Source organism: Acyrthosiphon pisum, chromosome A3, assembly GCF_005508785.2.
Source record: "Acyrthosiphon pisum isolate AL4f chromosome A3, pea_aphid_22Mar2018_4r6ur, whole genome shotgun sequence".
NCBI classification, from domain to species: Eukaryota; Metazoa; Arthropoda; class Insecta; order Hemiptera; family Aphididae; genus Acyrthosiphon; species Acyrthosiphon pisum.
In genome coordinates this window covers 35,932,153-36,004,241 of record NC_042496.1, presented here as the reverse complement: position 1 = coordinate 36,004,241, position 72,089 = coordinate 35,932,153, and the positions used below count along the sequence as shown (strand labels likewise).

At 29.9% G+C, this 72,089-nt stretch overlaps 2 protein-coding genes across 7 annotated transcripts; both read right to left on the bottom strand.

Annotated features, from left to right (window-relative positions):
• Positions 1 to 2,000: 2,000 nt before the first annotated feature.
• LOC100164459 (cytochrome P450 6k1) lies at positions 2,001 to 9,162 on the bottom strand. 3 transcript variants are annotated; one of them, XM_016800843.2, is made up of 5 exons: positions 8,080 to 9,154; positions 6,987 to 7,211; positions 4,847 to 4,945; positions 3,326 to 3,577; positions 2,001 to 2,441 (listed from the first exon to the last, which is right to left on the bottom strand). In XM_016800843.2, the coding sequence occupies exons 1-5, from the start codon at positions 8,975 to 8,977 to the stop codon at positions 2,269 to 2,271; spliced, it is 1,647 nt and encodes a 548-aa protein (XP_016656332.1). In that variant the 5' UTR covers positions 8,978 to 9,154; the 3' UTR covers positions 2,001 to 2,268. The 3 variants fall into 3 exon arrangements, with proteins under 3 accessions (XP_016656332.1, XP_001943150.2, XP_008178561.1); XM_001943115.4 differs by lacking the exon at positions 4,847 to 4,945 and having other exon boundaries at positions 2,189 to 2,441; positions 8,080 to 9,085; XM_008180339.3 differs by lacking the exon at positions 2,001 to 2,441 and having other exon boundaries at positions 3,468 to 3,577; positions 4,810 to 4,945; positions 8,080 to 9,162.
• Positions 9,163 to 13,671: 4,509 nt separating this feature from the next.
• On the bottom strand, positions 13,672 to 67,765 carry LOC100166472 (CTL-like protein 2). Of its 4 annotated transcripts, XM_003241453.4 has the most exons (14): positions 67,471 to 67,765; positions 40,019 to 40,128; positions 25,803 to 25,903; positions 25,247 to 25,360; positions 24,662 to 24,825; positions 23,496 to 23,700; positions 22,764 to 22,897; positions 22,441 to 22,606; positions 21,173 to 21,440; positions 20,776 to 20,956; positions 19,379 to 19,665; positions 18,651 to 18,942; positions 16,108 to 16,345; positions 13,672 to 15,110 (listed from the first exon to the last, which is right to left on the bottom strand). In XM_003241453.4, exons 3-14 carry the CDS (start codon positions 25,810 to 25,812, stop codon positions 15,016 to 15,018), a joined length of 2,154 nt encoding a protein of 717 aa, XP_003241501.1. In that variant the 5' UTR covers positions 25,813 to 25,903; positions 40,019 to 40,128; positions 67,471 to 67,765; the 3' UTR covers positions 13,672 to 15,015. The 4 variants fall into 4 exon arrangements, with proteins under 4 accessions (XP_003241501.1, XP_029347112.1, XP_001943075.2 ...); XM_029491252.1 differs by lacking the exon at positions 40,019 to 40,128; XM_001943040.5 differs by lacking the exons at positions 40,019 to 40,128; positions 67,471 to 67,765 and adding an exon at positions 37,595 to 38,121.
• Between the last annotated feature and the right edge of the window lie 4,324 nt (positions 67,766 to 72,089).

Genomic DNA, 72,089 nt, shown 5'->3' with positions numbered 1-72,089 from the left:
TTTGACAAAATATTTTTCAGTTAGAAATTCATTAATATTTTTCCTTTCATAGCTAACATTAGAAAATAGAAATGTTGATAAAAGATCACCCAAACATTTTGCTACCATAAATAAAAAAAAAAGTTTACCAGAAAGTAGCATTTATAGTATAAACCTAAGTGTTTGAATTTAAAATTTTTACGTTGTACTAAGTATGTATAAAAATTATCTTAAGACCGTATAGCCTAAAAGTTTGATAAATTAGTATTTTTCGCAGACCACAGCTTTCAAGATAATCATTTAAAATGAATATTTATAGGTAGTACTTATAAATAATAACATAAACAGCGAATAATTAAACTACTTACAGAGTATTAATGCCAATTAGAAGTAAATTACATTACCGTATCTCAGCGCTTGCATTTGAAAAAAATTCCGATTATGTTATTAACAATTAAAACGTTACACAATTTTTGCGTTTATCGTTATACAGAATTAAAACGTTATCTAAGTATTGCGTTTATCGTTATTTAGAACTAAAACGTTATAAAAGTTTTGTGTTCATCGTTATTTAAAATAGTGTTAATACCTATTAAATTTAAAAACAATAACTAATGCAGGTAGGTAGGTAATGGCTCGGACACGGATATAATATAATCAATTCTTATATTGTTTGTATGAAATAAATGTTGCTACGAAACAAATAGACATTTTAAATAAATAGATTCAAAAATATTTCGTTTTGCGTTATTTTTTGTTCAATGATGTTCTATAAATTACGTTTTGCGTTAGGTATGTTTTGTTTAATGATATGTAATATAATATTTTGTTAATCGTTATGCTTTGTTATGTGGTATTTAATTATTTTTGATTATCGCATTCCGTTATAATTACGTTTACAAACTTCCATCGTTTTTTGTAAAAAATAAAACGTCATAATCAATAATCATAACGTTATTCTAATGTTTGCAATCCATATCCATAAAATATTACAATTTTTTAATCGATTCAAGATTTAAATTCCCAACCTACCTATTTAAATCGCAATAAATTATATTTTCAATCAGGCTGAATTGTATTGTTAATCTGCTGACTTTAAAAATTGCAAAAAAAGTTTTTGAGGTGTGTATTGAAAAAGATAATAAGGGGCCTCAATATTTTGGTTTGCACACAGGCCTCAAGTAGCCTAGTTACGGCACTGCCAATACTGTACTTCCGTTATAACGCAGTGGTATACTATTGTAAAGGTGGGCAATTTAATGAAAATAATTAACTCAAGTTAAATTAAGAGGACACAAGATCGATAAGTAAAAATTAACAGTTAACAAATTATAAATTTAACTCGATAAGTTAAAAGTTAATAGAGAAAAAAATATTAACTTAACTCAGTTTAAAAAAAGTTAATCTATTTTTTTTTATTAGTATGTAAATCACATAAAGAGTGAATGTGTCTTTTTAGTTTCTAATTTATAAATCATAAAAAACTATTTTATTGAACTATTATCATAATGTACATTGTATACCTTTTTACTTTTACGTTACTATTATTTACTAATTTAAACTATACTCATCTCAAATTAATTATTTAACAAATATATTTTTTTATATCATATAGCAATAATTAATAATATATTAAGTTATATAACATTAATACGTAACAATTGTCAATTTGTAATTTAAAATTATTAATTTTTTAAAAACATTTATACTTGCAACTCGCATAGGTAATATATAATTTACAACTTAATAAAATATATGAATATACACAAAATTATGTTATCAAGAAAAATAACAGAAATGTTTGTGTTTTTATATTGGATTATTTTTATTTTATACTGACATATTTAGGAATATTTACGTATAAAGAAAAAATTTCAAAAAGTTTTTAACTTGATGGATTTTTTTTAAGATTAACTGAGAAAAGCTAAGTTATTTCAACTGTAAATTAAATTAGTTAAGTTCATAAGTTGATTAGAAAATAAACTAACTAGTTAAGTTAAAAAGTTAAAAAAAATTAACTTTTTAACTTAACTTTAACTCTTTAACTAGTTAATGCCCACCTTTGTACTATTATATTACAATATTTTAACGTTAATATATTTATCGATCTGCATTATATACTGCTGTAATCGTTTTTTACTTTTATATAGGTGAAGGCTTTTAGATTCTGATCGTAGCGATTAATACATATTGAGATTTTACAATTATGTATGTTTTTGTATGTGGAATTAACAATTTATTGTATTATTATTTCAGGAATTAAAATAATGTGTGAGTAATTAATTATGATTAATGCTCAATGATTGGTTTAAATTTTAACACAAGTCCGTTTTTTGGTGAAAGTAATCCAGATCCACTTCTTATGTCTAGAGGAATTTCAGTCTGTTCACATGGTTGTACTTCAAATTTTGACAATACTTTTGACAGAACCAATTTCATTTCTGCTTCGGCAAATCGTTTGCCTATAAGATACAATATACAAATTGACAAGGCTTGGCAAGTTAATGATTTTTTTTAACTCAGTTATGTTAAGTTAATATGCATCAATAACAAAAAGTTAAAAGTTAAAAGTTAATTTAACTATAGGTTAACTCAGTTAAGTTAAAAGTTAATACACACTTTTTGTTAACTTTTTATTATGATAAAAAAAAGTTAATTTGTTTATACAACGCTAACGTACTTAATTTTTTTCCAACCCAAAACTAAATTATAGACTAAAGTGTTTATATTTTATACAGTGTTTCCATATTAGTTAAATTCAAATTATATACATTTTTTACTTTAAACAATTCACGGTAAATATTTTTTGACATGTAAACGAAATATACTGAAGTAGTGAAATATGATAAAATTAAAAACAAAATAAATTAACTTAACTTACTTCTTGAAATGAAAAATTAACTCGTTAATTTCACGTTAATTAAAAAAGAAATTTAGTAAGTTAACAGTTAAGTTAATGAAAAGCCAAAATTAACTAGTTAAGTTAAAAAGTTAATATAAAATTAACTTATTAACTTAACTTTAAATTTTTAACTCGTTAATGCCCAGCCTTGCAAATTGAAAACTCGATCGTCCGTTAAACTACACAATATACATATTTTATCCATGCATAATTTATCATGCGTGTGAGTGAATTTCATAATATGATAAAATAATATTTAAATATGAGTAAACTATAAATTATAATATTACCTGAGCACAGCCGATGCCCGTCGCCAAAATAATAATATAATATCAAAATTGTTAATTCAGTTGACCACAATAAATTACACACGTTTTGTTCATCGATGTGAGAAATAATAAAAATAATATTTAAATACGATAAAATTATAAATAATAGCATTACCTATGCACAGTCGAGGTCCGTCGCCAAACGGAATGTAAGTGCCATTAGGTCGTTGAGATTTTTGTTCCATTGAAAACCTTTCTGGATCAAATCTCAATGGATCGGGATAATATTTAGGATCACGATGTATGTTGAACATCGGTATAATGAGTTTTTGTCCTTTTTCAATAACAAATGATTCGTCAGGTAAAGTGTATGTTTTTGTAGCCACTCTAGTTATGTTAAATGCAATGGAGTACTTGCGCCCAGTCTCTAAAACACGATACACAACAATTTGAAATATAACATTAGTTACGAAACATTAATTGTCTACAAAACAACTTTTATATATTTTTCTTTTATTTTACAAAGTGCATATAAGATTTTTTTTAATTTTAAGACATCAACTTATTATCATGTTTTTACTGAAGAGAAGGTTCAGAATACGTGTATATTAGGCAAGGATTCGTTACTGAAAACTTTGGTGGCCACCCACCGGGATCTATATAGTGACGTCAGCAGTCTTGTAAAGAATACTTTTATTTTGTATTCGGAATACATATTCGAATAAATGAGAATTAAGGTATTCAGAATACGTATTCGAATAGTTCTTAAAAAATATATTTAGAATACATATTCGAATACTATCAGAATACTTTTTTTCACAACTATAGTTTTTGTCAGTTTTTGAATAATTGGTAATTAACATTTATTAATTAATAATTAAACAAACAACGTAATCATAAGTTATATATACATTTTGACCACATCATATGATACGGCCGATACGGGCCATACGGGATATAACATTGGTGTTTATAATGTTATAAAAATAATCATATCATGGGCCAATATCATATTTCGTTTAAAGAATAAAATTAATGTTCATGATTTATTATATGTCTTGTCACAAATTTAAAACTATTTTTCTGCATAGGAAAAAAGTATTTTTTTAATGAATAAGAAATACAAATAAAAGTATTCAGAATGCTTTTATTCGAATACATTTATAAATATATAATTTGGGTGAAATTGAGGAAGTGAATCAAACAATAAATTACCTCCGTTAAAAATTGAAAAATCAATAATTGTAACAAAACGATTATACACTCATAATTTATACTGAAGTAAAAATACAACATTTTAATAAAAGATAAAAATGCACATTAATTACCGAGTTATTATTATGTATTGATATAGGTATATATTATATATATATATTAATTAATGATTTGTATTTTGAACATTTTCATGAAAGTTTATACGAACATTTTCACCGAAAAAAAAATTTCATGAAAATTTACATCACTATTATGTTATAATGTTGATCGAGTGATATTGGAATATTGACCACCAACCCACGAAATTCAAAAACGTTTAAAAAACCAAATAACCGTGTACACACGTCGCCCGCAGTCACTGAACCAAAATAATGTTTACCTACCTCTTCGTGGAACTATATTATATTATATCGTATCTGCACGTCATAATACCTAAGTAGGTACCTATATCATATTATATATAATTTTATCATTTGTATACTCCAACAAGATCCGTTCGTTTCACCCAGTCCGCAGCTTTTATTCAAACCGTTTTTCTTCTTCTTATAATCCGTACGATGTGTCAACACGGCGTAGGTACCTATAATAAAATATTATACAATACACACAATAATAATACCTACCTACGGTTTCCGTTATTTACACCGTAGTGCAATAATAATTATTATACTGTGAAATATAATAATATACAATAGTCTAGTGATGGGCACAACCGTGTGAAAACTATTGAAGTACTCGATAGTTTAAACTATCTAATCACTCGATTGTTTTTTTTTTAACTCGATAGTCAAAACTAGTTGGTACTAGACGTGTATTACTATTTACTACAGAATAAAAACTATCGATAGTCAAAACTAGTCGGTGTAAGATGTATGCAACAACCGAAAGAAAACTATCGAGTGAATTACTCGATAATTTTTAAAAACAATCGATGAATAATAATATCTATTCAATTGAAAAATCACTCGGTAGTTTTTGAAACTATCGATAGACAATCGATAGTTAAAACTAGTCGGTTGCGCCCATCACTATACAATACCATATTATTCTGTACTAAAATATTATATAGTGCAGGGCGTGTGTCATCGTCACACGCACCGCGACAAAATATAATATTATAACATGGTACAATGGTACATACGACTCGTATAACCTACAGGCTGCAGGTGACATTAATCAGCCATGCTGGTGTGGCGGTGTGCAGCAGACATTTCGTCATAAACTCATAACTCATAATATTCGTAATTTCTTCGTACTATAATGCATTAATATGTAATCAGTGTTATTATTGTGCAGTATTGTAAAGAATACTTTTATTTTGTATTCGGAATACATATTCGAATAAATGAGAATTAAGGTATTCAGAATACGCATTCGAATAGTTCTTAAAAAATATATTCAGAATACATATTCGAATACTTTGAAAAGTATTCGAATACTATCATAATAATTTTTTTCACAACTATAGTTTTTGTCAGTTTTTGAATAATTGGTAATTAACGTTTGTTAATTAATAATTAAACAAACAACGTAATCATAAGTTATATAATATACATTTTGACCACATCATATGATACGGCCGATACGGGCCATACGGCATACAACATTGGTGTTTATAATATTATAAAAATAATCATATCATGGGCCAATATCATATTTCGTTTAAAGAATAAAATTAATGTTCATGATTTATTATATATCTTGTCACAAATTTAAAACTGTTTTTCTGCATCGGAAAAAAGTATTTTTTTAATGAATAAAAAATACAAATAAAAGTATTCAGAATGCTTTTATTCGAATACATTTATTCGAATACTTTAGAAGACTGGACGTCAGTCACTAGTATTTTTTGGAAAGATTTTATTGGGATTAAATATTTTTTACGAAATAATTTTTTTAAGTAGGAAACTAAGAACATTATTTGTGTTCCTTCTTTGGTTGATACGGTATTTTACTTTATGTGCTCATAACTCGCTTACAAACTGATATAATATCGTAAAAATCCAATATTCAAGGCTTAGCTAACATTCCAAAATTGAAACTGCCGAAAATAAATGTCGATATAGGTACTATGCGTAACTAAGACGGAGATAAGCAGTGGCCCCGACTTGTTTTTCATTTGGTGGAGCAAAGTATAAAAATTAGTTACCACCACCACCCACCACCCACATGATTATATTGTAAATTCAACCATCACAAAGCAAACACTGGGGCGAACCGCCCCATAAAAAATACGCTTTCGGCGCCACTGGAGATAAGACGGGTATGACACTTCTTTAAGACAAATAAAATAGTTAAATCATCATTAGATACACATTGTTTATACGACACAAGCAATAACAACCAAGACCATTAGAGTTGAATCATAACATAATAAAATATTGCTCTTCGAAAATTGTAATACCTACCTAATGTTGGTATATTAAGCGTAAGGGAGATTGCGATTTTAGGTGTGGGTAGGAAAATCTCTTGAGTAGAATAAATTGAATTAAATAACTCCACTGTACAGTTTTTACATATTGTATATTATACAATGCACTTAATAAAAACAGATGTACTAGTTGAAACGTTGAATGATGGTTTAATATAAATTATAATAATATTAGGTGTATAATATATACCTTCCAATACCATGTTGGTGTAACGGAGATCCACCAAATAATCGTTATTAAGCTTTCCATTGTGTTTTGCTTTCATCGAGTATATCTCCGCACGTAATTTATCTTGGATTTCCTTGTTCAGTGCCAATTCGTATAGACAAAAACATACCAAAGACGAAATGGTTTCTGAACCAGCGGAGAACAAAAAAATAGCGTTACCGATGATATCATCGTCGGTGAATTTATCTGTAAAAAGTTTTTAAACCTCGAATTAATAAGACTATTCTTATTGTATACAGCTGATGCCTGCCCGTCATAAAATATAATTAATATTAAAAGGTAATATAATTAATTATTTTATGGTATTGATTCATAAAGTATCAATTTTTAGGCGGTTAGTTTTATTATATTTTTTGGTAACATAATATTATTATTTAAAGATCAGTAGAAAGATAAGCTATAAAACAATAATCAAAATTAATTTATCATGTTGAAATAATTGAAATAGACTTCTCTAGACCAATTGATAATATTTAAAGTACAAATAGCAAATGTACATTTTTCACACGTTACTAACCCTTAATTAATTATAAAAAAACAATTAACCACATGACAAGGTACTAAAAGTTTGAACAATAAACAACAATAATAATGTAAAGAGATCAAGTAACATTAACTGCTCAGCTATATATTAGGTGTCGATTGGCATCTTGTCGTTGAGGAGCAAGTAACTGTGATGTACCTAACTACGTGTGTTCTTTATTTTTTTTGAAGCGAAATAGTGAAATTTAAATTTTAAACGATTAGTTAAATGTTACCTACTTGGGCACATGTGCCAAAATGGAATTTGACATTATCGAACAATATTTATTTTAAAAACATTTTCAAGTTTATGAAATATTTCAATTATTTTTATAAATGTATAAGTAATAATAGTAAGTATAGTCTAATTATTATTATGTCACAATTAATTTGTTATCATATTAAATTTTATATCTTTTTTATCCTTTACTATGTAATTTTTCAATTAAAAAAATAAATGTACAATCTTAAGATTTTGTAACGTAAAAATACTTCTTTGATCATTATAGCTGTGACCATAATAATACAATACCTTCGGTGGTCGAGATTTCCTTCAACACCAATTCTTTACGCGCCTCAATCAGGGTCTGAGTAATATCGTTCCGGGACACGTTGTGATCTTCGCGATACTTGATGACGTCGGCGAACACCTTAGAGAAAAAATTGGTAGCTTCCAACGAAAAAAATTGTAATCTTAAAATCTTGACCACCCTGGGGCAGATCAACGACAGAATCAAGATAATCGCCTGTTTCGTGGTAGTCTGAAATAAAATCTTCACGTACCGGCGGAATTCTGAATCGCCATTTTTAATCGAGTCGAGCTTTAGGCCAAACGCGCACGTGGCGATCACGTCTGTAGAAAATCTCCCAGTTATCGTTTTCAATTCAATACGGTCAGTCTTCTTACCGATCGCTTCGACGATGCTAGACACCATCTCATCGCTGCACTCGTTGATTTGGCAGTACGTGCCCTTTAACTTTCCGGACGTGAAGCCCGGACTCAACTTCTGGCGCATTGTCCGCCATTTCTGGCCGTTGGCAAAGAAAAGACTCTTTGCCAGCGTGGACATGGATGGGTCTATGTCAACACCGTGGTCGGTGAAGTACAAGAAGTCCTTGACCAATATCATGTTGATTAGCTCCGGGTCGCGGACCAACAGCATCGGCTCCCTCATCTGATAGAACCCAAATAGTTTGAAATCCGGAAAATGGTTGTAAATCTTGTCAAACGTGTCGATCGGATGTTCAAGTCTCGCCAACATTCTGAAAGTGTTGCCGAACAGGGGCACGGGTGGTACGTACGGGATTTTCAATTTCCTCCATTTATTGTACGTCGAAGTCGAATAATAATAGAATGAGCCCGTGAATATGACGATCAAACTCAGACACGTAACGTTGTTGACCAAACAGTCGATTAAAAACGATATCATGATTGGCTTGTTTAACGGTAACGGACGTTTTCGATTCGAATATTTATCTGAAACAATTATAACAGCCGCTGACTTTAGAGTATAAACGAGTACTGCGCTGCAGTGTTTCAAGCATTGGAAAAAGCTGGTATCGCACACATGTTTTATTTATATATATTTTTGTATTCCATCTCTTTTGTGTTTGTATAGGTTTCGTATTGTATGTGCTTGACATTGAAGGGATACATGAAAGATTACAGAATACGTAAACAAGGTCACAGGTTTGACAGAGACGTTTTATGTCTATATCTTTCACGATTATTGGTTTCATTTTGCCTGTGCTTTGAGAAGAAGGGATAATATGTTGAAGATAGCAAAATATGTGAATCATGCGTTTGATTGATAAGGTTCGAGAGCGTAATTTATTTTTCATGTACAATTATACTTTATCATTGAATTCAAAGTCAACATATTCATTACAGTGATCCACTATTGCACTCGACACCTAATATACATACAGCAAGCGGTTCCCAATTGTCCAACTTTGTTGTTTTTAGACTTTTAGTATTTTACCTATAGATATGGATAAAAATGTTTATACTTAACAAAAAGCTTGAAAATTGAATACCTAATAGATCCCCACAAGTTGATATTATACAAATTTGAAAATCTCAAAAATATACAAGCGCAAATTTCTTATGCGTCTGAATTTTTAAGAATTTTAATAGGTAATCACAAATTTACAACAATTGTAAATTATTAATTTGATGTTAAAAACAAATACAATTTTCAATTTTAGTAGCTTAGGATTTTAAATTTAATACGAGGTTCCCATAAGTTGATTTTATATTTATATATTTCTAGCTAGGTATTAAAAATTTTCTAGTTCAAAAGAAAAAAGTGAATTTATTTTTTTTTCCTCAAAAAATATTATTCGTAGGGACTTTTGCAGTATTTTTTATACTATTTTTTTAACGGTTTTTATCGATTTTAAAAAATTGTGTTGAATACTGCAGGTTTTAAGCAATGAAACGAATTGTTTAAAATATTCAAGAATTATTATGATTATTTTGATATTCATAATACTATAGGTAAAATAATATAAACAAAACCTTATGTAATAGATATTAATAGGTATCACACTTATGGTTATGACTATGACATCATAATGTTATCTAATCAATAAATACTTAGATTTTATACCTTTCATTCTAATAATTATAGAGAATAAAAACAATTATTTTTTGTTGTACAATATAGTACTCAATATACTAAAGCCAGAACAATATAAAATAATAATAATAAAAAAACGAACCTAATCATTGAGTCATGAGTTATCACTGTAATGGATGTATTAAATCTAAATTTTATTAAAAATATAAAAATATATAAATAGTTATACCTATAAATAGTTATAAAAATATTGGTTTAGTTGCACCTATGCTTAAGAGGAATAATTGTATTACATTTTCAAGTCTAGCAATACAAAAAAAAGTCGAATTTTTATTCATTCAACAAAGCCACGAAATAATAAAACAAAATAAAAATGCATACACATAAAATTATACACAATCGTCAGTCAGTTTAATAATAATATTATTAATAAGTCAAAAACAACTATTTTTAGTATAATGAGATACATAGATTATACAAAACCTAACAAGGTATTTCTATATTTCATTATGAATATAATTTTGTCTGACTAATATCTATTTCTTGGCTTTCTGTGTACCTACCTATATTTTTAATTTCAATGTAAATATTTGATTATATTTGTAAAAAAAACACTAAACAAATTATGGATTTTATAATTGCATAATATAGAAGTTAATTTTGAAATGTTAATGAAAAGATTCAACGGAATTTGTTATTAACGTTATAGTTTTTAGAACGTAAATCCCATATGAAGTGTGGATAAGAAACATCGTATCGTCTTAAAAATAGTTAAGTAGTGAACTAGATACCGGACACACGAAAAATCGTGCTAAAAATGTGTACCTAATGATATATGCAGTTATCGATCAAAAAGTGTTATTATTTTATTGCAATTTTTGATAATATATTAAAATACCAATTATATTACAATAACTATAGCAGCTGGTGTGGTCTATCAAAATATATAAACTTATATACACAAACGCAAATGGACTGTTGGTAATAATAATTACCAGTGACATAAAAAATGAAATAGCTTTGAAGAAAAACATTCTATCAATCTATATTAATAAAAGGCAATGATTGCATGTGGGTGTGTGAGTATCAGTTGTGTAACCGATCTATAGTCAATGTAGTGTCGTGGTTCTGAAATGTGGTAGATGGGTACCCTATGTCACATATAGTGTATATCTCGAAGCCGTTTTTTTAAATTTTGAATTTTAAAGAGGGACTTATACAGAGATTTGTTGGCTCGTGGAAAACAAATACCTAGTTATCATAATTAGATAATATAATTTTATACTTGCATTTTATATATTTTGGTCTAAATAATCCAAATCAACGGGTTTAAAACAATTGCTGTTTACATTCACGGAGCTTAAGACAGAGTAAGTCCACTGGCATTATTTAATTTTTCATGGGCAACACCGTGCAGGATCAGCTATAGTTAATAAGCGTATCTATACTAAATCTATACTACCTATCTATACTAAATCAAAAGCCTGAAAATTGACCGCTATGCAAATCAATAATATTTTACCGATATTTTAATGAAATAGATTCAGAAAAATCTGTATATAGTTTCATAGGCTACTTTTTACTTTTAAACACAACAATGTTGAACATGGTTGACTCGCGAGAATCTATTTATTTTTGATTTATATATTGTTGTCATTGATTACAGAAAATAAAATAGTCATAAATTATTATGATTAGATCATATAATTTTTTATATTAGATCAAAACAATCCATATAATTGCGTTGAAAATCTGTGCAGGTTAGCCAACTGTATGCCTTAGGTACTACTAAATTTAAAGATTTAAATATGTAATTGTTATACCTACTACTATATTCAAATGTGTAATAAATTTCTTCTTAACCCAACATTATAACCAATAACAGAATGTCTGATAACTGATAAGTATACTCGTATTGTGTCATTATAGGAAAACTGTTGAGCAAAAAGTCCGCTTTATATTTTTTCAATAAAAGTTTTTCTGTCTCCTTCTCTGATTTAAAATATATATACAATATTTCTCATGAGTTGTTCTACCAATAACTAAAAAGAAAATGTGACGGTATGTCAAATTAATTTTTTATGTGTGCTTTTATTTTTTTGATATTGGATATTTCCAAGTATTTCGCTCAATTGATTTTTGATATTTTGTAATAATTTAAATGAAACGAGTGTAATTACTTTACATTTTCACCAAATCTTAATTTTATAATTTTATACACATGAAATTATCTTCAAAAAAATTTGAACTTTTTTGAATTTTTTATACTGTTTGTTATTTCGTTGAAATAAAAAAAATAAATATTATTAATGGGGAATTAAAACTTTTACTCATATATTATTTTTTATTTTTTTATTTTATTTTATTTTTATTTTAAACGCCATTCAGCTTTTACAAAATATTACACATTAATGAATATACATCATAACATATTTTATATATATATATATCTAAATATAACACATTGAATATCAATAAATTAGAATTATATAGTAGTACATAGTAGGCTCCTGAAAATTAAATATAACTGAACAAACCTAAATTAGAAAAAATGTTTAACTAGTTTGACTATTAACTAAAGACATAGCTCTCCTTAGAGGATCATCTTCCAAATAATTTTTTGACACTGAAGCAAGGTAGTAGGGTCACGGGAACGGGTTGTACCTGGAATGCGAAAACCTATTCTAGATAACAAGTCTGGTGAGTCAACTGCACCAGAGACTAAACCATTCAAAAGTTTAATGTCATTCATATTTCTTCTTTCACTTAGGGTGGATAAATTGAGTGCTATTAAGACGGGTTTATAATCGTGGGATTCATGATTAATGCCCATCGATCGAGAAACCATGTTCAAGAAACGATGCTGAACACGTTCAATTCGAACAATGTCACATTTGGTCCTTGGAGACCATACCATAGATCCATACTCTACAATCGATCTAACAAGAGAAGTATATAATATTAACAAACATCTTACAGACATGACCGACCCTGCATGTTGCCTTATAAATCATAATGATCTCAATGCTTTGCCTACTATCCAGTCAATATGAGGTGAAAACGATAACGTTGGATTAAAAATGAAACCTAAATCTTCAACTTGGTTTATTCGCTGTAATATCACGTTATCAATTGAGTAATCATATTGAATAATTGAGTGACGTCTCGAAAAAGACATAACTTTACATTTGTGGATTGCCAGCTCTAACCCAACTGTATTACACCAATGGACTAACTTATTCAACGATATTATAATCAATGACAATACCAATACAATATAATATGAATGCTTCAACCAGGATTCAATTATTACAATATTCAATGTTTCCAAATTGATTGGATTAGAATCCAAGTCACGAATTATTTAAGTATACATTTTCCCCTTTAACTATGGGCCTCTAGTATTGAAAAATATCCGTGGGCCCCCAGTGATTACCGGGTAGCTGGGTGGGCCAGACCGACACTGAGTATATCGTGTTAAATGACTAGTTTGTATAAATAGATTCAAACTTATGCACAAAATTGACATAGGTACATAGGAATAATATCAATTTTATAGTTTTTATTGTGTTTATAATGTATAATTAATAATTATAATATAGATTATGGTACACTACAAAATAACAGCCTTAAAACATTTTTTTTTTTTTAATTACCAAGCGCGCGTACATTATAATAAATAAAATATATATATTATAAATAAGCTCGTCATATAATTCGTATAAAAGTATTCTAATATATATTATCACGTGGGTTGGGGGTAGCAAATTTTAACGACATTGTTCATTTATTAGCAAACATATTATATGAAAACGTATAAAAGTTTAACAAAAAAATAGAGTAATACAATAATATAATACTATGTTATGCATTTTAATTTTAAGTCTGTATATCGAACTTCAGATAAAATGTAAGTATAATTGATGTTATCGTAAATAACGATATATATCACCTACTGAGACTAGTCCTTAACCGGATAACTTGACATTTTGTATTAAAATCCGCGGCCTTTAATGACTGCTGTTGGAGAAACTACAATAATATATTATACACCTACTACTTCAGTTGTATCAAGGCATGAATAGAGCAACCCCACTAGAGGGGTTGAGGGATCGTTATATAAATGATTTAATAATAGTTAAATTGGTAGGTAGGTTAAACATAATCACTACATTCGTGACGACTTATCGTTTTTGGAGCCCTTTTCCCCCGAAATTATTTTCTAGTTGTACCACGACTGAGGTTAAATATGAATAGGATACAATATTATCACCTCATAGGCCAATATGTTTTGTGAGGTATAAAATTAAAATTATTTACGGTATAACAATGTGAAAAGCAATACGCTACCTACGACAGGGCGATTTTATATCATGATAGCCACCTGGCAATATGTTAGAAAATACAAGGATTTTTTAATCTCAACAACAGAATATTACTGATAATATAATAGGTATAGAAAAATGTAAAATAGTAGGTTGTTGAATGTTAAAAATTTAGCTGTATTTCTTGAGGTATATTACAGCCTGGTCCACGATAAAAAAAATCATCCTGTATAGTTTATTATTATATTACAATGACATTACAAATTAATGAATAAATAGTCGTTTACAATTATAACATCAGGGTGGAGGAGGGTGATGAGGAACCGGTATACAACATATTATTATTAATATACGTAGCTATAGAATATTATATTATTTTTACATTTGTCGAATATTCATTGTATATTTTTTTTCACGAACACACGTGGTGGCGTCGGCGGTGGGCAGCACCAATATATAGGTTTATCGTTTATGTTTAATATTATCGCATGTACAATATAATATAATATGACGTATTTTTAATATATTTTAAATCATGTCGTTTTGTCGACGTATTGGAAGTTACAGCACGTTCCTGGTTCCCAGAACGTTCATCAGCTTCCGCGACATGAAGTAAGGACGATCACTCGATCCGTCGTTTCGTTCGGAGTCTTCCACTGAAACATAATAAATATGACCAAATATGAAGATGAGTATACACATTATAATATTATATGATGCTAATAAGTCGGATATTGCATGGCATTACACTCGTGACAAATTAAACTCCTGTATAATATGTACCCTGTCTTAAATTCCGTGAAATGTAAGCCACATTTATTTTAACACATACATTTGGGTGGCGGCTTTGACCAAAGATAAAATACAGGTTTAAAATGATATCCAATTATAATAACTATTTAGTTTTCTGTAGCCAATGACAACCTTATACAAAAAAAATGTCAGTTTTCGTGAGCCAACAAATCACAAAGAGTGTATGCCTCTCTTTAAAATGCAAAATTTAAAAAATTGTTTTCAAGATTCAGATCTTCAGATATAGCAGGGTCATCTTTGTACCAAATTTTAGAACCATGCAAGTGCCATAGACTTAGCTATGAATTTCTTACACACACACACACACACACACACACGCACACACACACATATTGCCGTTTGTTTATATTATAGATTATGTACAATGCACAGACTGTTGTGACCCTAACAAAACATAGAAATAAACTAACTTTTTTACTTTTACTTTTTTTCAAATTGGTTTTAACGGTATCTTTTAATCTGTATTTAATTTATCTATAGTTAATATAACAGAAGAAAAATTGTTATTGTATTTGTATAAATAATATACTGCCGGTATATAATATGACATAGGTATGTCTAATTGTATATAATATAAAAAAATGGTTTTCAAGACTATATTGTTCTAACTTTGAAATATAACACAAATTAATATTTTGTTAACATAACATCAAAGTAATGAGGTATTTTTTTTTTTTTTACAGGTGACATTACATATCATTATAATAGTTGCAACAACAAAAATCTTTGAAACAGAATAATTTCCCGAAAAATTATCTGTATCAAACTGAGATTAGTTCAATTTAATAATTTTTTAGGGAACCATGGGTATTTATAATATGCATATAAATATGTACTCACAAAAGCATAGGAACAGTGTGTCGACAGCGATGGAGTACACGTGGAAGAACGTGGAAGATATGACCCAGGAGCCGGCGGCCACGATGAACATCGGTAACCACTTCTGATTGAGGACGGGCTGATTGAAGAACTCGAACTTTTTGATTGGCTCTATCGGTTCGTAGAACTCGAAGTAAAATGCCGCGATTGTGGCGCCCATGATGACGATCTTGCCCACGAAAAATATGAAATCAGTCACCTGAAACAATATATTATACAATTATAATATGTGCCCAACTTATAGATTATTCTAGTGTTGGTCGAGTACTCGACTTTGGAAAAATTTTCGAGTCGAGTTCGAATACTCGACTCGACTCGACTAAATTTTTTTTGGACTTGTAAATACGAGTACTCGCTTTGAGTCGAGTACTCGTATTATTATTTTTATTATTAAAAATACTATAAATAGTAATTTATTGAAAAATAAATGTTAAAACTATAAATAACTGAAAGAACCCATATATCCGATATGAACACCAGGAAGGTGATACATGATAGTTTAGATTGATAACAATAATTTTAATTAATTATATAACTGTATGAAAGAAAATATAATATTTTTGGAAAATCTATTTTTAGAATACTCGACCATTTTGTCGAGTACTCGGAATTTGTCGAGTACTCGCATCTTTTCAATACTCGGCATTTGTCGAGTACTCAAGTTTTTTTTTATACTCGGCATTTGTCGAGTACTCGAATTTTTTTGAATATTCTGAATTTGTCGAGTACTCGAATTTTTTTTAATACTCGGCATTTGTCGAGTACTCGAATTTTGAACTCGACTCGACTCGACTCGACTCGAAATTAAAAAAACACACTCGTCCAACACTAGATTATTCCAACGTCGTATAATATTACGTTTAATAATACTTTTACGCATCTTCTGCGGGAGTGTATTTTTGATGGATGCGGGTTGTGGGGTCTCGTGACGTAAAATCGTTTGCATTATGTCGTCACAAGTCAAATATTTGTCCGATAATTTTAATCCAATTTTATAATAATAATAATAACATTTTTCTATTACTAAAATTATATTATATTATATATTATAATATATCAAATTATTTCATATTATGTTGAATGACGGAACTGAATTTCGCAATATTTTTTACGTCGCAGTTTGTAAGTGGTTTTATGTGAAGGTGTCAACCACGAAAACTTAAAAATATATATAATAATAATAATAATAACAAAGAAATTATGTCCACAGATTTCGTTGGAAGTAACTATAAAGTTGAAAACGAATACATTTTGCGAAGCGCCTCACGATGGTCTTACCTCATCAAATGAAGAAGTGTCCTTCTCATTTTAAATAGAACGTAGTTTTGTAATATTTGTAATCATTTAATCCTATACAAAACAAAGCTGATCAAATTATATATTTGTGTTTCTTACAAAACTTAAAAATAGATATCTATCTATATTTTTATAGGATTACTTAAACATTTATAGTCCTCCCGATGGTTCGTACGAATAAGTTCTAAAATTTACCAATCGCTCTCCACTTAAAAAAAAGACGCATTTATCAAAATTTTTACAAAACTTACCTATAGGTAAGATTGATTGTCAAGAACTACTTTTCCTTATTCGTTTTAAACAAACTTCCATATCACTAGAAACAGAGATTTATTCTATCCAATCCCTTATAAAACAAACTATATTATGATAAGCAGTCCCTCTAATATCTTAATGGCTGCCGGTAATTTTATTACTTTCGATTATGTTTATTATGTCTCATTTTTACATCTTTCTTTGTTGTTATTTACCTATAAGTTTTTCTTCATTTTTACCTGTAACTTGACAATCGTAATATGTGTCTTCGCTTCTAATTCTGTTATATTTATATTATCTTTCTGTACATCAGAGTTCACATACCATGTATAAATTTTACTGTGCTTGCGTTTATAATATTTTATAGGACTTGAGTCCATATATACAAATAAATATATATATAAGAGTTAAGCATGTTAGCTTAAAAATTAGTCAAAACCTGCAAAATAAATTTCTTATCTATTTTGTTCGAACTTAGGAGTTAGGACTGACTGCTTATGATATTAAATTATAAATGTTGTAAGGTTAAAATTTGATAGTTGTTTTGCAGTCCGGTGTGCATACCTAATGATGCGTGCAGTTTAATGAATTTTTAATTTCACAAAAATAAAATATTATTCAAATTATATATGTAATATTGTGTAAAACGTATTAATAGAATCACACAAGAATAAAACCAATAAAAAAAAAAAAAAGAAGTTATTTCATTATATCGCCTCATAATATTTATAATAGTATATACATTATTATCTATTTTTAAATTCTTGCAGGAACATAAGCTCATCCCGATACGTACCTCAAAAACATAGATTTTAAACATTTTGATAATATTTTGGCAATATAATACATACTAGCTTATATAATATATATGATTACCGTATTCTCTCATGTATAATAATAATAATAATAATAATAATAATACAAATAATTATAGTTTACTATTAAAATATTACCTTGTCGAGGACCACTAGGCGTAACACGTTCCTCAACAGCAGGTCAAATGCCTGTTTGGCTGAAGTGCAAAAGTTCTTCCCGTACATAGCACACATGATGTACGCGTTCCGATTGACGAATCGCAAGAACTTGTTCAGCAGCCAAAAGAAGCATCGCATACACGTGAATATGGCTCGGGTGAACGAATTGTCGTACTTCTTCAGTTTGGTTTCCACCCACTCGAGTATCACGCGTATAAAGTTGCAGATGGCGATGATCAGAGACCCATAAGCGACCGTTCCCAAGTGATATCTATATACGCAGGTAACAACACAAGCAAGCAGGCAATGAGTATACTTAAATATAGGTAATATAATATTTTGCTTATTGCTGACAATTTAACAATTATTCAAAATATTAAAAATAACAAAAAAATGTATTTTTATAATGTCTAAAATATAAATATAAAAATAATTCGAATAGTTTAACCACAATAACTGCGTATATTATGCTGTAAATATTGGCCACATAGGTCACGTAATATATATATATATATCACATATTATATCTTTAGTACTTGCAGCGATTATGTGAAATACGTTTTGTAAGGGGAAGAGAATGGATAGCTACAATTCTATTCCATTAATCAGAACTTCTAGATAATACCAATCCCTCCCTTCGATCTAATTTATGTGTCAAACGTACCTACCACCGATCGTGGGAAGAGGGGAATTATTGTGAATGGTACCTGATTGTTTTGTAGAAGGAACTCGTAAGCGAGAAGAACGGTACGTCCTTCTTGTGGAACGTCCAGTACCACGAGGTGAACGTGATGGCCAGCACCATTTGAGAGAAGGCAGACACAAAGTTCATAAGCCACAACATTCCGAACACGTTGAACAACTGAAGTCCGGTGATGAAGTCCTGCGACACAGTGTGGTCGTACGCGCATTTGGCCAGTCTGCACATGGTTTTGTTCTGGCCTAAGGCGCTGCAGTACCGTTCCCATTTGGACTCTGTACACCAGTCACCGTCCTAGCAAACAACACATCGTGGATATTAGTTTAATTATTGATTTAAAAACCGTACGTGGTCAATATTAAAATACAAAAATGTGTGAGCAGTAAATATATTAAGGGGGCTGGAGCTTGATTCATTTTTGGTCGAAAAAATAGCTCACGACTTCAATCACTACGCCCAATATAATGTTCCGATATTAATTTTGAAAGCAAATTTGAATTTGTCACTAAATTATCTATGCTTTGACAATAATTTCATTTTTCTGATTTTCAATTTTTTTACTTAGAAATTTACTAACAAAAAGAGTAAAAATAGATCATATTCATAATTCAAATTTAAATACATTGATATAGAATATGAAAAATTTACGACAGTTAAATCATAGTAAATTTAGAGGAGAATTCAAATCTGATTTCAAAATTAAAATCGGAACATCCTACTGAGCGTAGTGATTGAAGTCAGAAGTAGTATTTTTTGAAAAAAAATGTTTGTCATTTTATAAAGCAATATATGGTGACATGTGCATGCGCGTAGGTAAAATTACAGACGTACATCCCGGTCACTATGATGCCCCTATAAAACGTGATCAGTACTACGAATTACGTACACTAATGTTCATTTACTTTCAACACATACACAAGACCCAGATAAACAGAAATATAAAATGCCTAGTTTTTACTCCTTAGAATTGATTACGCCCCAGCTCCCTTAATAACTAAATGGATGGTTGTGATAGGTCGGGTGTTTAAAACATCGTGTCTATACAATACTGTGCAATGTACTATAATACTGCATAGATAAGAATACGTATATAAAATCGTTTATTATTTATTTGACACTAAGGAAACAACAAAATCGATAGCGGTGGGTGAAGGCTGGGTCGGAAAGAACCGGGAGCGAACTGAGATCGAAATTTGCTTTAGCACGTTGATCCGCCTCAGTCGGTGCTGTCGACCGTTTAAAATATACTGCCTATTGTACTTGTAATGATATTTTTTAGTGCAGTAATACGAGTACCTATATATTATTATTATTTTTACGTAAACTAACGATCAGCTGTGGTATATAATAATAATATAATAGATTATGTAGGTGCACGGTACATAAGATCGCCAATATAAATACCTTGTAGTAACTGTTGTTGCAAACACAGTTGTGGTCGTTGGCGAGGCCTTTGACTTTGAACACGTACAGTTTCATGGACGACAGATAAATGGCAACGATGAAAAACCAAATCAGCACCACCAAGTACAAAAGCCACTGGAACACCGGGAACGCCAGTGATGTTTTTATCTCGAGTATCGCTCTGAGAATAAAATGATGATTAATATTTTTTTTAAAACCGATAGATTTTATTAAACTGAAGGGGTGTATTTGAATGGGAATTTCATTGGTCGTGCCGTCATGACTGGTAACGGGTTTAGTTATACGGGAAATTATGAGTAGGTAAAACGCTATAATTATTATTATTCATTACATATTGTTACATAGATATATTATAATTATTATGCCATCGTCTCACCGACTTCCTTCCACGATAAGCGCTATGGACAGCCGTATCCGTTTGCGCAAGAACACGATTATCAACAGCAACACGACCAGCGCGACGGTTGACACGACGGTGAACACCAACCAGGTGGACTTTTTGTTTAGTTTGGAGTTTGCGTAGTTGGTCCAGCTCTGTCGGCCGCCGCCCGTGGCAATGTCGGTCGGCTCTCCGTCTTCGTTCAACGAAGTATCGGTATCGGAATCGCCGAAAGACACGTACTTCACATACGATTCGTAACTACCTGAAGTACAAAACAACGGATGTGTTACAATTTGCAAAACGATAAGATCTACCCGTAACGCTATTTACAATACGCTCAAAGTATTACTTAATCGAGTATTATTTAAAAACAGTCACCCTTTTCCGCGGTGGTGTACTCTTAAATAAATCGAAAAATTAGCCTTGGAAATACCACTTTAACTACCTATGTAATATAGCTTTGACCATGGACTAGGATATAATGGATTGGAAACGACATGGTCGACGGGGGTTGGGGGACGGCCACCAAAAGGTTTCTTACACCGGGGACCCAATATTTTCAGCTCTACCGGTGGTTTTATTTGGCTACATCTTGGTCCGCGTTTTATACCGATGGCGTTGTAAACTATAGGTCCCCATTGTGACCCCCCGCATATGCTTCTTGTACGTGGTCACTGATAAGCTGCTCGTTTCCAGTCCATTAAATCTTAGTCCAGTGTTTTGAGCAATGTTGTAGTTTTTCCATCCAGATTTCCTACTTTTCCAGTGGATTTTTATTAAATGTTATTTTATACAAACCTTGCCTTGACAATATTACGAATAGAACAGAAAAATGTTATTCAAATCGGTCGTCGATCCGTTTTCGAGTTTTGCGAGACTAACGGAAAACTAAATATTGTTATATAATATTAATAAATTTAATTTAATGATAAAAATATACTACAGAACATTCTTTAGATGTAAACGATTTCACATAATAGTTTGTCGTGCTCGTTAAAACTTAAATTGAGTAGAATAACCTTCCACTATTATTCTATGCTTCCACTTACCGTGGTAAAGGACGATTTTTAATGTACACATAAATAATACAGTACCTATAAATAGTATCATACACGTATACACAGGAAATGTTCTAATTAATTTTAGATCAATTTTTTTTTTGTTTGTTGGAAAAGTGAGTAGGTGAAACTATTGGTAATTACTATGTATAGTGTGATTCATCTTTGATCTTAATGCACACTACAAATATAATAATAACTCACCAAAAGCTAATAAGCCCACGATGGCCCACATTGACATCCAAACCATTAACCAACTGAACCACCTGAGCAGCAGGATGTAGGTAAGGCTGAAGAAGATAGCAATGACCAAACCAACAATAATGTGTTGGTAGCTTTTTTCCAAATCTTCTTTTATATGTTGACTGGCCTACGAGTACAACGAACAATATTTAAAACTTGTTTTTTTATAATATATTGACTGAATTTTTTTTGTAAGCATTTATTATTTATATTTTTAAACTTACGTATGGAAAATCTTTTATTATTATATAATATTATTTAGTTTTATGATTTCGATTACATACTTCTTTCGACATTTTCAACCAATCAACCATAGCGGTTCCGTCGATAAAGCTGCTCATCGCGATATTGTTGGAACTCAGAATTTGTTTCAGACTCTCCAGGTCACCACTCAGCGTAGGAATGCAATAATTAAATACTGAAATCGTTTGGAAAATAAAATATGTATAATATTATACTCGTCGACGGTAATTAATGCAATGGTGTTATAAATAGATACATTGATTAAAATTATTATATAATTTTGCCGAATTATCTATGTATAGATAGGTAGGCATTGTGTTTATAATGTTCGAAATGATATCTAAAGATTATGCACTTGAAAAAGTTATAATTCTATGCACAGAATATTATATAGCTATGTCTAGTATATCGTATCGATGTTATCTAGGAATATATGCAGATGCAACTGAACAAAAATGCACCATATCCATAAAAAAAAAAATAATTATCTAATCGAAAAATTCGTTATACTTGTGTGTTATGTCTATTGCATGTATTTGCAGTATTTATAAATTTAGGTAAAACTTATAATTCCAAACAACCAATGAACAAAGACACCTAGACTGCACCCAGTATAGAAGACAACATTTGTATGTAGGTTTACTGTATACAATTATGCTTTGAAATAAAATGTGAAAACATTTTTAAATAAAATTCATCATATAATATATTTTGTGGTCACACAGCGTGGGTATAATAAACATATTATTTTGCATATGATGCTTAATACTCACGGGTTTCGCTCTTAGTAAAATATTTGGCACATAGGTTGGACGATGTAAAGTTTTTCAGCACTTCCATCGAATTGACCAATTTGTTGAGATCGGGAGAAACGCATATCAGGGTCTTCTGTATGGCCGGCCAGTCGACTTGAGGGTCTTTAGAGTCCAACACTTCTTTGACGGACCAATCCGTGTTTGGACAATTTTCCACGCATACCTGTCGGGAACAGAGAGGCGGATTACAATTGTAATTTTTGTTACACAATGTGTATTATTTATATCATAATATGATATATTATATAGTGTAGGTACGTTTTATGATCTGTTATAAACGCGATGATATAGCTACAGCTAGACTATGTACCCACACTGTTAAGGGAATCGCATCACACGTATTTTTTGTACGTTTTAAACCAATAAGCGGTGATAAATTACACATACTTCCGAATGTCTGATTTTAATTTTTAATGTATGTATGAATTCTTTGGCAAAATAACTTTTTTTTTTTTTCCAGTTTATAACCGACGACGTCGCGTCGTCGCGGGAATTGCTTTCGCATAACCGCCGCGGAATTAGCAAAACAACTAGACTTTTTAGGAAGTTGATTTTCAATTTTCAGTTTTAAAGAACCATACATTTCGGATATTTTTTTAAAAAACCTCATGAAATAATTGTATTGCATATTTATTTTGGGCTTTTTGGGTTTTATATCAAAAAAATGGTTTCTACAAAGCATAGTGTAGGAGCTTGCGAATTCAACCTTTTTTTCGAATTTACAATCAAACTTCGGGATGTATTTTGAATTTACTACCGCTTTTGGAAGTTTTTATAGGTGATACATAGAAGAATATATTTCATTTTTTTCGACTATTGGCATGTGCGTGTGCGTGCGAGAGTGGCACACGACGGATTCCGAACGGACACTAATGATCATTTACTTCGCACGCAACCACACTGCGTAACGAGTATAAGACATCGAATTGCCTATACGCGACCCCTTATTAAATCACCGCCACCAATCCCCTCAAGATGATAGTTTGATATTTCACCGTAAATTAATGTGTTTTAAATCGTAAAAATATATTTTTTCCTGGAAAAAAACATTGTATACTTGGAAAATAAGTGTACTCATATCGTTTTTTAAAAGCTCGTGCGCCGAATGTTTTAATTATTTATACCTGAGGAGTTTGGCATCCGTGGACGAAAATCATTGGTGAAGTGCATTCGGTTATGTCAAAGAAGAACAGGTACGATTTATCAGACACGTTCTTATTTCGACCGCACACTTGACCGTTCGAATCCGACGGTGAAATGAACAGCTCTTGGTCCGAATTTTGATAAGCTGAAAATGAAAAATGTTGTTAATATAAGATGGTGTACATATTTAATATAATATACAGTGTATTAGGTATTTAATATTCGCCAAGCATATTCATCCTTTTTCTTCAATAATGCAGTTATTCAAAATCTGATTTTTGGAATTTCCTATTATACCTGTACTTAGACCATATTTTTAAATTCCAGAGTAGTACAAAAAATCTCAAGAATTTGAAAATATCGTCTTGTTAACAAATTAACTTGTTAAGCAAATTTAAAAATTGCAAAAATCATAATTTGAATAAATCAATTATTAAAGGATAATATAGGTGTGAGCATAATTGGTGAAACAGAAACACACTGTATTAATAACACGCATGTTATTTTTTATGAGCGGCCGAGTGATATCGGATTGATTGAAATTTTAATATAAATTGTATACGTACCATAGCTGGCCAACCCCAACCAGCAGGCTATGAACACGCCGAAACCGAGGAAGCACAAGCAATCCGTACACGATCTCTTCTCGAGGGGTTTCTTCTTGTTTGGACTATAGGAATCTGCACAGAATAACACAATCGCCACACAGAATTAGTCGAAATCGTTATATTATATTATTATATATTATACTGATATGTTCGTCATTTAGCGAGCTATAACTTATGATCTACCTCATGTATGTATATTATAGGACCTTGTCCATCCAGATAGAAATAAAATTTTTTTTTTTTAATTGTCAAAATATTAAACCTTAGTGTTGTAAACGTTTACGAAATAATGACTGGGTCTAAGTAGATTGTAAGTATGGTATAAAAATATTTTGAAAAATGTAAACATCGAGTTAAGATGATTGTGTTTTTCGAGAAAAAAATCCTCTTGTACTCCCCCGTTTGGTTTTAATATCTGGTCACTGATACGCCGTATTAGAGATAATACGCTCGTTTTATAGTTACTATATTGCGCTTAGGTCACAATTTATTATACTAGCATATCGATACTTACTTTGATCCATTTTTTCTGTTCTTAAGTGGTCTATTTTTAGCTGTTGACTTTCATCGACATGTTTTTTTCGGAGGCTCTTTGAATTCTAGCCCGCGGTTGTCCTGCAATCAAGCATGTATAATTTCGTGAAATTTCGTCTTAAAATACAATGATAATAGAGTTCCTATTTTTATATTTTTAGGAACACAATGTTGTCGGATGATATTGATAAAATATAATTATAATACAATGAACAGAAAATGGACACAAATGGATCACATTTTTACATTCAAAACGTTTGCGGGTGCATTTCAGGAATGACATAAGTCGACTCACAGTGCGTCATACCTCTTAACTCGTACATATTATTTTAATTAATAATAATCCTTACAATAATACAATAGGTGTATTAATGTTATTCACGCACGCGTCTGTCGTTTAATAGACATGATATTTAAATGAACGCGTGATATATTTAAATTTATTACCAAGTTGTGGCTACCGGTGACGAGTCACAATAATGAATAAACAGCTATACATCGCCGTGATGACCGCATATTATCTATACCAGAGGAAATGTGAAAAATAATAATAAGACGAAGAAAAGGTAAACGCACGTTCGTACCAGAAATTGTAAGCTATAAGACTGTAGCAGTAGTGGCAATAATATAATAAACAGTCAGATTTATCCAACAGCTGTTAACAACTACTCCTTTCATTACTATAATAATATATAATACAGATAGGCATATTATTATTATAATAAGATTCCGTCCAACTGCAGTACCATTAATAAACAATAATATATGTATACATGTTTAGTGTACGATATATCATCCAATTAGTGTTTTTGTAATCACGTCGGAGTGAAATTGTTTAAGAGATTGAAACATATTCAATGAACATCTCAGCATATTTTAGTATGGGTAAAAAAAATGTAAACGGTCTTATACGCTGATATAATATACCCGATGATTCATTATCGCAACAGGTTATAATTTTATTACATCTCACGTCACGATCAATTAAAATAAAATAATTTAATTTTCGCATATTATTTACCTACGCGATAAGTTCAATGCACGCCAAGTGCGCACCACAAGTGTACGATTAGTATTGGTATATACGCCACTGTAGTTAATATTGTTATTATTTTAACCCTATAGTTTTAGTGCCTATATGGCTCTGTTACTATCAAATCATTTTCATGATGTGGTATGCGGCGGGGAGGCGAGGAATAAACGAAATGCTTCGAGTTTGGTCGATTTGTTAAAACTACTGTGTGATGCGTTTCTAAATCGTTTTCCTGGTCCCCTTAGGCTATTTTACTGTATAGGTATATATGTGGCTAAGTAAATATTTTTTGAAAAACCTAATATATTATATTATACTAGCTGATACGGCAATGCGTTGCTAGGCTTATGTGATTATGTGAACAGTATCATATTATCAGGTAGCCAATCTACCTGCGGTAGATCGCAGACCCCGCGTTTAATGCGTTCGTAAGTAAATAATCGAACTATAAAGTATCAAAGTTATAAAATCAATTAATACAAACTCCTAACCTAACTTAATATCGTACTAAAATCCGATTAATAAAAATAACCGAACATTCGTATCTATAGATAAAGAAGAAAAATAAAAAAGTAAAAATAAGAAAAAACAATTTAAAAAACAATACAATTAATAATAATAATTACTATTATTAAATCTATAGTTTTGCTATTATAATAGCAACCATTTAAAACAAAAATTGCCAAAAAAAAAAAAAAATGCAAAGAGTTTGTTCCTCCAAACCGTGGTTCGAACTACTGTTAAAACCCCTTATTTGAGAACCTCCCCAGGTTGGACCTCTTATTTACCTGTTTCGCGACAAAATGTAGCCTATCTCCTTCGCCGTGGTCTGATCTATCTCTGAACCAAATTTCATCGCAATTGGATGAATGGCTTAGGAATGCATAAAGGACAAAGGCGCAAACATTTTTTGTCTTTTATATATTAGATATAGGATATTAAGACAACATATAATACCTAGAACAGTTTTTAGTTTAAAGTTCAAACTAAAACGATTATGAAATTGAAAACATTTCCTTTTTTTTATGAATAACCCAGATAATATCACAAACATATTTTTTTAGATTTGTATAATTTATCATCTTGTTTTTCTTGAAAAGTAAAATTAAACGATCGCCTACATACATATTCATCTTATATTATTATATTTATTTATTTGATTACAAACAACTATACCAAATATCCTTACAATCAAATGTAGTATCCTTACAATTACTATTTTGAAAACTACTGAGAAATTCAAAAAGCGTCTCATTAAAACGTCTTGTTGTATAACAATGTAACATCAGCTGTAATGATAATATATTTGGAAATATATTGAACCCCTTTACAGTATATATATATATAGATTATATAGTTATAATACTATTCACATACGGTTGTATACATCAACCAATGTTGATACGTGAATATCTATTTATAATATATTGATCCTATCTACTTATGTCATAAATATATACAAAATTATAATTTATAGTAAAAATTATAAAATACGATTTGGTGCAGTATAATTTTATAAATCTTCATAAAATACAATTTTTATTTTCACCTAATTTAAATGTAAAAACATTATGTACTAGACTTTGCAAAATGGAAGTAAATTCCTAGTTATTTATAATTGTATAAAAACATAATTTTTCGATTATTTGTTCTTTCGATTACCCAAGTTCTCCAAGCAACAGTTACTGTATTTTTTTCTCGCTAAATAAATAATGATCACCAAATAAAACCAGCAAAGGCTGTACATAAATATAAAATTCATTTGCAATATTATATATTAATCTTTATCGCACGATACCGTCGATGCTGCCATGTCATATGATTGATACTGCTTGATATCGTTTATAGAAAAGAAAAATCGTTTCCACTGTAAAACCACTCGTAAAACGTTGAAGACTTTGTATGGTGTATAAAATAATATAATATACCGGAAGACACCAGCCGCGTGCCAGAACGAAAAGTATAATATTATAGTCCAGAAATAGTCGATTAATTATTCGTCCAAACTATTATACAGCGGTGCATAGTGTATGCTGAGAATCACGACTATTCCTTTATAGGATTTCATCGAAACGTCTATATATACCTGTCCGTCAAGAATCGAAAAAATTTTGGCTGTCGACCATTATTCTCGTTTCGTATCGAGTAAATTGTCGCACCTCGAGACGAGCCGTCATGTACCCTTCGGTATAAAACGATGACATATTATAGTATGCTATCACACTAATCTCAAATAATTAGAACTTTCGGACGAATATTACACTTAACGTTATAAATTATACCTAAAATTTCAATATTTCAACATGTCACTGTACAGTTATTATTATGATGACTCGGGGGACTCGTGACGAGCTATATTATAGTCTATATAGATACCTATAATACCGGTCTATACGATGTCACAATGTCAAACGATTGGAAAATAGTACGAAATTTGCAAGCGTACAAATAAAATACAGAAAATTATCACTTTAGACAAGATATTCCAAAACACACAATATTACATTTTAATTATAAACATGGTCGTGGCCGTCGACGGTCAAATAGTCGTTAACGAGTTTGTTTCGATTTAAAATATGATATGTATTTGAGTATTTTGAATATATTTATTGGAACATTTTCGTTTATAGTAGGTACAATAAGTGAGAGACAAAATTTTCATAAATTTTAATATAATAGTATACACCATAGCAGTTATGTCACAATAATAATAATTAATATACTTACAGAAGAACTTCAAATAAGCAGCTAGGTATATAAATTATAATATATGCTTATTGCTTACATACATCGATTTTTTGTCGTTGATTTCCAATTGAATTTTTCCTGATCGTTTTATTATATTAAACTATTATATTACCTATAATGTACTGTTTTATAATTTGATATTTGTTAATCGTTATTGTATTATAAATGTGATTTTCATAATTATTTAATAATTACATTACCAATTTAATGCAATATACATAAAAACGATCACGATTATAGGTTTTATTTATTTTGCTATCAAAGAAAAAAAAATATAATTAATTCAAATAAAACATTTAAAGACGAGTCAGTTGATACACTTCTATAATTATTATTACGTTATTGCAGTCGTTTCACAATGATAGGTAAATAATTGTACATACACGATACACGGGACCTCCGTCGGCCGTCGTAAAATAAATATTAATATGTGATCAATAAAATCGAATATGCAATGTTAAAGAATTAAAGTCCTAAGGTCATTGATAAGACGATTGAAATAACACGCAAGTGGGTTGTTTGTCGCGTGCCTTTGTTTATATGTCGATAATAATTATTGCATTTCGGAAAATATGTTAAAGTTATTGTTATAGTGCACAAACTAATTATATATAATTTATCGATAAGGAATACGAATAATTCGTTTCAACTTGCAAATTAATTGTCATCAGACTGTTCTTAATAATTACGTATAATAGAGTAATAATACTAACGTCAAACGTTATGAAAAATATACTTGTAGCTTATATCTTAATATGCATACCATATGAGTTAATATATTATTTCCAGTTGGATACAGTTATTCGTTATCCAAGTAAAAAGCTTGACAATTTACTCGCAATTTACTGGACAATGGACATAATCAGTAACTTAATGGGCGAGAAACAAACGATCACTGCATTGGCGTTATGTCAATATTTTTCTAGCCAAACAATTCCATCTACCTGGCATTCATTTTTAGTTGATTTTTTTTAATGCTATCCCAAATAATAACTTTGAGTTAAAATGTGACATCACCATTAGCTATAATTATATATTTATATCTATGTATGTTAAGAATGACGATAATAAAAAATTACGTTAACTCGACTTTTTAATTATCTTAAGGTGCGAGTTTTTCAAATTTTCCACAATTCTAAAACATTTTAGAATTAAATTTTCTATTTTAGTTGCCATCTCAATTATAAGACTTTTCCACTAATCTACTACCCGATACCTATTTATTTAGGGGGGGGGGGGGTTGATAGGGTGTATTATATCGAAAAAATTACTTTACGGGAATAACTCTCAAGCTTTGTAGAATTGTCGGATTTTGATGACTATTTTTTTATCTGAAAGAAGAAGACTTCCTACACCTCGCATTGATTTCTGATTTTGTATTTTATTTCAAATAATTGTATTAAAAAAAAATGTAAAAAAATGCTTTTTATCTTGTATTTATTTAGACATAATTATTATTATAAAGATTTAGAATAAAATATTGTAAGACAGAGATCGATGCGGGCTGTAGAACATTTCCCTCTAACAATTAAAAAAAACTATGATATTTGATTGATTTTACAAGGCGGTATCGTTATTCCCGCAGAGTGTGTTTTTGAGGACAAAATGGCACGCACCGGGCGCCTTAACTGGAGTAGTTATTGACAAATCAGAAACGAATTAATACATATTTTCTTCCTGCACTTTTGCATATTTATTGTTTCATTAAAAAAAACGGATCCACTCACTCTCGCGATGTTCTGCTCGGACGTGGCAGATTAGACTTTACCGAATTGTCACGTAAAAATATACACATTTGGCGCAAAAATTATATTATGCAAACGTATCCTGTAAATCGTATATATTTGTATCTGTGTAGTGACGTTTTGGAAAAAAAAGACAGCGATCAATTTAACCTATAATATAGGTGATATTACAGAAATCGTGCAAAAACACGTCAAAATGTTCTATGGTCGTTGTGGTCAATATTATAATAATAATATAATACTTTCACATCGATAGATTTTCGAATACCATCACAGCGACTTACCAGTTGTGTGATAAATTTGAATTCTAGGAAGACAAGTTTATTTTTCTATTAGTTGAATTCTTTATGGTGGAATAATGATATAAGAACGATGGACAATGAATCATTTTTTAGTGATATTGTGGTTATAAAAACCAAAAGAAGATAATGGCCGTCTGGCAAAAAAAAAAACGATAATAATACAATAATCGCCATTTTCCGATTATAGAAAGCAAAAACTATACATACAATTAATATAATGTTCTTTCTTGCCGTTTAAATATTTAATAAATAACAGATAATGCAATATTGTAAATATATAATATAAATTAAAGTCAGTGAACTCTTAACTTTGTGAAGTATAAAAACATTTATTTTCCTACGTGTGTCCACTTGGGATTAAAATGCAATTAACTATGCGTCTATCGATCACCTCAGTACAAGTTTTACACAGTGGAAATATTCAATAAATATCACAAAAACTAAATAGTAGTGATTTTCTTTTTAAAAGCTACTAAACTTAAGCTTATTTGTTCGAAACTGCCTTATATAATAGTCTTTATGGAAATCGTCTTCAAAATCTTCTTTAAAACCGATCGTATGTGATATTTTGTATAAATATGTATATATATATATAAATTTATACTATAGTATTATATATATTATGCTGATAAATTAAATATATCTATTATATACGACAATGGTCTTTGTTGGCGAACACGTTTTATATTGCGTAAATAAAACAATGCAACTAATTTGCATACAATTAGCATGCGATTAACGTGAATTTGCAATGGTCTTTATCAGCAAGTTCAATGGTGTAATGCAGCTAGATGCATTTAAATGCAGTAGAAATGTAACGTACGTTATTACTTATTTAATTACTTTTTAAGAACTTACCAAATGCTCCGAAACGTCGAATATAAACGGTTTACAATAAATTACAATACACATAAATCATAATATTATGTAAAAACAGCTAGTCTCACGACGCATATATAGGTGCAGACCAACGGGCTTAGCCTAAAAAGGGCATTTTCCTATTCCCAATTCACCCAGACCAGCTTAGATCAATTTAAAATTAAATTGACAATTAGTTGTTTCAGTAAAATTATTAATTTTCACGTTTGTCGGTACTGTAAATATATTACATTATAGGTAGTACCTACTTACATTATTCATTATAGTAATATTTGAGTATCATTTAGCGTTGCTTAGAAGGCGATACTCTTTGTTCCCCATTTTTTTTTTTTTTTTAGTTTAAATTCAGTTCACGTTAATTAATTAAAATATTGTTGTCTCCTTTGCTTTTAAAAATAAAACACTATTATTAATTAATAAACTACTATAGATAACATTTTTTCTTTGCATTCGTTAATTATGTTAAATGTTAAAATATTACTAATAACTAATAACTATACATAATTTACTACATATTATCAGACTGAACCAAACGACTATTGTCAGTTCAATTTTAAATTCAGTTTAATTTTAACTGTTCTGGGGTGAAACGGGAATTATTTAATAATATTGGCTAAACAAGTGTTTGGCGAAAAGGGAAGAGTTTGTTAGTTACCTTTTAAATGTGTCTCTGAATGCTTCAAATCTTCTTGAAATTATAGTATTTTTGGAGTTCCATCTTACTCTACCAGGAATCATCTTCTTCTCTTTATAAGTACCAACAGTTATACCCCTTCGTACTGCTATAATCCCCCCTTATGCTCAGAACCTATACCCCATGAACGACTTGAACATTTTTGTTTATGTATATTACAATATATATCTGATGACTCGCGTTAATATTCCAATAAAAAAATTTGAAAAAAATTAAAATATTATCATACCGGAGCTGTAACTATTGTGTTTTAATGAATAATTATTAATTAATCCATCATCACTTCAGTGTTTTTTCTTCATTGTTTATTCTACTGGTTTCGTTAACTATAGCTTCTTTCGTTCTTCTCTCCTCATTATTTTTTAATGAATAATATTTTTGTTAATTCTCTTCCTTGTTGCGTATACCTAATTAATCGTTGAAATTAATACAAAGCTACTTTCTGATATTTCAATAAACAAATTCTAAGAAAAAAAATTAAATTATTTCTCTCCCACTCGTATACATAGGCAAGGTGTGTTTGAGCCTCCAACGGTGCGGTATCGTGGTTAAAGTTTAAACTACCACGACGACGACGACGACGACGACGGTAGAAATATTACTTCGAATAAACAACGGCATAAACAAAAAGATTATGAAGAGAAGCTGAAGTGTATATATAATTTAGTCTCGCGAGACTCATTAATGTAGACAAGTGCGGTCGTAATTTCAATAGACGTTGTCGTGTAGACTTTTATTGTAGTGAATGCGTATAATATAGTCGTTATTAATAGTATAGTAATTATGGCTTTTCTGCCGGCAATACATCGCGCGAATTATGTTGTGTTTGACGAGCAGAGTCATAAGGATCGTTCCTGCAGCACGCCGGTGGTATATTATGACTTCGGCGAGGTATAGAACGGAAATACAAATTAAAGCTTATTTAATTCTGGGGTCATTCGGCCCGCGGGAATGGTACGTGATAGGTCAACAATAATAATTATCAGCGGTGGCCGAAAATAAATTGCTAAAAAAAATCTTATGCGACTGCACAATAAAGTTGTACCTATGTACATCAATTCCGTTGGCATTACGCTTACGGTCAGAGAAGTGGCACGCTATATTTATGTACATAAGTATTATATATAAGTACCTAGAAATATCTTTGGACATTTTCATTCGTATACTTTTTTTGAAAAATACCTATTTATTTATTATAGTGACTACGTATTAGTATTCAGTTTTTTAGGTTGAAAAATTGTCGATTTTGTATTTCGAATAATAAATTAGAATAATTGACATAGACGCATAAAAAATCAAAACTATAAAACTTAATTTGGTAATAAAATATTTATACTGCTGTGATTACCTGACAGAACCCTGTTGAATATTTATTTTTTCATTTAGTGACTTGTGAAAAATAGCTATCGGTAGAGAAATTATTACCTATTTAGATGTCACGCTGTTCCCTTCTGTGATTCATATTGCTAATAATTGCTATGATTATATGTTAAATCCTACATAATATTATTGCGAACTCGCTGCGCATTTCTCACAAAGACATCGTAGTTCAACTACAGTATACTTATCATATTAGATACAATCCATTATTATCAAACCGTTTAAATCATGACAAATGCACCCGAACAGTCTGCAAATAATATACTATTTTCTAAGATAATTTATAAATTAAACGCATAATATTATAACGTCGTATTATATTCGTTTATCGTTAATCGTATGGTCGCAATTGACTTTACTTAAGTCTAACGTGTAAATTTTCTGCGTATAGTAAGAAATAAAAATACTGTACAGTATGTATGTCAATTTCTAAATACCCATGATAGTGACTCAATAATTCTAGAGAACCGCGGCTTATCTAAAGGATCGACGTTTAATTTGCTCATAAAAAGAAAATTACGTATTATTGATATTATAATTACCAAAGTCATCGAGAATCTTTTGAAAGTTATGAGCAGTGTAATGTCATATATAATTATTATACTATTTTGATGAGGAATCATACCTATGACGCTGCAGTTCTAGATATGCCTGGTTTAACTGATAAAGATATTATAAAATAAATATAATCAACTCTAGTGAAATAAATGTCAATGACTTTAAAATCGATCCACCTAATATTAAATATTTAATTATAATATTATGATCTCATCAGTTTTGGACATGAAATTTGCCCAACCGATCATCAAAATATATTACGCAGAGTGTCGTCGCGAAATGAAGAAGAAATAACACAGTGGGGCCTTACTATAATCAGTGGTGTAGTGGTGTACTTAGACCTACATTTGGAGGGGAGGGGTGATGTTGTTGGGTTAGAAATAGAAAAAGAAATTGAGTGACTTTGAGAGACGAAAAAGAAATAATTTACTCATCTGTAAATGTTGGGGGGGAGGGGGTTTGACGGTCACGAGTTAGTAGTGCAATGGCGAAATAAGTTATCCCCCATTCCACCACTAATACCTATACTAATACCGTATAATGAAAGGATACAAATATTGAAACTGAATGTTTCAGGGATATGGATTCAATAACGTGTGTAAGTCGATCGCGCAAGTAGACTTGATGACAAAATCAAAACTGTTTTCAGAATTATTTTTGCTTTACTAGATCAATCGCGGAACCCAAGTTGAAAATATTCAAATAGAACACATCTAAATTCCTATGATGTTCGAGTGTTAAACGATGGTAGAACATGCTATTAAAATTAAATCTATGACTACATAATGAATCCCGGAAAAAAAATCAAGGAAAAAAGAACAATTTACACAAAAATACGCCTGGAAGTTGGATCTGATGAAATTAAGTTGGCTCAAGATATTATAGGTGAATATGAACAAAAAAAAAACATACTAAATTTATGAAAAAATTCAAATTAGACTTGTAACATTATGCGAAGATTATAAAAACGGTAAAAGGGATATTGAAAATTTCTTAACTGCTGTAGCACACACGATATGATATCATCAATATTTAATTTTGTTAAATAATTATAGTATGATATCAATAACTTTTTTTTGTGATAATCAATTAATATATTTATAAAAAGTGTTCTTTTTTTTCTTGTTCTTTTTTTCCATGTTCTTTTTTCCCTGGTTTTTTTTCCGATTACCCTATATAATATTTCTATATCACCGCTCGATGTACTTATCGATATAAAAATAACGGATAATTATTCGAACGATATGAGTCCTAACCTATATATTATATCTATATATACAGACTTTGCGAATGATTGATTTTTAAGTAGGTACCTAATACAATATCTTCATCACATTGCATTTTAATATAATATATTATAATATAGGTATCTATATAGCAATAAATCAGTATTGTATTATTAATAATTATAAAAACAACACCGTTTTACAGGAGATAAGAGAAAATCAATTTAATAGATGTATGTTTAGTAATTATTACAATATGATGGTAATTTGTAGCATTTCTAACATTTCTTGAGTAGACAAAATGATTGATATTATGTATTTTGTACCAAATATACAATACTAAAGTGGTTTATTGCACCACCATAAAAAAAACTGTGGTATGAATCATCTAGTAGATATGGCGCAAGGTTGTTAAAAATACAAAGCGGTGAGAGTCAATTAATAAAATTCAATAATAATATTAATTTGAACTTTTATCATTTTAATACGAGTACTTACACACATTACACATATTTAATACTTATATATAAAATCAGTAATATTTTACTGAATTTAAATGGACAATATTCTAATATTTATTTTTTATTGTTAATTAGTATAATATATATTATATATTGAAAATTTAACATTATAAAGCAAAAATTGGTTTCGTAATAAAAATATATGTTTATATAAAATCAGTAATATTTCATGTTGCTTACTTTTTCAATGAGTCAATAAACTTTAATATATTTAGTATAAATTAAAGAACAAAGTTTACAAGATGACCATTTTAGGAATACCTTTAAAAATTAAGTTTGGCGTGAAATACATACTATAAAAATCAATATCAGTTGTAGTGGCATGGAGGTTTACCAATTTTTTTATTTAAAAGACAATTAACAGTCTGTACAAATATATTAGAATGAGCAAATATGAAAGTTTACAATGACACGAATAGCATGATAAGAAAATCACTCATTGGCAACACCTCCTGTAAGTTTGTACCTTGGTACAGGTTTAGTGGCTTTTAGACATGGCACGTAAATAATTACTATTCGGTAATTTTTTAGACATACACACAATAAGTTATCACGGATGCGCGAGTAAAAGAATAAACCGCTGCTATATTTATATAATATAATGGGGACGCATACAAAATAAAAATGATATAATCGTAAATTTAAAATAATGTGACATTTATGCATGCATAATTATTATTACGTACGAGAAAACAAATCGTCGGCTATGCCATCCACGTTGTACTAGAGCTCAGGAACTTAGAGTTATTTTATAATACGCACGCTGTATTTATCAAATTAAAAAATTAATTAATTAGAATTTAATGTATTTTCGATTAAAAAGAAGAAAAGAATGACGTTATATATATTAAAAAAGAACTTCGTAAAATGTAATATTGTATTATTTTACTAAACACAATAATATAATAAACCTAATAAAATGTAATAATTTGACCTCCGCGAATGCTGCGTAGGTAACTATATGTATTGTGACGGCGAACGATTTAACTGCGAAAAGCTAGTAAGTATACTCCGTTAAGTAGCTCACTCGAATGAGAGATAAAAATCCCAACCATACGAAAGATAACCTACTATTGTCATAAAATCGAAAAACGTGTTAATTCGTGCAATGATGCGTCATTATAATTTATAATATACTGCACGGTGTGGAAATCGCGGAAGGAGAACAATATTTGTTATAGTATACCAAACACATACAATTTTTTGTTATTTCTATTTATAAACACATAAACATGATTTATTGTTATTGTTATTGTCATTGTCGTGTACATAGTACTTACATAAATATCTATATGTATTAGTTAATTATTCACGTTTGTACTGCTATAACCTACTAATTTTCTGTAATGATATATCATTTTAACCACTTTATGAACAATCCTGTTCTTGAGTATAAAGAATTAGAATTTTAATAAATACATTATTAAATCGTAAAAAGGGATAGAACATGCTTGGTTAATAACACTGTACACAGTAATCTTAGTTAACGTCATATGTGACCTAATGTAAAGTTATTAGGTTAATCTAGATAATATTATGTCCACTGGATAACTTAAGATAGGTATACTATAAGATAGATCTATTATAGTCGTGTGTACCTTTCTTGGATAGTATCCATATTATTATACCATATACCATATACGTTCAAAATATACAGTTAGGTTGTAAAAATAATAATCGTTCTTAAATTAGTAAAACAGCTATATACCATATTATATATTTCACTTCTCGTTTGTTGTTTTTATAATATACAGCTAACCAAAAGATTTATGTGAGCTGGGAACTGCACGTCTCGAAAAGATAATAAAACCATTGCTACGTTAAGTCAGTACATATAGCTATATTATTATAAGCGGAGCCAATATAAATAACGACAATAGGAATTCCGAGTTAGAATCTTCCGAAAACAAATATAATATAGGTATAGTGAAAATTTCGATGATCTTCAGTAGGAACTATAAAATAGTGAATGTCTGAAATATTAAAATTTGTAATATAATATATAAATTATAAATATTTTACAATAGATCTCAACAAACAGATTTTATAAAATATTGGTCCCATTGAATATAAGTAGGTACATTGTATATTACTATATTAGTGTATATTGTACAATACTGGGTGATCCAATTAACACTAGACATTTATTATTACAATTTACAAAAACTATTAACGATTTTAAAAACATTATTTTACATTATTTTGAAGTAATTTTTTCTAAAAAACATATAACCATTTTAAATGACAACATTGAACATTCAATTTTAATTTATTATTCCTTATTCTGTAATGGACCAACATTAAGAGGGGTACTCCTAAATTTTAGTCCACTACTCATGTCTCATACTACTACACATAATTATTAAGTTATGAGTTAGGTATAATTTTAAATTATAATTAACTACTTGTTCAAAATTTGATTTTTATAGATAAAATTACTCCGAATATTCTGCGTACCTATATGATAAAAAATTATTATGGTAAAAAATGGGTTATATTTTGTTTGACTACTGTTTTCGGTCAATGTGTTTGTGTGAGTGTATGTTTGTATACGACTAAGAGAAAATCTCTATATTGGTATTGTTTATATATATATTTTTAAATATATCGTTTGTAGGTCAACCGCAGCATAACTGAATATTGTGTAATTGCACAAACTATAGGTATTAAAAAATAGAACATTTCTAAACGAAGATCGCACATTATTTTCAATGCCTGCGGGGGCACAATGGAAAACATAAGTGAATATCATTTAAGGGACTCTAATTGAACATTCTAAATAGTCTAAGCGGACTATTACATTTTTTACAATATAACATTACTTGTTACAACCTAACCTAACCATGTTATATTTTATATATTTGAGTGAATATTGACCTATTAGCGAAATTAAGAATATTATCTAGTGAATTGCATTGGTTTTTTTTATATTTTACTTTTAAATTGTTCAAATAATTTTCGATTTTTAAATGGTCATAACGGGATGTGTATAGAACTACGCGCTGTAGCGTGTTCTTAAGAAGTTTGGACGCGTGTGGTGTATGAAAGATTTACTGCAGAAATTTTCCTACACAAAGCGAAAACAAAAAATTTGTTGTAGTTGTACATACTCATCGACGTATATGGCTGCAAGTCTGAACTGTTCTGTCACGAAATCGCAAAACCTATTCAGCCCGTGATAATCTGTTGCAGCGGTGTCCGCGTAAACCCTATTACGCACCTGTAACACATTCAACGCACAATATTAGTTAGCTTATAAAAAATCATCTTTTCATTATGTTTCCTTTGTGTTCACGTATATACGTATAATGTGTATGTATACATATATATAAATGTAATGAATATTAATCCATCTAGTACTTATATTTTATACATTGTATATTCGTATTATTCCGCAACCAAGGAAAATGGCTTTCATTTTGTAAGTATTATCGTACACAAAATATGGCCATGTGCAAATTACCAACTGTACCGGCAACAAAATATTTTAATACAAAACAGTATTATTATACACAATACGCTTAAAAGTATCTTTATAGAGTTAACTCTAAGTATATACCTACCAATTACTATTATTGACTTTATAACTGTATGAACTACGAAACAATATTTCAGTAAATTTCACCAAAGCTATATAATGCATAATATGAAATATATGCGATTTCTTGTCAAACAAGAACAAGTAAACCGTCAAAAATCATTGTTGTATCGACATAATATCATTATATTGTATAGACAAATGTGTACCTATGTCTTTCGGTACACCACACACCATCTTAAATGTTTGATTGTAGCTCAAAATGTGTTAACGGACATCTGGGGATTGAGGAACATGAAACTACGTAAGCTAAGCCCCCAGCATAATAAATGTAATATAATTTGAACATGTTTTTACATGTCGCATCAAGTACATAACATGCATAAAAAATACTATTTGTCATACGCGATTAGTATTTCTAGCCATTCACTCGCATAATATATTTATATACCTAATGCAAATACAATCATGGGCATTGTACTGAGGTATATTTTATATGGATACGCCGTGAAAATCTAAAAAACGACAGATTCAAGAATGGCGTTTCAAATGTATAAAAAAATTATTCGTAGATGCGACCGAAAATACGGCAAAACACCACCATTGCACCGCGAGCCCCCCCCCCCCCCCTTAAATCTAACATAAGAAATGGGAAATCACGGTGAAACACAAAAAAATATGTTTGTTGTAATAATAGGTATCCGTACACCACTCCCGAGGAAACGTTACCGTGAGCACTTGGTATATACACCGACACCGATCACCAGCTATTAGAAATATACCTATACATGATACATATAAGTAAGTTATTCAACGCTTCTTCACCCCTTATTTTCATACGTGGTGTACTTGATGCTCATTTTGTTTCTTGGACGATGGTTAACACTTTGTACAATAGTATAATATGATATAAATAATGATATAATATAATACCTAGCTGTGTTATAATCAGCGTTAAATACGATCTTATACAATAGGTTGAATTACTAATGAGTAATATTAGCTAAGTACATCGTTTTCGTGAGCCTATTATAGTAGGTAATACTGCATCCGAAGAGAAATGACTCCGCATGCTCGTTTTATTTTATACGTAATATAGGACTGTGACTTTAATGGGTTAAAAAACCGTACAAATGCATTCATATTTCAAAAAATTAAGTATAAAATCTGTAAGAATACAATATAAGATCCATAACTCAAAAATATAAAAATCTATCAAATGTAAAATATCTTTAACTACCTACCTAATGACAGCGTTTTTGACATTCCTTTTATATAGGAATTCGTTCAATTCCTTGTTCCTTTAGTATAAATAGGGATTCATTCAGTTCCTCGTTAATTTAATATTAAAGAAACTCGTTGAATTCCTCACTCCTATAAAAAAGGACCTCATTAATTTCCTTGTTCTTATTAGTTCATGAGTTATCAATTATTATCATAATCACTGATCAGAACACCAAGTTATATGTGAAAACAAATTGGTAGTCTCGTCTATTATTTTGTTTATAGATTAAAAACAGGTTATAAGTGAACGAAATTTTTCTCCCTAAATGTTTTTTTATTAATATTATTATTTGATGTGACATAGCGGACCCTTCAAAAAATTAAAAAATACATCTTTGCTGCAAGTTGTTTTCCTTATTATTTATAATCTCATTGTATAACGCACGACGCAATAATATGATATGCCTGTATACTATTAATATAAAGGACCGAATTGTGTAGATGGTTCGCGTGTGCATATATTATAGTAAATTGTATACCGTATAACATATACCTATCGCATAAATAGGTTACGTGTATTTGTGTAAACGTGTACGCACCATTTAATAGTATTATATTATGTTGTGTTGGTGTAGGGGAGAATTTTTTTTTGCACGACGTTGATATTACCTGTTGAGGGGCTGAAATAAAATACTTATGACCCTCATCCTATATAATAGTGTACGCTATGCTTGCATAATACTATAACATATAGAACGCTCTTGAAATCGTCTTAGCTAGTCTGTTGATGAACAATTGAACTCCAATTGTATTTAATAATTATATTATGATAACACGTGGCTCGACTATAAATGATTTCGTGCAGATATAATCAGTAATCACGTCAGGGGGTGAATATATTATATTAGGGTGCCACGGAGCTTGAGATTTTAACTAGACATTTTCTTCAATTTTTTGGTTAGATAAACTACCGACTCCTTTACAGCACCTTAAAATTTATTTTATTGTCTATCACTTTTTATAGCTGAGAATGATAGTATTTCATTTTCATTTTCTATAATATATTATGACTTAAAGAGAAGTACACATATTTTGAGGGCCCCCTTTCATTTCCATATCCACCCCTGATTACGCCATACATTTGTAGACTTACCGTGAAAACGACATAATATTTATAGTTGACTTATTATATTGATGATGTTTTATAGCGAACGTAAACTGTAACTGTTGCATAAGGTGTACATTTTAAAACGTAAATCTTAACATAATAAGTGATAGGATATTCATTATTTACTGAATACTATGTAGTAATAATGTATAATATTAAAACAGTTTCCCCAACCCCGTTACGTTTTGGTTAGTATCATAAATATATTGTGTTTTAAGGGGGTAATAATAATTCTGGGATGATAAAACTTTAATAGATAAATAAAAGCACGATTTGATACACATTCATATTTTTGTCGGCGTCCTATTTATAATAATATATTCGGAATTCAAAATATTAACACGCTTTTAATACAGAGGGAATTTGACACATTACTATACTATATCGACATAAAATAATATGTCATATTGCATCGTACTTATACAGAAATAAGAAAAACAAATTAATATTTTTAACTAAATGACTCGCACACAACACTTTTCAAAATATCGGAAAAAAATTACCAACATTATATATTATATCAATATCAAATTAAATTTTTATAGTATTAATTATATTATATTTATAATGTATAAAGATTATAGGTATAAACTATATATTATATAATATATGAATCTTCCCACAATTGGTGTGGTTTTTCATTTAGACAAAATTCTAAAAAAAAAAAACAATAATATTTCTTATTGATTTTATAACTATAACACGCAAAAGTTTTAAACCATTGAATAATTTATTTTATATATTAGTTTCGATAATCGATATCATGTCGGTTAATGAATATATCTTAAATAATTTTAAGACATTTTTCAGAAATTTATGCATTATGAATTAATATTATAATCAGACAAAAGTCAAAATAATATTTTATATTATGTTACCTAATTGATTAATTAAAAAAAATGTATTTTAATTTTCTTATAATGCCCACCCTAGACAGTAGGAGTATATTTTTTCAAAAAGTTTTTAGCTATCATTTTTAAGAATACTGTATTACTGTTAGTGAATGGTGTCCAGTGAACTGCAGTGCATATATTATAATTAGACCATGCATTTTTATGTAAATACTAAATAGGTAATTTTATTGAATGATTTACAGTCTACAGATTTCTTTATACTGATTAAAAATGAGCACGTTTCATAACTACCTTAATAAAATAAAACTTATTTATTTTTACAAATTCTCGAATATATTTTGAGTAAATGAATATTTTTAAATATTTTACCAATAAGTACATAATATTTTATATTTTTATGTTTATTTATGTAGTTTGTACACGTTTATTAATAATAATCATTATTCTGTTCTAATTATATTCGATCTTTTATAAATCATAATAAAGTACATCATAAAATTGGTAACGATTTTTGAAATAACCAGACAGGTTTTACTGTCTATACACTACTTATAGTGTCTGTGTAGTTTTTCTCGTCCGTTGGTACAAATTCAGCACTTATATTGTTATTAGTTTATTACAGGTAAAATTAAAGTTTTAAAAATTAATGTTAACGCCATGTTTTTTATCACATATTTTGGCAAAAATAACATTTTTTTTTCCAATTTTTCTTCTTTATCTATACATACGAATGTTTGGTTTTTTTTTATTCATCGGATTTTAGTACGTTTAAGTTAAGTAAGGCTAATGTACAAACCAAACTACCGTTTTAATCACTACCCGAATCTCATAGACAACGCCGGTCGGGATGGCTAATACATTAAAATATAATATAATTTACTTTTAAAAAGATATTGCTTCCACAGCGTGATACCTACACCAAAAAGGAGTTGAACAATCGGAACTTTTATATTCCATATTTTTTTTTTAATTATCAACCTACATGCACAATAACAGTCTTGTAAAGTATTCGAATAAATGTATTCGAATAAAAGTATTTGAATACTTTTTTTGTATTCGAATACTATTTTAAATACTTTTTTCAAGAAGTATTCAAATACGTATTCTGAATACTTTTATTTGTGTTTTTTATTCATTAAAAAAATACTTTTTTCCGATGCAGAAAAACAGTTTTAAATTTGTGACAAGATATATAATAAATCATGAACATTAATTTTATTCTTTAAACGAAATATGATATTGGCCCATGATATGATTATTTTTATAATATTATAAACACCAATGTTGTATGCCGTATGGCCCGTATCGGCCGTATCATATGATGTGGTCAAAATGTATATTATATAACTTATGATTACGTTGTTTGTTTAATTATTAATTAACAAACGTTAATTACCAATTATTCAAAAACTGACAAAAACTATAGTTGTGAAAAAAATTATGATAGTATTCGAATATATTTTTTAAGAACTATTCGAATGCGTATTCTGAATACCTTAATTCTCATTTATTCGAATATGTATTCCGAATACAAAATAAAAGTATTCTTTACAATACTGCACAATAATAACACTGATTACATATTAATGCATTATAGTACGAAGAAATTACGAATATTATGAGTTATGAGTTTATGACGAAATGTCTGCTGCACACCGCCACACCAGCATGGCTGATTAATGTCACCTGCAGCCTGTAGGTTATACGAGTCGTATGTACCATTGTACCATGTTATAATATTATATTTTGTCGCGGTGCGTGTGACGATGACACACGCCCTGCACTATATAATATTTTAGTACAGAATAATATGGTATTGTATATTATTATATTTCACAGTATAATAATTATTATTGTACTACGGTGTAAATAACGGAAACCGTAGGTAGGTATTATTATTGTGTGTATTGTATAATATTTTATTATAGGTACCTACGCCGTGTTGACACATCGTACGGATTATAAGAAGAAGAAAAACGGTTTGAATAAAAGCTGCGGACTGGGTGAAACGAACGGATCTTGTTGGAGTATACAAATGATAATATTATATATAATATGATATAGGTACCTACTTAGGTGTTATGACGTGCAGATACGATATAATATAATATAGTTCCACGAAGAGGTAGGTAAACATTATTTTGGTTCAGTGACTGCGGGCGACGTGTGTACACGGTTATTTGGTTTTTTAAACGTTTTTGGATTTCGTGGGTTGGTGGTCAATATTCCAATATCACTCGATCAAGATTATAACATAATAGTGATGTAAATTTTCATGGAATTTTTTTTTGGTGAAAATGTTCGTAAAAAATTTCATGATAATGTTCAAAATACAAATCATTAATTAATATATATAATATATACCTATATCAATACATAATAATAACTCGGTAATTAATGTGCATTTTTATCTTTTATTAAAATGTTGTATTTTTACTTCAGTATAAATTATGAGTGTATAATCGTTTTGTTACAATTATTGATTTTTCAATTTTTAACGGAGGTAATTTATTGTTTGATTCACTTCCTCAATTTCACCCAAATTATATATTTTTTTATTATAAGTGTTTTGTTTGACTCTGACGTTATTCTTGTTACAATTTAAATAAAAATGAAACAGTAATTTTATAAAGTATTTAAATATATTCAAACCTAAAAATTAATTAATTTAAGAAAAGTAAAAAAAAACAAATTTTCAAGCTTACATCTCTAGGTGTACGCTACTGCATTCACAGCCATATTATTATGCACATTAAATATTGTTTCTCAGCCAACGTAAAGAGTTGGGAAATGTTTTTTTGTAATTGTTTTTGTTTGTGACGATGATTTTCGTCCTAATAATATTATATCGATAAACAACGGTAGACGTTTACAGATGGAGAAATGTTTTTTAAAGATTTTAAATTTTCGTTTTATAACACTATATGGGTTAGTTTTTACCAAAACACCTCTAACTCAAACCATATTATACATTATTCATTATTATAATTTACTTTACATCTAAATAGTTATGTATACTTGTATCATGAATAAAATATAAATTTAAATAATGCTTATATATTGGTAATCGGTAAAAGAGACCAAGGAAAAAAAGAACACGGAAAAAAAGAACAAGAAAAAAAGAACAAGAAAAAAAACACGGAATAAAATAACAAGAAAAAAACACGGAAAAAAAGAACAATTTTTATAAATATATTAATTGATTGTCACAAAAAAAAAGTTATTGATATCAAATTATTATTACTTAACAAAATTAAATATTAATGATATCATATCGTGTGTGCTACAGCAGTTAAGAAATTTTCAATATCCCTTTTACCGTTTTTATAATCTCCACATAATGTTACAAGTCTAATTTGAATTTTTTGATAAATATAGTATGTTTTTGTTTTTGGTTCATATCCAACTATAACATCTTGAGCCAACTTCGTTTCATCAGATCCAACTTCCAGGCGTATTTTTGTACCGTGGGATGATTATTTAAAAATTATAATATAGGTAAATATTAAAAAACAAGGTATAATTAAATATTTGAGCAAATAAATAATTGATTTTGTTTGTATGATTTTTTGGCATAATACTGGTTTAGCAACCTATCGATTTTTGTCTCCAAAATATGTATTTTAGGGTGCTTTATAAGAATGTAACAAAAATACTTTTCATGTCACATCAGTTGGGAGCTACCACCCCCCTAATATTTCAGCCCTAGTTGCACCACTGATACTTTCTTGACATTTTTAAAAATTTCAAAAATAGTAAATTGTTCTTTTTTTCTTGTTCTTTTTTTCCGTGTTCTTTTAGATTCTGAGCGGAGCGAAGAAGCTATTGGTTTTACAATGGTGTTTACTTTTTTTTTTTTTTTATTTCCTGTATACAAAATTTCTACCAGAAGGAGTGCTTCGATTTCTCAACATATAGTACCTTATCTTTTAGCAAATTGGATCAAGATGGTACTTTAGAGAGGTCATTTTTCGATTTTCTCAATAGTTATTAAATGCCACTGGAAAAACCACCGAAAAATTAGGAAAAAACGGTAAAAATGGGATTTTATTTTCTAACGCTTTGTTTATCACCATATAAACGAATAAAAATTATAATATTATAATATTAATTCAATTTACATGATAAAATAAATAATAACAATATAAAATATCGTGCAGACTGACAAACCGTCTCCGCCCATAATCGTTTTTCTTATAAAATGATATTATATCATTGAATTCAAGTCTAATACAATCCATTATACAATGACTCACTTGTAATCTACTGTATAACAGAGCGACATCCACTTACCTGCTTTTCTTTCCTTTGTCTTTTATTCCGGAATTCTTATATATTATGCATATCCGCAATCAGTAATTTGTCCATCTGACCGTTTAGCTCATTTACAAAAATCTCAAGTATGTCACCGTCATCAACACCTGAGTGCCTTAAAACGGTCGGCGGGTCTCACGAGATGTAGATCAAATTATGCATATAAGTATAGTTTATTGCGACGGATCGACGGTGGAGACTGCGTGAAAAAAACTGACGAAAGACGAGTCGATGACGACGGCGGCGGTGCGATGAAGTCGAAACGAAAAATACAGAAAAATAATATAGGTACACACGCTTGTGCGTAGGTTTAAGACATAGGTACTGTAATAGTAAAATGTAATATATAAACACATCTACGACGTTATCTACCTACGTCACCAAATCCGAAACGCGTAAAACGATAATAAATACATATGGTAGATACAATTCGTAGGCGTCCAATTACCCAAAAGCGCCAAGTGAAATTTTTTTCATTCGGAATCGAGTTTTTAAACCATACGGTAGGTTCATATTTATCCGCGAGATACTTATATAAACGCTATACGAGTAGAAGTACCTATGGTTTTTTTCGGGCTAGAACGTAAAATGTGGAATAAGCGACATTTAATTATAAGTAATGCCTGCCGATTTCAATTTTAATAAAACGTTCGCAATGGGTAGATACATACCTAATACCAGAATACCTGCTATGTTATATTTAAATTCACCGGACACGATAATATAATATCTAATAAATATTGGATTAGGTAACATGCAAAGTATGTTCAAATTGCATACTAAAATTGTAAAAGTAACATTTGTAAATTGTTAATGGGTCATTAAAGCTTAAATAGGTACAAATGAAAAATTAAAACTGTATAATTAAAATTTGAAACACAGCAAATAAAGTAAAATTATTCTAAAAATATTGCGATTTAATTATTATTATAATATAAGTTTAATCAATTGAGATATTTGTAAAATATTAAAAAGCATTATCTTGTTGTTATTAAATATTAATATAATTTTCCTGAACTCTAGTGATTTATATCAATAAATTATCATCAACATCGACCGTATGAATAAAGTGATTATAGAGGGCATACCATATTATATTATACTTAGTATCGTACGCATATCTAAGGCGGAGACTTAAACATATTGCTGCCGTGTGACGAACGTAATAATATATTATTATATAATTTATTTACAAAAATGCAACCAGCAAATTTCAGACATTCGCTGATTTAATCAAAGTATAATCAAAAAGCACGAGAATTTTACGACTTTTTCAATATACATCTGCTCGTATGGAATGGATTTTTTTTACTCTTTTAAAAAGATAATATTATATTATTAGCTTGAAATAGCTATAAGTGTCTAACTGACTATTCACATTTAGATACTATAATATATACAGTACAAATTTCAATCATTTTAAATCAATTTAAATCATACTCATATCGAATATATTAATACATCTTTTAAAATAATTTTTTCGTTCTTACAATCATACAATAAATTCTATGTTTATTTTCAATTTGTATATACATATACATTTAGTCACTGAATATTCCACTCCTGTATTTTTTGTCTAATTAATAAAATTACGCGATGCTTGCGTAAATTCAGGAAATATCAGTTATTCCATGGTAGGTATATAATATATAAAGTGAGCGTGCATTTTTGGATAGCTTACCGCAATATTATACTGTAACATTTCAATTGACCTTGGAAAGTGAAGAATAAACAAACTTAACAAACCGTAAAGGTGACCATAAACATTAGCATTCAGATCATTCAATAAACAACCCCAATCGATGGTCGTGGTAAAAAATACCGGTAAGAAAAAAAAAACCAATAACGAATTATGGTCCTGGGATTTGTCAGAAAAACCTCATGACTCTTGTTATTTTATAATATTATTAATTTATGTAGTACCGACGATGATAAACAGTTAGCTGGAAGTTTGGAAGAACACTGTTCAGATCGCTGACGCACAAGCGAAGGATAGATGATTTTTTTTTATTCCGATGGTTTTTAGTCTTAGACGTAAAATACGCATAAGTATATTATTATAGTGACATTATGTGATAGTGTTATTGTCATTATCGGTTTACCAAATCGCAATAAATACGACCTCGTTAGCTCCACAGGCCGCTGCTGAGTAGGTACAATGATACTGTACGCACAACCTTCCGACCACGACGCAGCCGATGTGATTGAATGATTCATCCGATCGTCGGAAATTTCCAGTCATCACTCGGATACATTTTTACAAGTAATATGTCAATATTTGTACACAAGCACAATATTATATTATAATATACAGAATGATTCGCTCTTTTTTCTTCAATAATGTAGTTAATCAAAGTCTGATATTTGAAATTTTCAAATATACCATACAATATAATAAGAGCATATTATGTATAAACTCTTGACATTTTTTTTGTACCATTTAATGAATCTACCATAGAAATGTACCATGCAAACTTATGTTTTTCAATTAAAAACTCCCCCTACCCTTCTTTTTTCGACTGTAAATTATACATATATAATATATATATATATATATATTATATATGTAATCTATCAATTATGTATTACTTACATCGACATTTTCGAAAAACTTATCACTAAATAATTAATAGTAAAAAAGACACTCCTTAAGTAGTACAACATTTCTCAATCTCTTTGTGTACAATACACAACTAAATACAATAAAAAAACAACATTCAAATATGGCTACATAACCCACTACCCAGGTCTAAAAAGGACAGACTAAACAACTAAAGTATTATAAATCGCCTTCGAATAAGAGTATAAGACACACATTCACAACATACAATCACATCATGGCCAAAAAAGATCCACCCATAATATATAAATCATGCGCAGCGTATAATATTGTTAATCATTTTTAACAGAATACCAAAAATATGAACAGCACATAGAAAAAGGATTACAACCGGACCTTTAATCGAATATAAATAGTAACAATTTCTTAAGGGAAACTGAATTCTACAACTTAATTTGAGTTTTTAGTTATTTTAAACTGATGGCCTTAAATGACGGTGTTACATGGGTAAATATAAAAAATTTAAAAAAAAAAATAGTAATAATATTGTTTATTTAATTTATTATTATCATCGTAATAATTGACGAGAACAAACAATCAAATTGTTATTGCCTATATTAATTATTTTTTTATAATTATCGGTGAGAAAAAATTATCAAATTACTATCATATTTTTATTTTTTAAAACTGTCAAGGAACAAATTAATTTTATAAGTATTGTGATCTTTGATGTTTTTTTTACAAACAGACGAGCAAATAATCATCAGATTATACCTATCCATTAATATTATGATATATATTATGTTTTCCTTTCTTTCCCGAGATATGTTTATAATATACAGAATACAGGCATTCAGCGAACAAAGAATATAATATTTACGGTAGGTACCTACACTGTGGACAAGGAAGTCTATTTTATACACGTCTTATTGTCATAATTCGTAAAAAAATAATAATAGGTATATAATATAGTACATAATATACAATGCATACACATAGTAATGTATATCATAATATTATCGTATAGGTATAGTACCTATTTATTCTTACGTGACATCCTGCTTAAACATCAAAACCGTCACGAAAAATTCGATAAACGCACTACAAAGCGGTTGATCATCATGAAAAATATAATAATAATGTATACAATATAATTAGGTAAGACGTAAGACGTTACCTGTAAAATGTACTATCTACGAAATTATTTATCGATATTTCGTCGACCCATCGATAGCGCGGTAATAACGGGTGGTATACATATAATATTTTTTGTGAAACAATGATAGCAGGTAGGTACTATAAGACGACAAATTTTCGAGATATCAGTGTGTGATGTATTATTATTATTATTGTTGATTATTGTTGACTATGGACGTAAATAATTATATATTATATTATTGTGACCTCGTATAATTGCAGTATCGCGTTGCATGTGATACAATAAAACTATTATTTCCAAACTCGAATAATGCGTCTTCGATATAACTGCAGTAACAACTTTTTATCGTTATGGTTGTTCGAAAATCGCAGCTGGATTGGCCTTTATGCATAATTACTCGCGAATAAATGTCATTAAATCTGCAGTAGCTAATGGAAAACAATTATTTCGTCGTAATTTTATATACGTTCAAAAAAAAAAAAAGGTCATCAAATCAAATACGACATTATAACACCATTATGCCAGTTAAAATGAGATATGTATATATGATATGTAAAATAGGTACCAACGTTGTGTCTTGGAAAGACAATAGGTATAGCGATTTCTAAAGGTCGATGCGTTTTAACACATAATTCGTTTACGAGAAATGAAAAATATGAAAAAAAGCTTATTAAAATGAGCTTCAACGTGTACTAATACAATATGAATGCGTGACTAATTCTACAGTGATTATAGAATTTTAATTAAATATTAAAACAATTAGGTAAACCAATATTATATGATATATGAAATACAATTGTAGTTGCAATTTTTGATCATTCATGAAAAATGTTGAACATCGTACCGGGTTGGTATTACATTATTATAACATAATATAATTTGTAAATTTGTAACTGCCTAGGTTAAATATAAAAATGCAACATTGATAAATAATTCATTCACGGTGACGTTGACAATATATTTTATTGAAAGGCATAAAAATAATCGGTTTTTCCAAAAATCTTTAAATTATATTTTGTGTTCATAGTAAAATTAATATAATTATAGCATACTATAATAATATTTTTTACATCAGTTTAAAGATTGACTATGTAAAAAATGATACGATTTTTGCTTGCGTATTAGTATAACTTACTAATCCCGCGAAACGAATAATATATTTTGAAATCGGGATCATTGGGATATCCAGACTTTTCCCGTGTCTATAATGTATCAGGTACGAGTAAAACCTACGCCAAATGTTTTGTAGGTATCTATACAATTTGGTACCTATACTCGAAGCTGCACCACACATGTCTCGCAGATACTATTATAGTGGTACGATAAATAGGTGACATTTTCGACACACTCGCCGCGTGCACTGCATCAGTGGCGTATATTATACGTCACTGCAATGCATTATGTATATTTATGTCCAATACTAATCGTGTAATTTATTTAGCTACTGCACTGTACGATAATGAACGTTTAGTTTTTAATGTTTGCGGGAAAAAATAAAAACGAAAATTTCGTTACACCCATACACTGCAGCAAAACGACGGAAAACCTACACGGACGAATCACCCGAACATCCTGCAGGCTAACCCCGCCACAACCATCAAAATATACGATATAATAATATTATAATGTAATGTAAACATCACGGTAATAATACGATATTCCGTCCGGAACGAGGAAACCGATTTCACGCGGACCATCGTCGTCGGGTTGAACAATCTCCGCGAGCGGTGGCGGCGGCACACTAGTGTGCTCTCTTCGAATCGTGTCCTTAGAACAAGTCTTCGTTTTAGTCTTTCGTTATTGTTGTGAGTAACCTCACGCACACACACACACAACAACAACAATAATTATCCTTGTAGGCGATTGTGTCCCTGTGCACAAAAAACAGTTTGAAGGAAACGACGCCGCAGCACATTCAATTCTATATGCACTGCGGTAGGCTCACACATGCGTTTGTAAACGACAATAGTGTAGTATTATATTGTATTTTATTGTATTTAATTGTTGTACCGGCCACGTATAATGCATACAAGGTAGTATATATTATTATATATATTAGGAAGCGCTCAAAATGTATAGAAAATCATTAACAGAGAAAAGTGATACGAATATTTCAGTCGTATATTGGCTTCAATAAATTGCCAAACGATATTAATATAGTAATTTACGTTGGAGGTGAGTATTATAATACTTATTATAATAGTACCTCTAAGACATTCGTCTAGAATGCCTAACCTTCAAAGAACCTATACATTTGACATATTATTTGTCCATCTTCTATATTTTTATTGATCTTATAATAATCTGACTTGGGTATGAGTGCATGATATTATAAGTATATTGCAACTGCACAGTGACGCACTTGCTATCGAATTTTCCTGTTGACAGTTAACAAATGTAAATAATTACATCAAAGTTTTAGACGAGTTTCGCGACGAAATCGAAACGTGATCAAAATACTCCGAATAATATGCGGCTTCTACTTATGAAACTAAAAATGTGTGTTGTTATAGTTATTTGAAAGATTAAAATCGTATGACCATAAAAAATAGAAAAATGTATTATTTATTCCAAAAATTTTTGTTTTTTGTACCGATTTAAAATTATATTATAAAATAAATATTTTCAAAAACGTTAGTGTTTTAGTAAATAATGAGTTTCTTACGTTCAATGGATTACCTTGTATATTTTATTATTATATTGAAATCGGACATGACTTAAAAACAGTACGTATCAAATAAAATTGTGTACATGTCTTATCGATATTTTTAAATTGCTGTAAGAATAACGTCGGAGGGACATTGTATTACATTTTAAAACCTTAGATTTTCAAATTGAAAATGAAATGAGGTTTTACATAGGAAGTCACGAACAATTTATGAATTTCGGGGATTTTAATACCGGCTATTAACCACAAATAACTAAATAATTTTGCAACATTTTCTGCAACAAAATTTTAATAATGGTATAGTTGTTCGAGTGAAGCCCTCCGAAATAATAACAACTGATTACCACCTATGATTTTACCGTGCATCGTTAACACATAACGTGATTAATTATTGGTTCATGAAAAACGAGATTAATAAATAAAAAGTTCTCCAACAACATTTAAATATTTGTGGACACGTAAATATATTATATCGCTGCAACTTGCAAGTTATCGTTTGCGCGTCGTCTGTTTATGACTAACGTTTCAAAATATCGCACATCGTTTGCACATCAGCGGCCGATTATTGTTTGCGCATCGTCTGTTTACCTAACCGTTTCAAAATATCGTAGGTGCATCGTTTGCACATCACAGACCCATTGTCGTTTGTGCATTGACCGTTTACCTGCATTTTGTAATTATAATTTTTTTTTCCCCCGTATTTGTTCATTTGAAACTACCTCGAGGTCTTTGTCAATGCTCATCACAAGTGGGTAGAAGGGAAATCATGTGATCTATTTATCTATGTATATATCACAATATCTTCACTCCCAGTGGAGTGGGACTTGGTTGGAAACTGGATGACGAAATCGGACGACAGCACGGGAAATTGTTGATCGCGTAGAACCACGCAATTTTTTTTTTTTGTACTTTTGCTATGAATCGAACCGATGACTGTGTGAGTCCTGCGTGACCACTGCGCTCCTCCGGCCCCATAATTATGGTTTACATATTATACATCGTAACGTATAGCAAAGAGCAAGGTTCAAGAAGCGTCCGTGCCTTTAAATCTATGAAGGAGTTGTGGCCGGTGGGTGGATGGCTAATGGCCAATACAGGTGATAATTTAGTATTAACTTTAGTACGTATTTTAGTAAGAACCTTGACAGGTAGTTACAAATATTACAGTGATTGCCTGTGTCGGGTTCCACGAGGCAGGTGAAATATTAAGCTATAGCCTCTGAAAAATGTAAAGCTTGCAGCCTCGCCATTGCATGTCTTCATTATTGTACATAAAGCTTATCCAATAAATTTAAAATAATATGTCATAATGATAATACACAATACACACGTGTACGTCATATACTATTGGAAAAATTGAATATTATAAATCAATACGATTTGATATATTGTAACACCCAATCATAGTACGTAAGAAAATTGCACATTTGAGTACTCCTAATATTTGCTAGTTCCCTTGTTGAAATATAATATGCTGATGCGCAAATGTTGTGCGATAATTTTCCGTAAGGGTGATGCGCAAACGATGATTAACACAAAAATCGAACGATGCGTAATTGCCTTTCAAATCAGGTATAATTGATCACTAATTATAGTGATACGCAAACGACAAATACGGCCGTATTATAATATAAACTCAAATATATGTCCGTGAAAAAAGTGCCAAATAAAAATATATAAACTCACGGAATTCCAAAAACTCGTGTCGTCACTGCACGCAACACTTGACGCATTCGTTAAAATCAAAAACTGCTTGATCGATCATGCCGGTGGACGTGTAGAAAAAGGACGGCTATGACCGTTTTCCTCAGACCGGTGCAGACTGCTAACCGACGACACAGAAATTATTGAGCGGTTACTCGCTCGCGGATATTAATAGCGGCCCGTACACGATCAATATTCAATATTATTGATATCAATCAAAAACCGTCAATAAATATCAAAACGATTTTGATATTTTCAACATTATTAAAATACTTTCAATATAACCAATACGTGTACGGTCAATAATATTGTCAATATCCAATATTGATCGTGTACGGGTTTTAGGCTATATGTTCGATTTCAAACGATGTGCGACGTACGTGATGCGCTGCATATCATGATATCACCGCAACGGATCAGAGCAGCACCGCTTGCAATGTGGTGGCCACGAACGACGACGCTTGTTCCATCGGAAGCCCGTATACTGGTTACTGGTATACCGATTCGGCGATTCCCCAATACCTATGTTTCGATGATTTCGTACCACAGTTCACACCATGAGCAACGGCGCCGCATCGTTTGAAATAGTTTTTACGTTTACAAGAATCCGCCGCGGCCACGTTTCCGGCCATCGGTGATGGTATGACGAGATGTAATTTCAGGACGACCCTCGACTATGGTATACATTCAGTGACCCAATGATCGTTCAATATAAACTGGCATTATTGGAGCATACTTAAATGAGCATAATATAACTTAGTCTTGATAAACTTCATCGCCTTCACCTAATGCTTTTCTAATTTTGCGTAATACTTTTACTCCCATGTTTTTGGAAAAAATAACATTACATTTTGTTTTGAAAATTGCTCCATAACGTTTATATTTTCTTCTAATTTAATATTTATCAATTAAAAAAACCTCTAAACATATTAACCTCTATATCCTAAATGTGGACAGTGACAGCTGGTGTATTATAGTACCACTCTACGACTGACTATATTACAGTCATCATACATTTTCATATTCAATAAATATATAATTTTATTCAAATATTATGTAATTATGGTCGTAAATGAAAAATAACATTTTGTGAATGAATTCCAATTAGTACCTACTATGGTTTGTAGGGATTATTTACAATAATCCAGATATATGAAAAGTAAACATATGCAGTTGGCAATTGCATATACAAAACCGTGGTCTACACTAATTTATTAGAACACATACTATTATGTCATATATCACTTGGAAAACCGAAGCGACACGCGTCGCCTGAAATTAGTTGGTGTATACCGTGGGCTCGAGTAAAATATTTCTGTCCCATTGTTATTATATTTTAATTATATCATATTATATCACGTTCGTGCAAGAAAATATACTACACACTATACATTACACATATACAGATAGTCGGTGACTGTTTTACGAGCCTGTATGCGTTAAAGTTTCCGCAAGTGATTTATTTCTATCGTTTTTACCTGTTAGAGTCATTATATTTTAGCTTTTATCGACTCAACATTATTTTACGCGTCTATAGGTTATCGTTTCGAATCGGATCGTATTCCCGTCGTAATCGCGAGCTTGATCGATACATTTTCACGGATTTACCATAACGCAAATATGCAATACGTATGTTTTACGGTAATTTTTATTAAGATTTACATCATAATATAGCTATACCATTGTAAAAAATACACATTCAATGCAATTTAATAACGTGAATTTAATACTGTATTCACGTAATTTAATTATAGAATCAAAGAAATATTATATACGTGTTGCGATAATAATATATAGGGTAGATTCATCAAGCTTTCACACTCTCGTTGTTTTCTACGATACTAAATTTATTCAAATTCTGATTTGAAAAATAGAAAAGGGGAGTTATAATTTTAAAAACCGAAATTTGTTTCTCCACAGTAGTACAAGACGCTCAAGAATTTGAAAGTGTGGTCTTAAAGTATATTTAATAATTCCAAAAATCCAATGTTGAATAATTACGTTATTGAAGAAATCAGAAGGGTTACCATGCTTACACGGACTTGTGAAAACTAAATACAGTAATCTGTGCAGTGACACGAAAAAAATCGATTTTCTTTAAAAACGCTACCAGCTCCTCCTCTTCCTCTGTCTTACATAATATTATATATATATATTTATATCATCACAGCCAGATTGAAGAAAAATATAATATTATAGTTTTTGCTAGCAGCAGCTGTAATAGGAACGTAGTTGAAATTGAGATTTTAAGAGAAATCGTATTTATATTGTAGAGGCTTGTGATACGTTAATTATTATTATGGCTTATTTTTACCTTCACATCGCTTCGATGTCTGTGCTAGCGATCATATTTTGTTTTTAAGATTACATTGCAATAAATGTACCTATATAATATGTTGTGAATTGTAATATACCATATTATACAGGTAATATAATATAACGACGATTCGACTAGGTATTATTTCGAATAAATGATACCAAATTACGTATATATTGTAACCGTTGGTGATTATTAATCGTGTAGAAACCTACCTATTGTCAAATGTGACACGTGCGACATTATAGGTAATAGATTTTTTTTTGTAAAGCTGCGCAGTACACTAAACCGCGTTAGAAAGTAAAACAAATTTCCTAGGTGATCTATTGTATTTCAGACTATTATTATTATACATTTTTAATCTACATAGGTACCCGTGCGTCGGCTTGGCATATATATTGAATGTATAATATTAATCATATCATATGAATCGTAATACCATTTTATATATTATGGTGTCGAATCAGTTGTTTGACTGGTTTGTTGGTTGCAGTTTTACGCGTGTATAGTAGGTAGGTGCCTATACCTACTCTATTATGTATAAAATCATGTACGTATAATGTATATAGAAGTGATACATTCCCTGGAAACGACGATAATGGTCAAAAGTATTTAAATATCAACGCAAACACAAGATAGTCATCGAAACATCTTCTATTTATTCATTGAAAACTAAAATAAAAAATGTGCGATAGTTATTGTGATGTTTATCATACTATTTCCGCTCGTTTACCTATCGCATATATATTATTGTAGAAATTCCAACACACGTGTCACTTATCCTGGAGGGTATTAACATAAAAAAAAAACACCTTAAAAGCGCGCGTATGAAACGTACATATATATACATATTATAAGAAAGGGGAAAAAATCAATGTTCCAGCGACCCTCCAGCGAGTCCCTTATTATATTCGTAGGCATAGGTAGTTTTGTTATGTACACCTTATATGTATACTACATACCTGTCCGCAGGTCTATATATATGTGTGTGCAGTCGATTTTGGTTAAAATATTCATACGATGAGCTTAGTTTTTACCTATATTTTTCGAAAAAAATATATCGTTTCCGACTTTTTCCCCGCCACAACCATCACCACCAACCTACAGCCGCAAATACGCACGCACTGCTCCAAACGACTGCGGCAATTTACCATAATATAATATAGGCCGAAAGTCGTCGCGATTGCGAAGTCGTTGCATGTCCGGGGGACCCTCCGTATACAAAATAATAAGTCACTCTACGCAAAACACATCACACACGCACACAAACTCGCCACTCGCGGTGGGTATAGTTTTAAGGCCTAAAAGGGGTTGCCCGACTAGAAAATAATATGCGGAAGCACGAAACCTGCAGCAGAGGAGTAGGTACCTATTTATAATATAACTCCGTTCCTCGTGTATTATAATAATATATTATGGGCATGTACAATAAAACGAGTAAGTGTTTTCTGAATGACCTGCAGACCACAACAAGCAACAATAACAATAATAATAATATTATACACTACCTAATCGATGTTTTTTGCAGTGTGCTTTTACAATATCAGCACCAATATAATGTGGGGGAAAAAATTCACCAATAAATTTCTATTTTATACGTATTACACATAACGTAAGTACATATATACATTTTACCAATAGTTTTGAATTGTTTAATATTCAATTATAGGCGTCAATTTTTTATGAACGAACCAATTTTTTAAATTTTCTTGTTTTTATTAACCCATAAAAGTCACCAACACGTATAACATCTTTTTTAAAAACCTCTCGTAATTATAAATAATGTTTGGCTTTTCATAAACACGATGAAATATTTCGTATCATACATACAAGAAGTTATAGTTTTGGCTATTATATTTTGCAGGAGAGTAGGCTGCAAAACTTTTTTACCTTCCCTGGCTGTAAAATCTTAAACACGCATTACTAATGAGATACGACATTTTACTTGACCATACAAAGTATTTGATAAAATAATATCATAATAGTTGTTATAATATGTATAAGCCATTAGGTATGCAGTAAGAATTTAAACGCGATTTGATCGCGTCACAATAATAATATTATGGTTGGGCCGATACCTCTTTTTACCGATACCCGATATTCCGATATATGCAACCGATAAAAAACCGATACCCGATATATTTGAAAACCAACATTTTCAGCATAAACAATGAACCGATATTAAAATATCACCGATACTATCAACCGAAATAATATTATCATTTTACATTTAACTATTAAAATTTATAATCAATGCTATTATATGCTGATAGATTTGGTTTTTTTTTTTTTTAAAAAAAACCGATACCGATAAACCCGATACCACCAATATCGGCCGATATCGAGTACCGGTTTTAGTATAGGCCCATCCCTAAATAATATAGTCGTTTAAACGATTAAAGAAGAAATTGAACGCTCGCGTGGACTGTTTCTACCATTATCTAGGTAACAATATGGCGGTATTCTGATAATAGGTATATACCTACCATCCACCGACTGTCAAATACTATACAGCAGTACAACAGCACTGCACGTGTGTAAATATAATATCATATACATATACCTTAAGAAGAGGTACGAGAACGCCATCGAGTTCATAATACTATAACTATCATTACTATTGCAGGTATACTATTTTATAACAGTGATGATAAAATGTAGTTTTTAAATATCAAAAACACTTGAAACTGAAATAATATGAATCTGAAAAATGTACACTATTACGGACGGCAATATGCAATATTGTATATTATAATATAGTTACACCTAGTAATTAGTATTGTTGCCTGTAGGTAAAATCATAAAACACTGTAATAAATAATTTCAAACGTACGTGGTTACAAATAACATATATTTCAATATTTGATATTGCATAATATTATAGTTTATAACTATGTACCTACTAATTTACAATATGTCCCTATACTGTATACTGCACTTCTGAGTGTGTCCTAATTTCTAATCGACACGAGTAAAAAGTTAAAACATTTACAGGATATGTTAGGAAAAAAGAGGGAAAAGGCGTATGATGGTTATCTTTCAAATATAATTAATTATTAATAGTAAAATTGTAATTTAATATTATTTGGTAACCTATTGTACATATATGTATTATTGTGCTTGACGCTTGTTAACAAACACCGGTCAATGTCCGAATCTTGTTTTAGTATTTTGTAAAACTGCCAACGTGCATTAACATTGATGGTGAATGTCAACATTGACCGGCGACTGACAACATTCACTGCTATATCGTCACACATCTCGACATAATATATTAATATTCATTGTATTAATCATATTATACTTGACAATAAAAGGTAATATATAATAATACTATGATGTACTGGCTGCATAGTCGTTTATAATAGTCATCGCGATTGCAGCGAGCGAGCAATCCACTATCCACCACTGCCAGCGCTTAAAAATAACTTTTCTACATAATATTGTTTCACTATGTATTATAATCAAATCTTTTAAGAAAATCTCCGCCTAAATTCTTTTCAAAAAATAACTTTATCATACGCATCATTGAATAGCAACGAAATAACTATTTTACATTTTGAAAATCATAACGTTACAACGGTTTTAATAAAATTTACCTAATTATTGTTATACGATTAAATACACTCATTCGGCGGCGTGCCAAAGGTGGGAGAGAGTTAAGGGTTTACATCTCCCATTGTCCAATAAATCACCTTATTTTTGTCTTTAGTATCACCACCAAAATTAATTTAAATGTATTATTAGTTATACCTTATAACATTCCCCCCACGGAAGATTTAAAATTCCTGGGCACGCCACTGCAGCACTTGTAAGTTCATTGATATATTATTATAATTTCATCACTCATCAGTAATGTGGTATACAGTTTATTTTTCATTTCAGCGGGATCATACACGAATGAATAATTTCTAGCGTTTAAATATAACGTAGCAGAAAACCAAGTCGACTACAGAGACAAATGATGATAATATTATATTATTATAATCATTACCACTTTTCGCGTGCTCTGAAATGTAACGACGATGATGATGTAACGGAGTTTATAAATAAAGCGCTCGAGATTTTTACTTACATTCGCATATTATTATAATACAACAACTCACGTGAAAACGGACTATTTCCACACAAATATGAATAATATTCTATCAAAACGGTCTTATAACAACACACAACAACATTGTGTTCGCAATTCGCGCCACAGAGTTAAATTTCTTCGTTGTTGTGTGCAGCCGACATCGCCGTCGACAATAACTACCTACACGACGAAATGACGAATGGTATAATATTATTATGATACCTGGCTAAATTGTCTCCTCCATTTTGCCTCTGTGTCAACGTATCGACAGATCATCGTTATCATAATATTATTCCTAAAATTCGTTTGGATAGGTCACGCAATGATAGGACACGCTCCGGTTGTAAGCCATAATGTAATTTATATATACGCGAACACAAGAGCGTACATTGACCGCGCACTTTGTATATAGTTATTGTTGTATGCACTGTACACATATTATTATGCTTGTATAACGCTTTTAACTGGAATATTACCGATGGGAATATTGACATTTATGAGTTTTACTCTACGCGTATAATAATATAGTCTACCTGATTTCCATAAAAAAATACAGTCACCGCAGCTGTATGTGTATATATTATAGTCGTGTAAATGCGTATGAAAGAGAAGACGGACGGTTCGTATCGTTTGTTTTTCACATATTTCGTAAAGATAATTCAGGATAAAACGCACTTGTATACTTTACGCGTACAGAGTGTAACAGAAATGATTGACAAACAAAATTAACTAAATATATGTAATAAAGAAATAACGTTTGTTTAGCCATCATTTTTAACATTAAAAAACATAATATATTAACTATAACAAAATAGTTTTTACATATATAATATGCAATTATAGTCGATATTAAAATTTGTCAGTTCTTTTAGTATATACCTACAACTCGTATCCAGGATTGAGCGTTTCATAGACCAGTAGTACTTAACCTTTTTTGAATAATGGAACACTTAATATTTTATAAGATTTTTGCAGAACACAACCGTAAAACAGTATTTATGTACGTTTTTAAATTGTATAATATGTTAAACAATGCATGTATAGTATTAAACAGTTTACATACGTATATTAGTCACTAAAAAATAATAAAATCAATAAAAATATTTTAAATTTTATAATTTTCCCACCAATTTTAAAATGTTGGTGGAATACTTATTCTACACTAGTTCCCTAAATTTATACAGAGAAAATTACCGTTTAAGATATTTTATTTTGGACGATTTCTAGCAACGAAGATGGTTGTATCGAGTGTTCAAATACTTAATATAATCTATTTTGGGTAGCTGGTGCCGTAGAGTCGTAGAACGATAAAAAATACCTACAACACGTTAGAGTACTCACGTCTTACACGCGTCGTAAATTATCATTATTCGTTAAAAAACGTATTTGTGCTGTACAAAGCTATTTCAAATGGGAAGTCAGAGAATTCGGCTGGAAAGGATGATGACTTCTTTAAAATGTTGCGAAAAAAAAACCATCGACAATTATTAATCTCAACCGAACGAGCTTGAAAAGCATTGAAAAATAATATTGTTAAAGCGTAATTAAATGTTGAAATATTTGGAGAACGAAATCTACTCAAATACGGTAATATTTTAATATTATCTTTAAATTGTATACTGTTTTCGAAGTCGAAAATCACAGCAGTGATAATACAAACACGCGATTTTATCGTCGTTAATATTATTACATTATAAAAAAGTCTTATACCATGATATACTAATATTTCTGTTACGTTAGCTATATAAAACGTTTATATATATATAATGTATAATCGATCGATGTACATCTTAATCATAAAGCTAATAAATCATTTACTTTATCGAAAAAACCACACACGGACGTATGACATAACATGCATTCGTGTCTTATACACTAATGCAGTAGCATAATGTATTTTGGGGATCGTCCAATTACGCTTTTTGTATTATATTATTATTATTATTATTATGACCTGCGAGTTCGTTTCGACCCATTTGGCTGAGTCTTTGAGCGGCCAATCTCATCTGTGGCGAAGTGCACGTCGAATAATAATTAAAAGTAATTACGACGATTATTGCTTTAGAACGCTTTTGCAAGTCCCAAAAAAACAGTTTTTCCTCGATCAAGTGAAAAAAACTCTTCGGATACTGGTATACGATTCTACATAATATATTATATAACAAACACGAGTAACCATTTTTAGTATTTACCTTGCTAGGCGTTCATCATTATTTATTCGTTTTTTTCTATGAATTATATTTTATAGGAATAGTTTATAATGTTTTTTTATTTTAACGTGATTCACCTAGCGTATCACAGTTGAATTTTACGTTTGTCAAAGTCCTTCATAAAAATGTTTTAAACCCTAACAATTTCTCAAAATAGTGATTAGTTTAAAGTTTGTATGTTTTTTATTGACAATCTTTTATATATTTTTAATTTCATGACCATAAAACAGATGAATACAGTTAAGTGTTGATAACATAATATAACCACACAATATTATGTCAAATATTGTTGAATATTTATATGGTACCTATTGGCTATATTTATATAAATAACATCATTGAAAGTCAAAATGAATAATGTGAACTAAACATCGTGTGAAATATAATATGTTGTGAATTTTAAATGCTTTTGTTTTGAATGCTTGATGTTTAATTAGCCATATAGAAGTATACGTAAATGAAAAAAAACAATTTCTTCGATATCTGATGTTTTAAAATTAAAAGAAAAAATGTTGTTATAGGTTATGAAATTAAAATTACAGGTTATCATTGAAATAATTAAAAACCTCAACACCACCGCATTATAAACAAAATGTAAGAAATTAGGTTTTTTTTTAATGTAACAGGCACTTAGTTATATAGTTATATAAAATTAATTTTTTACTTAAAAAAAGGAGACCAAGATCTTAAAAATGTGAATAACGTTAAAAAATACAATCATCATGTTCAATAAAATATAATATTTTTCCTCCATACGTTGTTTAAAAATAATATAAACTGAGTACACAAATATAGACGTATCGATAGGCATGGCGCCGAGATGACAGGGGCGAAACAAAAGACAAAAAACCCATCACGATCGCAGGTGGTGGAGAATAATAGATTTTTGGAAACGAATGTCGACAGCCAAAATAGCCGGGTCGATTATAATAATGTCGAGCCTGCAGTACAGTACTATACACATACTTATACATAAAAATATAATGTCCATTCATTTTGTAACATCCGAAAAACGTTAACAACAATATAATAACATTAACAACATTTTATATTAACTATACGGCTAAGTACCTACTTAATGTCTTGAACACAAAAACGGCCAGACATTTTATAGACACGCGTACCTACGATACGCAGCTCACTCTCAAAATTCACACAAATATAGTCGTATCGATAGACATGACGCCGAGATGACAGTGGCGAAACAAAAGACAAAAAAACATCACTATTGCAGGTGGTGGAGAATAATAGATTTTTGGAAACGAATTTTGACAGCCAAAATAGCCGGGTCGATGATAATAAATGTCGATCCTGCAGTACAGTTAATGCTATATTCATTATACATTATATATAAAAATATAATGTCCATTCAGTTTGTAACATCCGAAAAACGTTAACAACAATATAATAACATTAACAACATATTATACTAACTATAAGGCTAAGTACCTACTTAACGTCTTAAATGCAGAAACGGCCAGACATGTTATAGACACGCGTACCTACGATACGCAGCTCACTCTCAAAATTAAATGTTTTCATCGCAGGCCCTGGTGGCAACGAACCACGGACGACCAGCTACGAAATAATAGTAATTTTGAAATGTTTTTAAATCCAGTTTCGATCTATGCAAGCTACAACTGCAGTATGTAAATGCGTTCTCGTAGTTGCAGTTAATTAATTCAATAGTTCTAAAGTCTACAGTTTTCGTACCGATAAACGGGTTCGTTGTTCTCCCGGACAAGATTTTTTTATCATCAATAGATAGGTAAATTTCTATAATTTACAACAATTTTCTGTTTTCCCGGGTACTATTAATATACCTACATGCCTATATAATAATAATAATAATAATCTTTATTCGTAGGAATAAATTCCAATAAAATAATTTAACAGTAAAGGTATAATATGTAGTAAGTTAACTATTGGTGTGTAAAATATATATAATGATCATATAAAATATATCATTTATAGCTATAAATTATTTAATATAATGTAATAATATATAGGTACTAGGTGTTAAAATTAAGTTAAAAAATTAGTTAAAATAAATATGATAATGATATACCTACCTGCTATCGACTATATTCAGTATTTGACAAATCATACAATGTAGTTCTAAGTATACTATGACAAGTCTATAGTACATTATAGTACATTCGAATTGCCTGCAGACATGAGAACATATTTTGCAAGAGTGTGTAACTCAATATACCTAATTTGATTTAGCAGATGAAAAATTGAATATCTTTTTTTTTAGAATCAATTAGGTTTATTCTGAAATGTAAGCTATAGAGAAGTTTATGGCAATCAGTATAATATTTTTTACCTAATAATTACAATTTAAAATATTAATTTTTTTTTTTTAAACGTTTTTTATTATTTCAAAAAAATTTCCAGTATTATTGTAACCAGTATATATATGATATCAGGAATTCTTTCAACGTCATATTATTTTAAAGTGAATATCATAAAAATATATTTTGAACTGTAATTAAACTTTAATTTAGGACGATATTATAATAATTGTTTGATAAATTAATCAAAATGTGATCAAACCATAAAGAAGTGTGTCATTTTTAAATCCGACTTATCGTTAAAATCTTCACACAACATGTGTTTTAATATTAATAATTTTCATGTACCTACGATTTATTTCTAATACAATCAACATGACGAGATTACACCTAAATAGAAAGTTTTGAATCGAAATAAATATACCGCAGTATAGGTACCTATATAAAATACATATAAACCAAAATAATTACCTCAAATCGGTCGGTGAGATGATCGCGGCTGGGCTGTTGGGCCTACAATAGCGCGTAGCTATGAAGGACCGGGGACAAAACAATTTTGTCTGAAAACTCGAAATTTACAGTGCGCACAAAAATCCCGTGGCTCGTCGATGTGTTCGACCGCGGCGCGTTTTACAGCACAATTTCGTCGATGTAAATTAAAATATCGTAACAGTGATAGTTATTATAAATTGTCGTTGAAAAAATTATTATTGTTGTCGTTAACGTAAACGTACACGCGCGCGCCCGAACGACCGACTGACACGGTCGCACGCGGCGCGGAAGAGTATACACGCGCACACACACACACATGAAGACGCACGCACGAACGCGGTTAGTGGTAGCAGTGGTAGTGGTAACGGCGGTAGACGGCGGCGGTGTAGAGGTGGCGACGGCGTGACGGACGACAAAGAGACAAAGACTGGGCGACGACGATGACGCTTAGCCGATACAGATTTGAAGCCGGTTCGCGGGCGTGACTCCCTACCGCGGCGGCAACCGGACCGGCCGATTTAAATCGTCTCGAAAAAACATTTCCGCGCAGAGAACTTTATCCATACCGCCGCGTACACAGAGTGTAACGGGAATACCTGAAAAGTGTGATTAATAAGGTTATACAGAGATGGGTAATTAATTGGAAATTAATCAACTCGATTCAACACAATATCGTCCAGTTAGAAGTCGACGCTGTTAACATATATTAAATAATTTTCCAAGATAAATTAATATGGAACACCAATATTAACCTAACTCGGTTTAAAACAAATTACCTAATCTACGTTTTTTAATTAGTAGGTACGTGGTCTACAACACTGTATATTACTGTCATAATAGTATTAGATTATTATTTTTTATTTAAAGCTCGTATACAGTTATCAATTTATAAAACCCAAACCCAAAAATTTCAAAAACGTTATTAATTCTCACTTGATAGATTATTTTTTTTTAATCAGCAGAAAAAAGCCAAGTTATTTCAACAGTCATTCAAACTAGATGAGTTCCTAAGTTAATTAGAAAATAAATTAACTAGTCATGTTTATAAGTTTGAACATTTTTTTCAACTATTTAATCTCCACTTTTAGGTAAATTTATAGGTAAAATGTAATAACTTTGGTTCTAACAATTATCATTTTTATTATAAACACAAAATATACCTTGATGATATATAGGTACCCATCATACTATTTGAAACAATCATCATAATTCATACTAATATGTTTATCACTCTGTATATTAGTATATTATATTCGCTTCTCAATATACCTTGATACGTCTTGGTGTCGCTTTACAAAAATAATTACTTTGTGAAACCCAATTCGAAGTTATTTACAATGTGCCGCGAGAGATAATAATATGGGTACCATAATGGAAACCGGGGACGATACTGTACTGCTCTGGACCGCAGTACAAAATATTTTAAAAACAATATATATTATCAAACAATGCCCAAGACATAATCCAAATGAGACAATACACTCGTGTGTGATAAACATTAACTGTAATATCTCCACGAAACACGAAATTTAATGTTTATTTTTTAGGGATACTGGGGGAATAAAGAAATTCTGTTCACCTCTGTCTCCAGAAAACGTGTTTTTGAATGTATATTATTATTATTCCCGTTTTGCGGACAAAAGCGCAACGCTCTGCTGCAGCTGCAATATGCACCACTGCACCGATGCATTTGTGCATATTTTTCCGATGCGTCGCGATACAACTGCGCAAAACCAACGTGTTTGCATTGTTTGTAACTTAGATATTATAATATAAATACATATAATATCGTATTTATGTAATGCTGCTGAACTCGTGAGTTGCGACAGCGTTATATTATATTTATACAATTGCATACAACTTGACAACGACAATCCGTTGCAGTATTCAGTATCGTTTTCTTCAGATACAATAATTAACTGCAATTTTGTAAAAAAAATATGCACATTTACTATGTATGTTGTGTATACATGGGTAAAGAACGTTTTATGAATATTATTATGTTATATTATGCAATAATGTATAACATTATACATTATATTATTTTGTTACAAACCTATAAGTACCTACTATAATAAAATGGTTAAGTATTTAAACTCCTTTTTTTTGAACATTCATTTTTTAATAGATTTATTTCCGGTGGAAAGTAAATTTACAATTCAGGTAATTATTTTTTTAAATTAATAATTAACTATCTATGAGTTAAAAATATGAAAGAACACATTTTAATGCATTTTAATTCGGTCCTATACACGACTACTATATATTTACGAAATTATATATTTTTGTTGAAATAACACAAGACATACAATTAGTAATTACGGTATATAGATGTACCTGACATAATACATAATAATATAACATATTATATTATGAATTGCTACTATAATAGTATACTATAATGGTTGGTGAAAACTACGATAATCAGTCATAATATGTGTATAATAATTAATAATTAATACAATCACCTGTCTAATTATTTATCATAAGATGGTTCCTCTCACTCACAATTAATAATTAAGTCAAAATAATTTGTGACCATAATTGCTTTGATATAATGTATTAAAGTAAATAATATATTATGGGATTGCATATCACAATATTATTACTATTGACTTTTAAAATAATGTGTTTTATACATTTTGTAAGTGTAATCAAATCTGTCATCAGTCATCAAATATCTCGTTGCTGATACCTTGTAAATTGGATCTAGTTGATACAATGATACCTAGGAAGACAAAAGTAAACGATTTCCAGTACTTTTCAAAATAAATAGGAAAATCAAAAAAAGAAAATTTTACTCAGTACCGGTTTTCAACGTATTCGATTTTGTAATTTTTAATGTAATTCAAAAATAACTATAGAAACTTGATTTTTTCATTGAATATTTAATAGTATTTTCTAAAAAAATTTAATTTTAAATAAAATTTTAAAATTTCAAATAATTTCAAAATGAAAGTAAATTATAGACATTTGAAAATTTTAACTTTCTTGTTTTCTTTTCGATTTTTCTATATATGGTAATTGATAACATTTTTGTTTGTGAGTAAAAACTTTGAAAATTAAGTACAGTGTTTCTCATTCTACTGCAAGTTATTTATCCTACAATAACATTAAAAATACATAGTTGCAATTTTTTACAAACGTATAAAAAATGATTGGTGATTTATACTTTTGTATAGACAGTCTCGGCTCAAAATCGTTTTTATCGTATACAATGATACATTTACGAATTAAAATGTAACATATTATGCATAACGCGGATCCTTCTATATGCAGCAGTAACTTTTTTACTGAAAATTTCTCTTCATAATATTATATTTTCACTGTATTACTATAAGGTACCTACTTAATATTTACCATGTATTTTATTATAAATGAAAATGTTTCGTTCTAATAATAGACACGTAATACTTATGTAAAAATAAAAGTCATGGTATTTAATAAATATTTTTTCAATCGACAAAATATATCAAATTTTGTTTTTGCGAAATTCTCTAATACCTACTAGTTTAAAAAATGATCTTGGTATTAACCATTGTAAATAAATTATGTCTACCATTATGAAATTCTAAACGTTTTCTTTGTATCTGTATATACTTAACATTTTAAATCATCATTTAATATATTATAATATGTATTAATTTGTATTGCACTTATACATTTTGTAACTAATTGAAATAATATATTAGCTTTACACCGATTAAATAATTATTAACATAATAACATTGATCCGTCATACGTACTTTATACGTTATTATATAACGCCGTTCAATAAAAAGGTCACTTTTAAATTACAAATAATCATGCAAAAATCTTTATGTGAAGTTTAAACTTCTAATATAAATATTATATATACACAATAAATTAGAGAGAGAGAGAGAGAGAGAGACTATCAATAATTATTTATACCTATTAAAATATATAAATTCAAAATAAATATTAATACACGTGTTAGAATTACGTTGACTGTGTATTATAACTTATCAGTATATTTATAATTATGAAATCGAAGACAATTTTTGAATTAAAACTATTGTTTTGTTTGGTTTTAATATATATTATATTTTTCTTATTATACATAACATAAAAATATGATTCTATAAAATAAACGTACCTATATACCTTACACGCATATTGCCAGGCTCATTTGACTATGGTGCACTTCTGTACATTCTGCTTGTATCCATCGTCTGGTCTATCCTCGTGCATTCGACATCAGCTAGAAGACGATTGACTGATAATTTCTACTGCTCAGCTCGTAATATGTTATATCAAATTCCTTGTGAAAACCAGGATACGAAGTGAAAACAGACGATAAAATGTAAAAATTCGGATGGCGCCATCGTCCTGTCACTAGAATCAATACTTTATAAAAAAAATACACGAAAATAAATCTTAAGACGGAGTCCGTTTATGTTGCGTAGGTATACCAATTTTTATGAAATGTAATTTATGTGATAAATGAAAATATTCTATGTACGAGTAATTATTTACGATATTCTCGTCGTTATATTATAGTGATTCGATATCTTATATGACTTCTAAAAGTCTGATATTATGGTTGTGACAATAATTAATAATTATACGATATTTTA

Coding starts and splice junctions, on each gene's coding strand:
- LOC100164459 (XM_016800843.2), bottom strand. CDS start 8,977: ATGATATCGTTTTTAATCGACTGTTTGGTCAACAACGTTACGTGTCTG. Junction 7,212..8,079: donor GGAAATCTCGACCACCGAAG/GTATTGTATTAT, acceptor AACTTTTTACAG/ATAAATTCACCGACGATGAT. Junction 3,578..4,846: donor AACGAACGGATCTTGTTGGA/GTATACAAATGA, acceptor ATCGTGTTTTAG/AGACTGGGCGCAAGTACTCC.
- LOC100166472 (XM_003241453.4), bottom strand. Junction 20,957..21,172: donor CTTATCGTGGAAGGAAGTCG/GTGAGACGATGG, acceptor TTTTATTCTCAG/AGCGATACTCGAGATAAAAA. Junction 16,346..18,650: donor GCCTAGTGGTCCTCGACAAG/GTAATATTTTAA, acceptor ATATTGTTTCAG/GTGACTGATTTCATATTTTT.